At 39.3% G+C, this 65,992-nt stretch overlaps 2 protein-coding genes across 7 annotated transcripts; both read left to right on the plus strand.

The window, feature by feature from the left end:
* The first annotated feature begins 794 nt into the window (after nt 1-794).
* On the plus strand, nt 795-9,182 carry LOC306878889 (kynurenine--oxoglutarate transaminase 3). Of its 6 annotated transcripts, XM_079431477.1 has the most exons (14): nt 813-919; nt 1,004-1,058; nt 1,131-1,195; nt 1,272-1,416; nt 1,494-1,643; nt 1,743-1,829; nt 1,915-2,043; nt 2,114-2,234; nt 2,334-2,410; nt 5,488-5,577; nt 5,664-5,850; nt 5,969-6,042; nt 8,556-8,642; nt 8,832-9,182. In XM_079431477.1, exons 3-14 carry the CDS (start codon nt 1,137-1,139, stop codon nt 8,886-8,888), a joined length of 1,263 nt encoding a protein of 420 aa, XP_079287603.1. In that variant the 5' UTR covers nt 813-919; nt 1,004-1,058; nt 1,131-1,136; the 3' UTR covers nt 8,889-9,182. The 6 variants fall into 6 exon arrangements, with proteins under 6 accessions (XP_079287604.1, XP_079287603.1, XP_079287602.1 ...); XM_079431478.1 differs by lacking the exon at nt 1,004-1,058 and having other exon boundaries at nt 795-919; XM_079431475.1 differs by lacking the exon at nt 8,832-9,182 and having other exon boundaries at nt 840-919; nt 8,556-8,794.
* A 15,621-nt stretch (nt 9,183-24,803) lies between these two features.
* On the plus strand, nt 24,804-54,101 carry LOC306879096 (kynurenine--oxoglutarate transaminase 3-like). The gene is made up of 11 exons (XM_079431804.1): nt 24,804-24,816; nt 24,898-25,047; nt 25,148-25,234; nt 25,320-25,448; nt 25,519-25,639; nt 25,739-25,815; nt 49,497-49,586; nt 49,673-49,859; nt 49,974-50,047; nt 50,122-50,206; nt 53,869-54,101. The coding sequence occupies exons 2-11, from the start codon at nt 25,018-25,020 to the stop codon at nt 53,913-53,915; spliced, it is 927 nt and encodes a 308-aa protein (XP_079287930.1). The 5' UTR covers nt 24,804-24,816; nt 24,898-25,017; the 3' UTR covers nt 53,916-54,101.
* Nucleotides 54,102-65,992: the final 11,891 nt, after the last annotated feature.

Consider the following 65,992-nt stretch of genomic DNA (forward strand, 5'->3'; position numbering starts at 1 on the left):
TAAAATGAGACCACACTTAAGTCTGTGCTCAAGCTTCCAATTTTTATGACCATTTTTCTCCACTATGGACCTAAGTGTAACTTTTTTTATTGATGCACAAGGGTTAAAGGAAGACTGTAAAAAAAAGTTTTATGTAAAAAAAAAAACACCCACACAAGTACACCCACTTTCTCCAAAATTGTTTAATATTATGACAGACACAGCAATGCATCATGTTCTAGAGAAGATCATGTTTGTAGTGTGTTTCAGGGGATTAAAACGTACAATATATATTTCAGACCTACTGGAGTAATAATAATATAGTAAATAATTGTAAATGTGTGAAGTTGCATATGCTCATTATAACTATAGTGTCATATCCATATAAATCATTATATGGTTTCTATGGCTATAGGACCTGCAGTTCCTAAAAGGATTTAAGTTTACTACTAGACTAAAAACAGATACAGTTAGCAGACGCACAAGCACTACTTCAAAACACAATATAACTTTTGTGAATAATTACATGTCAGGGTCTTTGGGAAAACGATAAAAGGCTAGATTTTTACTGTCACACTGATAGTTGTTGCAGTGGATTGCCCAACATTGAGTTTTTTATTCCACTTTGACTTCTCTTTCGTTGCTATTCTGTCTATTTCTGTATATCTGTAACGTCTAGTTAAAATTTTCACCCCAAAATGGCGGCCGCGTTACCGAAGCGCCACCTGGTGGCTGTTACCCAAAACGCATCAGAGTTTCGCCTCTTGGTCGCAGAACTGTTCAACAGAGTCTTGTATCGACTCTTTGAAAAGAGCAAACTGATTGGTCTGTTTAGAGGCGTAGGACGTTTGCGTCAGGCCGAATCTGCTTCTTTCAAACACAAAATACTGCAACCAATGAACTGAAAAGAGTCTTATAGCTGTGACCGCAATGTTTTGAAGTGAGCAATGAATATTTGATACGATCTTGACTTTTTTTTGTTGTTGCCAGATATGAATCCTATTAATCTACTTCGTGTTTTCAGATCTGCTCCACGCATTTTACAAACCAATACATTTAGAAATTTCCCATCCTGCCAAGTGAGTGCAAGTTTTACCGAGTTATTCATTTCTCTCTGACATTCCTTTATTTCGTTCTTTCACTTTTTTTAGTACAAGATGGCATCCATAAAACATAAGAACACGAAAAGGATAGAAGGTCTAGACAAGAATGTATGGTAAGAATAGACATTATTTGCAAACACTTTCTCACAGACATGTTAAATATTCCTAACAGTGTCTGTTGTGTTTTAGGGTGGCCTTCACATCAGTGGCAGCAGACCCTTCCATTGTCAATCTTGGACAGGGTTACCCAGACATTCCTCCTCCTTCCTATGTGAAAGAGGGTCTCGCTCAGGCTGCAATGGTTGACAGGCTGAACCAGTACACACGTGGCTTTGTATGTTCTGTCCACACTTTATGATTATCCTGTATTATGTTGAAAAAACGCTCAAATAGCTACATTTCTGTTTTCAGGGCCACCCAACACTGGTTAAAGCCCTGTCAAAAGTATATGGAAAGGTCTATGACCGTCAGCTCGATCCGTTTAAAGAGATCCTGGTTACAGTAGGTGGATATGGATCTTTGTTCAGCACTATGCAGGCTCTGGTTGAGGAGGGAGATGAGGTAAAGTATATTTGGCACTTGTGTGTAATACTTTCATCATATAATTGCACTAGATTATGATTTATGCATTCTCTCCTTTTTTTCCCTTTTTCAATTCAGGTTATTATTATAGAACCTTTTTTTGACTGCTATGTTCCTATGGTGAAAATGGCAGGGGGAAAACCTGTTTTAATACCTTTACGATTGGTAGGTTAGCAGGATGAATATTGCTCGCTGTAGTGTTTGCTGTATTTTTTCATGTCACATAACACTTGTTTGACCTGTTCTGCAGAAGTCGTCATCAGCAGCAACCAGTGTAAGTAGTGCTGACTGGGTTCTGGACCAGGAAGAACTTGCTAGTAAATTCAACTCCAAGACCAAGGCTATCATAATCAACACTCCTAATAACCCTATTGGAAAAGTAAGGTCATATATATCATATTTATATCCAAAATGCGTTTTAATATTCTAAAGCTCTCTTCCACTTCCAGATATTCAGAAGGAGTGAGTTGCAAGCCATTGCAGATCTCTGCATCAAACATGACACCCTGTGCTTCAGTGATGAGGTATATGAATGGCTCGTATATAAAGGCCACGAGCATGTAAAGATAGGTATGTGATAATTCTCCAGTGGTGCATCTTATCTTTCCATTTGAGTGGATTACACGTTTTATAAAGATGTGCTGATTCTGCTGTATTCTTTCTTAACAGCAACCCTCCCTGGAATGTGGGACAGAACCATCACTATCGGCAGTGCAGGGAAAACTTTCAGCGTCACTGGATGGAAGGTATTTGACTGTTGTTGTTTTCATTGTTCATATTTATAATAGTAATTCACCCAAAAGTGAAAGTTATGTTATTTACTCACCGTCCTGTCAATTCAAACCCTCCTGCTGTTATTTTTCTCTGCTGAATAATGATTTTTAAGATTTTAAAGACTCCAGGAACAAAAATCCATAAAAGCAACCTAATGTCGATAAGAGCTATGAAATCTTATTCAAGCTTCAGATTAAGAAATTATGCTGCATGGCAAGTTTGGTGCCAGATCACCATAGAGTGCAACAGTCAAGTTCCAGAAGGAAAATATTCCATTGATTTTCTCCATAGATTAATTGATTTTGGATAACTCGTAAACCTTTAAAACAGACCTACAGTTTAAGCACATCATTTCATTTCATTTTGTTGTTTAAATGCAGAGTTTGCTTTTGAAATGCTTTCAAAAACCTGCAATAGCTGAAATTCTGCAAAAAAAAAAAGAAACCTACCTAAATGCCTACCCACTACCATGAAGCACTGTTAAACACGTAATAGAGTCTCCCTACATTCTTAAACTTCTTAAATATTTGCATTTATTCATAGTTTTTATTTCATAATGCTTCCTTCGATTGTAGTTCTTTACCTATGCCCTGTCCACATACCCGCACTCGTGGTCTTGGGCGCTTGAGAGCGCAAGTCAAGTCAAGTCACTATTATTTGTATAGCGCTTTTAACAATGCAAATTGTGTCAAACCAGCTTTGCATCAGCTTGATATAAAGCTGGGTGGCTTTACATCAGCTTTACAGTTTTTAGACGGGGAAATAGTGTGTCGAAATAGTGTCATTCTCCTCTGGCCAGACAAAATCAGCAGTTTAAATCTAGGTTGCAGCAGAGTCAGATTGTGCAAAGGACTCATCTGGTTCCTGTGGTCTTGTCCTGATGGTGTAAGGTGGGTGTAGGTATTTGGACAGGGCACTAATTAAAGACATTAAGTGATTAAGTAAGTAATTTGAGCCATTGAAATCAAAGGTTGTAATATTGTATTACAACTCTTTATTGAAGACATTTTAAAAATCCTTATGGGAAAATCAATGGGACAAATAATTCTGGAACCAAGGCTGCTGAAAAATGGGCACTGTTACACTCTATAGGTTTTTTGAGCAAGCAGTGGTGAAGATTTACTGTAATTAAAAGCCTAAATACAGTGGCATGCGAAAGTTTGGGAACCCCTTGCAGAATCTGTGAAAATGTGGATAATTTTACCAAAATAAGAGAGATCATACAAAATGCATGTTATTTTTTATTTAGTACTGTCCTGAGTAAGATATTTTCCATAAAAGATGTTTACATATAGTCCACAAGACAAAAAAATTGCTGAAATTATTAAAATAACCACATTCAAAAGTTTGGGAACCCTTGGTTCTTAATACTGTGTGTGGTTACCTGAATGATCTACGACTGTTTTTTTGTTTTGTGATGGTTGTTCATGAGTCCCTTGTTTGTTCTGAACAGTTAAACTGAGCACTGATCTTCAGAAAAATCCTCCAGGTCCTGCAGAATCTTCAGTTTTCCAGCATCTTTTGCATATTTGAACCCTTTCCAGCAGTAACTGTACGATTTTGAGATCCACCTTTTCACGCTGAGGATGATTGAGGGACTCAAACACAACAATTAAAAAAGGTTCAAACATTCACTGATGTTCCTGAAGGAAACACGATGCATTAAGAGCCGGGGGTGAAAACTTTTTGAATTTGAAGATCAAGGTAAATTGTACTTCATTTGTCTTCCAGGAAACATGCAAGTATCTTCTGTCGCGTCAGAAGGGCAGTACGAAATGGAAAAATATGATATTTCAACAAAATAAGAAAAATTTGGACATCTTCATCCTGTTCAAAAGTTTTCACCCCCCGGCTCTTAATGCATCGTGTTTCCTTCAGGAGCATCAGTGAATGTTTGAACCTTTTTTAATTGTTGTGTTTGAGTCCCTCAATCATCCTCAGTGTGAAAAGGTGAATCTCAAAATCATACAGTTACTGCTGGAAAGGGTTAAAGGGTTAAATGCTGGAAAACTGAAGATTCTGCAGGACCTGGAGGATTTTTCTGAAGATCAGTGCTCAGTTTAACTGTTCAGAACAAACAAGGGACTCATGAACAACCATCACAAAACAAAAAAACAGTCGTAGATCATCCAGGTAACCACACACAGTATTAAGAACCAAGGGTTCCCAAACTTTTGAATGTGGTTATTTTAATAATTTCAGCTATTTTTTTGTCTTGTGGACTATTTGTAAACATCTTTTATGGAAAAATATCTTACTCAGGACAGTACTAAATAAAAAATAACATGCATTTTGTATGATCTCTCTTATTTTGGTAAAATTATCCACATTTTCACAGATTCTGCAAGGGGTTCCCAAACTTTCGCATGCCACTGTATTTGTCTTTTTAAGCCTCTTCAAAGCTTATGAAGACTCATTATATATGTGCACAAATGATATGAACCACTAATATGGTTCTTTTCGGTTCTTTTGAAGCTTGATATTGTAAATCATTGCATTTTTTTAGGTTGATCTTGATGACACATTGAATGGCAGAGAGATGCTTTAGGATTATAATAATATTCTCCTTTTGTATTTCATGAAAAAAAGTAGCAAACAGGTTTGGAATTCAATGGTGATAAACAATTACAACATTTTCTAAATAAAATAAAAATGATAAAATGTTATTTTTCATTTTTTATTTATTTATTTATTTTAGTGCTGTCAAACGATTAATCGTGATTAATCGCATCCAAAATAAAAGTTTTTATTTACATATATGTTTGTGTACTGTGTATATTTATTATGTATATATAAAGACACACACATACAGCAAATATTTAGAAAATATTTACGTGTATATATATATTCATATAAACTATATCATATATAAATATATTTAATATGTAAACGTAACATATTTTTCTTAAATATATACATGCATTTACATAAATATACACAGCACACACACATATATTATGTAAACAAACTTTTATTTTGGATGCGATTAATCGCGATTAATCGTTTGACAGCACTTATTTATTTTTTATATATTCTTTTGTTTTTGCAGCTGGGCTGGTCAATCGGGCCTGGACACTTGATCAAACACCTCCAGACTGTTATGCAGAACAGTCTCTATACATGTCCGACCCCATTACAGGCAAGTTTTGTCTGTGTTATGATATAGTTGTACACAATGCACTGTTCTAGGCGATGTGTTTGTGACATAGTTGTACTGCATAGTAGGAGGCTGTTGGCCAGGGTCTTCTTCGGGACTTTGAGCTGATGGGTAAACCCGACTGCTACTTTACCTCTCTAGCACTAGAGCTGGAAGGGAAAAGAGACCGCATGGCAGCCATGTTGAGACAGACTGGCATGACTCCAGTGGTCCCGGAGGGAGGATACTTCATGATAGTGGATGTCACAGCACTCAGTAAGTGGCTTGAAGTGACATTTGTTAAATAAAAAAAATATTTACAAAGTCAAAGGTCACATTGTTTGTGGGAAGTTAAATCTGATTAGTGTTGTTCTGTCTTGTCTGTTGAATATAGATCAGGATTTGTCACATAAAGGAGATGATGAACCATATGACTACAAGTTTGTAAAATGGATGATAAAAGAGAAGGTATTCTGTTTTGTGATTTTAGGAATAAATAATAAGATAAATCACAGTAAAATTTATTTATATATATATATATATATATATATATATATATATATATATATATATATATATATATATATACATACAGTGCCATGAAAAGGTTTTTGCCCCCTTGCTGTTTTTTAAATTTTTCGAATATTTGTCACTTAAAGGCAGGGTATGTAATTTTTCAAAAACTTTTTAGAAAACTGAGTCGGGGTCGAGTACCAAAACAAACTAATAGCCAATCAGCAGTATGGGGTGTGTCTACTCGTGATGTGGAGGAGAGAACGCTCAGAGAACAGCCGAGCGACAGAAAGATAGAGATGGTGGATAAAAAAACAAAAAGAGGAAAATGACTGCGGAGCAATAAGGCAAGAAGTAGGACCCATGTAAATATTGGATCAGCTTTCCAGTGCTGGAGAGAACTCAAGGAGCGGAAGGCCTGCGATCAGATGCAGAGGTTGCTTTGTTTTTTCTCGATAGGTGAGTAACACCGTATCTCACGCGGCGCGCCGCAACAGCTAATGTCTGCCTACACTGGACGCGTGTATTTCAGGCGAGGATGTAGTATTTAAAACTCAAATCTGCGGTATATTTATAAAAACAGCGCCTATTTGAAAATGTGCTTCAGCGATTTCGGAGACGTAAGCTCCACGTGACCACCGGGCGCTCAGTGCTCATTTATCCCGAAGAGAGGAGCATAACCTCGGCTAGTCCTTCTGACATTTGCCGCTGACTCTGATGTCACTGTAGTGGATAAACTTAAGATATAATTCGTTTTGGGGTAAATCTAACAGGTAATCTTTGGTCTTTATTCTATTGTTCTATTAATATGTTTAAATGAAAACGAAAAGAGGCAGTGGTGTTTGATATATTTCGTCTGTAAATACAGTGAGGAAGATTGCAGCAGCCAAGGCGAGCTGACTGACGTTATCAAGTACGCTGCTCTTTGTAGAATGTGTCTGTTTCACAGAATTAATCGTTGCATAGGCTACATAGATGTGGGGCGGATCTATCAAAATAGGGCCGAGACCCTTTTGGGGTGGGGGCGTGTTTGTTTTGGTGATTTCAGATATCAACGTTAAAAATTAATTGCCCCCTCCTGTTAAATCAAGAAAAAACTATGATTAACCATATTATTTTAGAAAGCTGAGTTAAGTTTCACTAGCCACACCCAGGCCTGATTACTGCCAGACCTGTTGAATCAAGAAATCACTTAAATAGAACCTGTCTGACAAAGTGAAGCATGCTTAAAGAGCGACACATCATGCCGCGATCTAAAGAAATTCAAGAACAGATGACAAACTAAATAGTTGACATGCATCAGCCTGGAAAAGGGTTATAAAGCCATTTCTAAGGCTTTGGGACTCCAGTGAACCATGGTCAGATCCATTATCCACGAATTGAGAAAATTTGGAACAGTGGTGAACCTTCCCAGGAGTGGCCAGCCTACCAAAATTACTCCAAGAGCGCAATGACAACTCATCCAGGAGGTCATAAAAGAACCCAGAACAACATCTAAAGAACTGCAGGACCTCACTTGCCTTAAGTGTTCATAATTCAACAATAAGAAAGAGGCTGGGCAAATACAGCATACATAGGAGAGTTCCAAGGCAAAAGCTGACTGCTGACCAAAAAGAACACAAAGGCTTGTCTCACATTTGCCAACAAATATCTTGATTATCCCCAAGACTTTTGGGCAAATATTCTGTGGACTGATGAGACAAAAGTTGAACCTGTTTGGAAGGTGTGTGTCCCGTTACATCTGGCGTAAAACCAACACAGCATTTCTTAAAAAGTACATCATACCATCAGTCAAACATGGTGGTGGTAGTGTGATGGTCTGGGGCTGCTTTGCAGCTTCAGGACCTGGATGACTTGCCATAATTAATGGAACATGAATTCTGCACTCTATAAGAAAATCCTGAAAGAGAATGTTCAGCCATCAGTTTGTGACCTCAAGCTCAAGCGCACTTGGGTTATGCAGCAGGACAATGATCCCAAACACACCAACAAGTCCACCTCTGAGTGTGGCATGACCTTAAACAGTCCTTTCATGCTTGAAAACCCTCCAATGTGGCTGAATTAAAACAATTCTGCAAAGAAGAGTGGGCCAAAATTCCTCCACAGCGATGTGAAAGACCCATTGCCAGTTATCGCAAACTTAAAGGTTAAAGGTTAAAACTTAAAGATTGCCGTTGTTGCTGCAAAGGGTGGCACAACCAGTTATTAGATTTAGGGGACATTTACTTTTTCATGCAGTGCCAGGCAGGTTTGGACCGTTTTTTTCCCTTAATAAATGAAATCATTATTTCAAAACTGCATTTTGTACTTCAACTTACTTTAGGTTATCTTTGTGTAATATTAAAATTAGTTTGATCTGAATCATTCAAGTATGACAAATATGCAAACATTTGAAAAAACAGGTAGGGGACAAAAACTTTTTCACACCACTATATATATTATTATTAATGTATTTATTTATTTTTAAGAAACTGGCTGCGATTCCTGTAACAGCTTTTGTGGGGGAAGATTCAGTAAAGCAGTTTGAGAAATACATTCGTTTGTGCTTTATCAAGGTAAGGAGTGGGTTAACTTTAGGTTTTTACAGGAAATGCAAAAGATCATTCAGCTATCTAGCATAGATAAATATTTTGCTATCTTTCCTTTCTGAAACTCTCTGAATGTTGCGGAGATTATTTTAAAATAAGAAATGACATAAAATGCCTTACTAGTGCTGATGGTATTTAATGGGTTTTATACTACAGCAAGAAAGCACCTTGGATGCAGCAGAGGCCATTCTGAAGAGCTGGAACAAAGGCTGATTATTGAAAGCCTGATAATGCTGTAATACACTGGTCGGATAAAATATTTAACTTAAATGCTATATTGTTACATCCTCTTACAATAACCTAAACTGCAGCTGAAGTGTTTTTAGAGCTTGAATTTAAAATTTGCAGGATCTTTTTTTTTTTTTTTTTTTTTAAGACTGTAGGGATTATGGATTATATGTTCATTTTTAAATGAATATTTTGTCACAGGCTCCTAGTTGTATTCAATTTACTGAATTTAATGCTTATATAAATAAAAAATAAATCAATAAAAAGTGGGGAAGTCACCATTTTTGTCTGTTTTTTTAAAGGTACGTTGTGTGCTCTTGTGTACTAAAATCATTTCTGAAGGAAATTTAAGACTGGAGTAATATGGCTGCAGAAAATTCATCACGACTAAATTACACATTCAACTATATTAAAATTTCTAAATTCTAAATTGTAATATTTCATATTATTACTGTTTTTAGCCTAGGTAAGCATTAATAGACTCAAAAACATAAAAAAAATCAGATCAACCCCAAACATTTCAGTAGTAGTGTAGATAAAAATGTGTAAAAGATGTTTTTAGATTAGGCCCTGGGTGATTGAAACAGCATGTTAAATGTAGCACCTTGTAGCAGTTTGTTTGGCTGCAGTTCTGAGGTCAGTTTCCAACACTGACCATTCATACAGAAGTCTGAAATTATTAAGTCCAGTATTTTCTTTGCATTGATTTGCAAAGTTTACAGTAAATAACATTTACACAGAGTACAACTTAAAGCATGTTGTGGGTGACATACGATTGAGTCTGACCTGCACTCCATTTAACTTCATTTTTTAGTACATTTCTGTCACTCTTTACTGTCCTGTGAATAAACAAACTGAACTAAAATAAAGTATTACTATTACTAAATAAAATATTACAAATATATATATATATTTTAATAGAACCAATAGGTTTTTTCACAGGACAATATCATTTGTCAACCTCAAGATGGCATCATTCAACCTGAAAATGTTCAGTATAGGTGTGGAACCTAAAATTTAATTTAATTCTATATCATTGGCCAGTGAATTAGAATTTAAAGGGGTCATCGGATGCAAAATTCACTTTTCAACTAGTTTGAACATAAATGTGTGTTGGAAGTGTGTACACATCCACCCTATAATGATAAAAATCCACCCAGTGTTTTTTTTTTTTTTTAAATCCCTATCTTAAAATCCCCTTTCTCAAATCAGGCTGTTCTGAGATTCCTGTCAGAATGACGTAGTTCTGTACAGGCGCTCCCACGATAGTTGATTGACAAGGCTGTCTTAACTTAGACCCGCCCTGAGTGAGCTGAGAGCTGTCCGCCATTGTCTCGACTCCGATGCAGGGGAAGACAAGAATGTCTCCGATTAAGCGATTGAGGTGTTTTGTTTTTGGATGTAATAATGAACATAGCAGTCTTCATTTACTCCCGACATCTAAGCCGCTGAAGATGCAGAGGATTAACATTACTTTAGTTTTTGAAGGGAATACACGGATCCCCAATCTGCCTAAAAGCGTCTATGTTTGCACGAATCATTCGTGATCCAGCTTCATCTACAGAAGAAATGAGTATAAGGGTATAAGGGTTTTTTATGAATTTTTGCAAAACCAGCAAAGTTTACAGTCTGCTGGTCACCCCAAGGAAGAGAGGGGCAGGGTGACCTCAGGCAGAGAGCTCATTAGCATTTAAAGCAACATGGACTAAAACGGCTTGCTGAAAACAGAGCTGATTTTGACAGGGTAAAAAGGGTGTTTTTTACACTTACCATTGAGAAATTGTAACCAAAGTATGTTATAGACTTTTCATTAAGACCCTAAAGAATCATATCAACTTGTGGAAAATGGAAATCCGATGGTCAGAGGGGCATGCTGAGTATGTACTCTCCTGAAGTCAACAACAATCTCCTTTATCTTCTCCACATTCAGAGAGAGATTGTTGTCACTGCACCACCCGGCCAGGTGGCTCACCTCGCTCCTGTAGTTTGTCTCATCTCTGTTGCTAATGAGACCCACCACAGTCGTGTCATCCGCAAACCTAATGAAAAGGTTGGAGTTGTCTGACGGTGTGCAGTCGTGGGTCAGCAGAGTGAAGAGGAGGGGGCTCAGCACACATCCTTGGGGGGCCCCAGTGTTCAGTGTGATGGTGCTGGATGTGTTAATGCCAACCCGTACTGCCTGAGGTCTCCCTGTCAGGAAGTCCAACAGCCAGTTGCACAGAGAGGTGTTGAGACCCAGCTGGACCAATTTGTGAGCAAGCTGTTGAGGGATGATCGTGTTGAATCCTGAACTGAAGTCTATGAACGGCATCCTGACATATGAGTGTTTTTTGTCCAGATGTGTGAGGGCTGGGTGGAGGGCAGTGGCGATGGCATCATCGGTCGAGCGGTTGGACCTATATGCAAACTGGAAGGGGTCCAGGGAGGGGGGGAGGACAGACTTGATGTGGTGCATGACTAGCCGTTCAAAGCACTTCATGAGAATAGGAGTGAGTGCTATTGAACGGTAGTCATTGAAGCAGGATGGAGATGACTTCTTCGGGACTGGAATGATGGTGGTAGCTTTTAAGCATGTGGGGACAACGGCCTGATTTAGCGAGATGTTGAAAATGTCTGTGAAGACATCAGTGAGTTCCACTGCACAGTCTCTCAGTACACGCCCAGGAATGTTGTCAGGACCCGGAACTTTGCATGCATTGATCCTGCTGAGGGATCTCCACACACTAACCAGCGTCATCACCTGGTCGCCGGGAGGAAGTGGAGTCTTCTGTGTAGTGGTGCTGTTTTGTGCCTCAAAGCGAGCAAATAAGGCATTCAGCTCGTTCAGCAGGGGGATGGTGCTGTCACAGGTCTGTGGTGGGGGCTTGTAGTCCGTAATGGTCTGTATCCCCTGCCACAGGCTCCGAGTGTCTCTGTTGTCGCTGAAACGATGAGCTATCCTCCTGGAGTACTGTCTCTTGGCCTCTCTGATGCCACGGGAAAGGTTGGCCCTAGCTGTCTTCAGGCCCTCCTCATCTTTTTTTAACATCTACTCTTGTATTACTTCCATCGTTAATGCATAATAACCTTCCCCGATCAAGCATATCCTCAACAATCGTACCATTCAAATCATTTTTATTACTCCCCCACAACGTACTATGGGTGTTAAAATCACCACACCAAATCACTTTATTCCCTATATTCCCACCATTATTTTCCAACACATTTAAACTCAACTTCTCGCATGGATTGTAGAAATGAATTACTTTATAAAACTTTGTGCCCCTTGCCATACTTCCACCACTACTACCTCTTGCTCCTCATCTCTTATATATTTATTATGGAATTGAACAAGTAACTTTTTGTCCTAGTGACACTTTTTGTTGTCTGTTATCATTACAATATAACAAAAGTCTACCTTCTATTAAAGGTAGGGTATGTAACTTTTCAAAAACGCTTTAGAAAACTTAGTCGGGGCCAAGGACCAAAACAAATCTGTAGCCAATCAGCATTAAGGGGCATGTCTACTCATGATCCGGACTCCGGAGTGGAGAGCATTCAGTGCATAGGACGGACATTAGCCGAGCGACAGAAAGATAGAGATAGCGGAAAAAAAACAAAAGAGGAAAACGTCTGCGGAACGATAAGGGAAGAAGTAGGGCCCGTGTAAATATCGGATCAGCTTTCCTGCGCTGGAGAGAACTCAAGGAGTGGAGCGGATGCCGAGGTTGCTTTGTTTCTTCTCGATAGGTGAGTAACACCGTGTCTACACCAGATGCGCTGCAACAGCTAAAGTTTGCCTACACTGGACGCAATAAAGCGACCGTTGAAAAACATTTGAAATTTGTGTCAGCACGTCATAAACAAAAGCAGTTTTCTGTTGGGGATTTGTCGTGCCCCGCAGCATCCAGTGTAATGATTTATATAGTATTTTGTCGCGCTGCTCGCGACTTTCCATCCTTCCAATCGTTTCCTTCAGTGCTTTAGACCGCTTCAATGGGTTAATGGCATTCAAAGATCCAGCAGCAAACTTCATTAACACCTTATTTTCTTCTTTTCTTTTCCTTGACTTATGACTTTCATTCCCACTGTCTGTTTCAGATATATTTCCACTAATTTTCATTCTTTTCCTATTTACCACTCCATTACCTCCACTTTCCACGCCAAACAATTCAGTAGCCCCCCACTGCAGAACACAAGATCCAGGTCGTGGTTGATCCAGGTCGTGGTGGAGATTGGTAGGTTTAGGGATCAGGAGGTGGAGACGGGTAGGTTTAGGTATGTTTAAGGTGGGAGGAGTTGGATCTGACCTCAACCACACCCCTGGATCTTGTGTTAAGCAGTGAGGACCATCTCAAATAATTCATCCCCCATTTTGGTTCCGGAATCAACACCACTTCCTGCACGCTCCAGCCACAGACCAGCTGTAGCCAATCCACCCAACTCACTCACTCCTTCTTCCGCTGTCACTACAGGGCTGTATCCGAAATTGCCCCCTATACCCTCAAATAGGGAACTATTTGAGGGGACAGCCATTTTTAGTGGTGTCCGACATCATACTGGATGTTTTCGTGTGCACTCATTCAATCCCACAATGCACCGCAAAAACGAGTGCACAACCAATATACACCAAAGTATTTCTATAGTCTTTGTGTACACCCAACGGCTAGAGATAACACATAATGCACTGTGAGAGTAGGTCGCCGAATGAATTCCTGCGTCTCGCCTGAAGATAGCGCCCGCAGCTGACTCATCCATTCATTTTAAAAGAAAGAACTCTTCCACGGTGTAATACAGCATAATACAACACAGGTACAAATTCAGTGGCGTAGTGTCTGGGTATGCAGGTGTGTATGGGCCCGGGTAGATTGAGGGGCCGCCGAGTCGAGGGGGAACTTTTAATTTAAACAAGGGAAAGAATATAGAGTCTTGCCCGGCCCTTGTCTGACAGCTTACCAGAATTCTCTGCCCGAGCCCGTGTCTTTTTTTTATCTCTCTCTCTCTTCCACTTTACACAGCTGCTGTTGCAGCCATTAAAAAAGTTCAGTTTTGGTTCTTAATGGCAAAGTTGTTATATTTCGTTTTGGTTCTTTATTAAGTTAATTTAGAAACATGATTGGAGCATTTTATGTTTGATAAATTCAAGTTGTATTTTTTTTTTAAATACCTAGCGGCCAGTGCCAGACAGTGAATTGAGCATATGTTTGATAAGTTTAGCCTTCTCAAATAAACACGATTTGAGACCTAAAAAAACTTAATGCATTTCACAATATAAATTAAATAATGTAAGATAAATATGTGATGAATATAAAATCGTCTGTGCTAAAAGTGGAAGCTGAAACGCTTTGAAGGACATGTGTCAGGATCATGGACTGTTTTTGTTGTGTTTTTTGCTCCCCATGTGTTCCGTGACCCAGTTTCTCCCTCTCTTTGATTGTTGATTTGTTTCCAGGTGTGTCTCGTCTTCCATGATTGTGCTGTCTTTAAAAGCCCCAGTCCATTCAGCTTTGTCAGTCCTTGAATGTCTTCCCTGCCTGTGCTCCTTGTAACGCTGTTGGATATTAAAGACTCTATTTGTGAATTCTCCGTGTTTCCTCGTCTCCTCGTCCCTGGCTTCCTTGACTCCTTGTGATTTGTGACACCCCTAAAGCATCACTCGAAACTTTCTAGATTTTTACATTTTCAATCATTCTGTATGATTTATAAGCTTGTTTCATCATGGGGACCTAAAAAATATTTCCATAAGGTGAATTTACTGGTATTATACTTGTGGGGACATTTGGTCCCCATAATGTATTGGTAATACCAGTACACAAACGCACACACAGCCTCTGTATGCATTATATTTTCTATGATTGGACTGTTACTGCAAGCTATGAAGGGTGTCTCAACTGTACCCACTTTACCACCTTGTATATTTCTTAAAATGCTATGTAATCCTTTTAACATTCATGTTAGAAAATATGTCCATTAATTAAAGACAGTTGAAATATCACAAATATATATATTTTTTAACAGACTTTGTGCAACATAAATGTGACTTTTATCCTATTATCATAACACTGTACAACTAAACATCATGTGAAGCAATAGGACACCATTCCAGGTACAACCGTACCCCACTGACATGCTCGCTCATTTCTCTAGATTATGAAAAGACGTTGCATGGGACAATGTCATGAAATATGTCTATTTTTAGAGCAGAAAGTAAAGTTTGCAATGATATATGTTAAGTTTAACAGTCATAAAATAATAATATAAGTCATTGTGGAAGGGACATGGTGAAATGAAAATATCGCCTCGGGAAAAAAACTTTTGCCGATGTCTACGAAGTGGAAAGACGCACACGTTTCAAATTTCTCACGATCAAAGAGAACACTAATACACGTGTGGAGCAAAATTCACGGCTCGGGGTTCTTGTATACGCAAGTTATTTAAGATGTTTCAACTGTACACATGTCTCAAATGTACTCAGTCTACCCGACCCGGTGACTTTTTATGAATGGCGGTGAGAATGTGAGATTGCTAGTGCTGTCTTAAAATTCGCAATTATCACAAAATCCTGAAAAATAAAGTATCATCATTTCCACACAAAATATGAAGCAGCAAAATTGTTTTCAACATTGATAATAATCAGAAATGTTTCTCAAGCACCATTTGAAAATGGCACGTCTTGTTCTGACACATGGTCACAGGAGCACATGGTGAGAGGAGAAGGCAAGATTATTTGCTTTAGTAATCTTATTTAAAATAACATGAACTGTACATAAAAAATATGTGTGTGTTTGAAGGTGTAGAGAAGACTTTTGTCAGGTTTTATGATTTTTTTATTTTATTTTGCATGTTCAGAAATTCAGTTTTTCTTTTCGCAATAATAAGGAAGCAGGGGCCCACAGCTCCAATCCCTAACCAGGATTTCCCATTGACAATACATACGGACAAATAATGTGTGATGACAAAAAAGGAAGATGCAAGGTACCTGGGTGCAAAGGTACACCCAAAGTGATGTGCAAAAAGTGTAATGCGCACCTCTATTTCACAGCAGAGAAGAAGTGCTTCTTGAAGTTTAACACGGAGTGAAATCTCATTCCATGAAGTACATGATATGACACGCTACTATACATCAGGTCCAGAGGTGTAAAGTATTGGAGTAAATTTAACTAATTACTGTACTTGAGTATCTTTTAGGACACTTTGTAGTTTTACTGAGTATCAAAGATATTAGCAACTTTTACTCTTTACTTCACTACATTTTTGAGTGAGTATCTGTACTCTTTACTCCATTACATTTGTAATGAGTGTTGCAGTTACACATTACATTTTGCATGGACCTAGCTTTTCTGCTGCAGTTTATTTCTGCTACAAAGGATGTGATATTGCCAACTACAGATAACTGAAAGTACTATATCTTGTGTGTTTTGCCCTTACTCACCCAAACTCATCAACAAGGCAACTTTACATGAATGCGAGCTCCTTAGCAAGTAATTGTGAATTACAGGTGTTTTATATACAGTGTTGGGAATTTTACTTTAAAAATGTAATAGGCTACAGATTACAAGTTACCCTACTTAAAATGTAATAAGTAGTGTAACTTTTCAATTACTTTATTAAAGTAATGTAACTGAATACATTTGATTACTTTTTGAAATTTCAATGTTTTCAACTGTTAATCATTTTGAAACATGTAAACCAGGCAGGGTTAACCTTACAGTAGTGCTCAACACTTATTACTGTCAGACTTTCAAAATCCTTCATCACTTGAATGAAGATTGTAGTATTTTAATTTTAATTGGCATTGGCTGCAAAATATCTTCATTTGCATATAAATGTGTCTTAGTAGTGCGTAGACACAACCACCCTACAAATCCTTTTTTTAATCCATCAAAAACCTAAACATTTATCAAGCCAATATGATGTTTTATTGCTCAGGCCCCTCCCACAACATCTGATGTACTGTCCCATATTAGCATATTTCCATCCTCAGCCAGTTGTACGAAGTCATTTTCTCCGCACTTGAGCAGCTGTAGCGACGTCTTGTAAGCAATGCAGATGTTTTTTTTTTGTTAGATGTAAAAGACTATAAGAGTCCTAATTTTCTCCAGATATCAGAGCCACTGATGACGCAGTTTGATGGTAATGTGCCAACGAATACTCCTAAATTCGTTTATGTCTGCGCAAATCATTTTCTCCTTTGCATCCGATGTCCCCTTTGAAGCATAGCCACCACAAAATCAGACTTACTTTGAGATCATTCTGAGGTTAAATACATATTTAAAATCATAATAGTTTAATAGCTATGATAATATTTTTGAAATCAAATCTTTGCATAGCTATGACAGGAAACATTGGCATCTAGCAATGCCTTAAAATAAACTGTTAATCTTAAAAAATAAAGCATATACATAAACCCATAAAGGAAATAAAAGAGTTATCAAATAAGCATATTATTAACTCCTGAAACATTGGTGTTTCATATTTTAGAGCACTCACTGCAATTTATGAAAGAAATAAACTAAATCTGCATGTGGGAGTGTGTGTGAAAAAAAAAAAATCAGATGTAACCTTTGTAATCCTTAACATTTTCATAAGTAACTGTAATTTAATTACATATTTTTTCTCAGTAACTGTAACTGATTATAATTACTTTTATTTTGTTATTAAATTACGTAATTCCGTTACATGTAACTAGTTACTTCCCAACACTGTTTATGAGACGAAGGCATGACTGCAGCTGGCGATGAGGCCGAAACCAGCACATCCAGTGCAAGACGACTTCGACTTTTTAATTTAATTCTTTTATTATTATTATTACAGTCACGGCCAAAAATATCAGCACCCTTTGTAAATATGATCAAAGAAGTTAAAATAAATCTGCATTGTTAATCTTTTATTAAAAAAATTCACAAAAATCTAACCTTTCATTGGATAATAAGAATTTAAAATGGGGGGGAAATATCATTATGAAATAAATGTTTTTCTCTAATACACATTGGCCACAATTAACGGCACCCTTTTATCCATTACTTTTTGAAACCTCCATTTGCCAGTTTAACAGCTCTAAATTTTCTCCTATAATGCTTGATGAGGTTAGAGACCACCTGACAAGAGATCAGAGACCATTCCTTCATCCAGAATAACTCCAGACCCTTTAGATTCCCAGCTCCATGTTGGTGCTTCTTCTCTTAAGTTAACCCCACTCATTTCCTATAGGGTTCAGGTCAGAGCACTGGAATGGCTATAGCAGAAGCTTGGTTTTGTGCACAGTGACCGTTTTTGTGTTGTTTTTGAGGTTTGTGTGTGGATTATTGTACGGTTGGAAGATCCAAACATGGCCCATTATAAGATTTCTAATAGAATCAGTCACTTATTGATTTTTTATCTGTTGGTATTTGATAGAATCCATGATGCCATGCGTCTAAACAAGATGTCCAGGACTTCCAGCAGAAATATAGGCCCGCAACATCAAAAATACAGCAGTATATTTCATTGTACACATGGGGTACTTTTTATCCCTGCGTTCACCAAACCCATCTTGAGTGTTTGCTGCTAAAAATCTCATTTTTTGGTTTCATCTGACCATAGAAGCCAGTCCCATTTGAAGTTCCAGTCGTATCTGATAACTGAATATGCTGGATATTGTATGAGCTAGGAGAATTTTTCTTGAAACCCTCCCAAACAACATGTGGTGATTCAGGTGCTGTTTGTTTTTTTAGGGTTTCTGACCCCGAGACTCAACTATTTTCTGCAGTTCTCCAGCTGTGGTCCTTGGAGAGTCTTTAGCCACTCAAACGCTCCTTCTCACCGTGCATTAGGACGATATAGACACACGTCCTCTTCCAGGCAGTTTCGTTAAATTTTCTGTTGATTGGAAATTCTTAATTATTGCCCTGATGGTGGCAATAATTCACTGCTCTAGCACTTTTCTTAAAGCCACTTCACTAATTTGTGAAGCTCAATTAATTACTTTTGCTGTACATCAGAAATATATTCTTTGGTTTTTCTCATTGTGATGGATGATTAAGGGAATTTGGGCTTTGTTTTCCCTCCTATTTATATTTTTGTGAAACAGAAAGCCATGGCTAGATCATTTCATGTTCATAATCACCCTGGAGTGCTCAAAATTGTGAATATGAATGATAATATACTTGATATTTTACTCATAAGATTTTCTAGGGGTGCCAATAATTGTATCCATTGAGTATTTCAGAAAAACATGTATTTCATAATGATATTTCCCCCCATTTTAAATTCTCATTATCCAATGAAAGGTTAGATTTTTGTGATTTTTTTTTAAATAAAAGATCAAAAGGATTAACAATGCAGATTCATTTTCACAGCCTTTGATCATATTTTACAAGGGTGGTGATATTTTTGGCCATGACTGTATTATTATTTATTTTTTTTCCAATTTTGAGGTGTTCGGTATTATTTGGGTTTTAGAAAAGAAATGTGCTTGCTCTCCTCATAAATCAGCTCTTTCTTGTTTGTGTTACAAGTTCTCTGTGCCTTGTCTTAGATGTTTATGCCACTTCTTGTCTCCCGTGGTGTTTGTAGTCAGTTTGTATCTTGTATTGTTCAGCTTGATAGCCTCCTATATATATAAGGCTAAATATGGCCCCAGTGTTTCTTTAGTTCTTTGTGAGTTATTGTATGTAATGGTTGTCTGTTTGCCTTTGTTTCCTTTAGTTTTTGGCGTATTGTTTGTTCTAGTTTTTCCATGAAATGCCTGCACATAGATCCTTGCCTCTGCCTGTTTTCCCCAGCTTTTCCACAACGTTACAGTTTTTGACGGGCATGTCTCTTTGACGAGTGCATCTTTGAGCTTATATTTAGAATAAGTAAAATACTTAAGTACTGTTAAAATATGATACTCCAAGACTTTTACTCAAGTTGTTTTGGAATTGGTGACTTGTAACTTGTAGTGGAGTAATTTTCTATGGAAGGCATCTGTACTTTTACTCAAGTATGGTGTTCAGGTACTCTTTACACCTCTGATCAGGTCTAGGAAACGTCGGTCCTGGAAGGCCACTGTCCTGCAGACTTAGCTCCGACCCTAATCAAACACATCAGCACCAGCTATTAGGCGTGTTCGACTTGAAGCGGCGCTGTGCAGAATGATCAGTGTATGACATCAAAGTACCACGAGAGCGATTCGAAAGGATAAGGATCCATCTGCTCTCTTATCGCTCTCGGATGGATCATTAGAAAGCGACAGGCAGGTGTGTTTAATTTGGAGCTAAACTCTACAGGACAGTGGCCCTCCAGGACCGGAGTTTCCCAGCCCCGCACCACGACACAAACCTACGTCTATCAAATGCAATATATCATTGTGTTTCAAGTGTTTTTCTTGACATTTTTTGAAAGATTTGTGATTTTTAATTGCTCTCTGAACATTGTCTTATGATATGTGAATGGATAATTTTCTTCGTAATTCTGCACCATTGTTGCACAATGAAAAATATTTTGGGATGTGGGGGGTAGTCAAAAAAATGTTTTATCAATAAAATGTTCCCAAATAAACCAAAAAATTATGTGGAATATTTTTTATAATGTAGCCTACCATCAAAATGCATGCAGAGGGTTAAACAATAGTTTGCTGAATGTGTTTTTGTGCTGACATCTTGGCTGGTTTAGGTCTGACATGGATTAATTATGATGACAATAAAACCGCCAGTAGGTGGAGACAAGGAGATATTTTTACATATTTAAAAAAATTCTCAATGACCAAATACGTGACTGAAAAAATTGTCTGCAGGTGCATTTTGAATTGTTTTAACTAATCATTTGGAATTGACTGGCTTCTGATTTCTTGTGAGTCTTTAGAACTGTATGAATTATGAGCTTCTAGAACGTTTGACCTCCGAACTGAAAATAACAGTATAAATAACAAAAAATAAACAACACAGTTCTTTCATAGTTGTATTAAGTGCTAACAATAAGTGCAGCCATAATCAAAGTAAGGTACTCTCTCCATATTCAAAGTGAAAATAGAGACCTAATTTCTAAGCATGATACAGAGCTAGACAACTACACAACCCATCAGGATCGTCACTAGTGGGGGGGTAAAGGGTGACAGAGTGCATAGGGCCCAGAGGTCTGGGGGGCCCGCGACTGACCATCGGGAACACCGGGACATTTCATTCAAATAGTGGGCCGATCGCCGAAATGAAGGAGACCTCCCCGATATTAGGCGCTGTTTTTAAATTACAGCGCATGCGAAACCGCATAACGCAAATACTCCAAAAGCGCATTCGCCATTCGCACGTAAAAAAAAGAGCAGGATCAGACTCCCGCACAGCGCTGAAGAACGTGCGCCGCGCCTCTGCCACGATTCACAAAAGATCAACAGCGCAACTTTCACATCTGAATGGATCAAGCGACTTGCGCAGCTCAAGTCAGATGTGACACAGAATTGTTATACAGTCGTGTGATATGAGAACATTAAAGGTTCTGTAGTGACTGAAAACAGTAGCTGGCTGAAAACAGTCACAACAATATTGTTAAACGCTAATTGTCAATTCAGCACCACAATAACTAATACTAGTCACTCTGGGTACTTATTTCTTTTTAGATGTTTAGTTCTAATTCATTTTAATTGAAGTAAAATGTTAATTAAATAAGGGCCTGATTAAAGATAAATATTAGAGATGCACCGATACCGATCCTGGTATCGGTCCGATACTGAGCTCCTTTACTCATACTTGTACTGGTTAAAATGCCCCGATACCACACAGCATGTGATAAGTGCCATATTCAGACAAAGAAATACAGACAACAGAACAACAGACAGCAGAATGGAGTTATTAGAGATTAAGGATGTCTACGAAGTATATGCATGCAATAAAATTAATGTTAAACATTCAGTATTGACGCCTGCATATAGCTGATGTGCGCGAGAGCTGATGGGCTAAGCAAAACACCGTCGAGTGAATATCCCTTTCTCACAGACATCACTGGATAGTTTGTAGTTCGGTCGGATATGTCAAAAACAGGTAAGTAAAACAATATACGAGTTACTTAAGGTAGGGAAGGAGGGAGGGAAGGAGAGAGCGTGCGCGCACTTCTGTTGTGTGATCTCTATTGATGTTCGCTCAATTGGCACACGCATCATTTGGCTTAAAACTAAATCGTAAATATAAAACCATTTATAGGGGTATTCACTATAAACATCATTTATTTTCAACCTTAAGCATACACAACATTCTGGCGAAAGTGAAACTAACAGCCTATGTGCTATGTTCTGTAGCCTACTTGTCCCTCTCATTCTGCACCAGTACAGATACGTGCGCACGTTGCGCATGTTTTGCTTGCTTCATGAGTGACTATGCATTATATGAGTGGCTTTGGAATATAAATTGCAGCACGTTTCAGATGAAAAAAAGCAACTTTTATTTCTGAAAATATCACAGTTAGGAGATTTATAATGAATGGTTCTCTGCTACAGCAAAACGCGTAATTACATTACTGAGCCGCTGCAATGGAGCAGCTCTAATGCTATTAAATTAAAGATGATGTACCATAGAGCAAAAAAAGTGAACAGTGAAAGTAACAAAAACTTGTAAAATAAAAACACATTTGGGACAAAAAATTATTCAGACCGAGTCTGGGAAAAAAACTGAAGTTCTGGTTTGCATGAACCTGGTTTACAGCATGCCCAGGAGACTACAGGCTGTCATTAAAGCTAAGGGTGGCCCGACAGAGTATTGATAGTTGTGTAAATATTGTAATACTAACAGCTGTCTGAATAATTTTTGGTTGATTGTAATCCATTATGTACCTTTCTATCAAAGTTATCTGACATTATCAAGCTGAATTTGTTCAGACACAGTTTTACATTTATTCATTTAGCTGACGCTTTTATCCAAAGCGACTTACAATTGCTATATATGTCAGAGGTCGCACGCCTCTGGAGCAACTAGGGGTTAAGTGTCTTGCTTAGGGACACATTGGTGTCTCACAGTGGATTCGAACCTGGGTCTCTCACACCAACGGCATGTGTCTTATCCACTGCGCCATCACCACCCCCTCAGTTTTGCTCTGAGTTATTGTCATATTTTATTACCATTTTCTAAACTATAGCGAATAAACCGTGATAATGTGAGAAATTTTAAAGGTGTTTGAATAAATTTTGGGTTGACTGTATTTATTTGATAAATTAAGTTAACCAATTAACATTATACATACTCTTTTGGCTTCTGTACCCAATATTTTAAAAATGTACAAATGCAATGAAAATATCAGTATCGGTACTCGGTATTGACAAGTACCAAAAATAAAAGTATCGGTATCGGGCGAGTACTGGAAAAAGTGGTATCGGTGCATCCCTAATAAATATCAGTGTCTTATATAAATTAGGTGCTTCTTATTTACAAATAATAAAGTTCTTAAAGTGAGATTCACCCAAAAATGAAAATTGTCATCATTTACTCAACATCATGTCATTCCAAACCTGTATGAATTTCTTTTTTCTGTGGAAAATAATTTGAGAAATTCAAGAACTCTTTGTCCATACAGTAGAAATCAAGGGTAACCAAAATGGTTTTGTATATTCTACAAAATCTTCTTTTGTGTTCAACAGAAGAAAGTCATTTGGAACATCATGAGGGTGAGGAAATGATAACAGAATTTATTAGCAGTAATTTTCCAGCAGTCTAGCTCAAAATCAATGCTTTACTGTCAAGTGCTTTTCTGTGACAAAAATGCATTATTAAAGTTGTTGCATTTGTCGTGAATTCAGTAATATCTATCGTTTACGACCTTGCAAACCCATTATAGCCTACATACTATTAACAGCCTAGACATGTTATGTAGCATAATTTGCGCGCATCAGAAATTCAGTTTCAAAACGTGTATTAAAATCGCCTTTGAATGCGCGTTCGTTTTACTTTCGGTTTCGATTTAACGACTGCGCGAACTCTCGGCAGTGCTGAGCATGCATATTACAATACAAGACATTAATTTTGTCAGACGCTCTGCAACGAATCCTCCTTTAATGTTTCCTATGGGCCAGTGAGTTTTTTTTTTTTTTTTTTTTGTTCGCACTGAAGCAAAATTTAAAATTATATATATATATATATATATATATATATATATATATATATATATATATATATATAACAGTCTGGCCAATCCGAGGCCCCTGCACACGTGGGGCCCCTAGGCTGCAGCAAGCCTCTGCGTTAATCCGCACCTGGATATCGGCCTATAATGATCGTATAATATAATTTAACATAACTGTGTAATAAACGTATTGGGTTGACATGAATGCGGCTATGAAATGTGTGTAAATCAAAACTTTGCACATAATAGGCAGGAGGGGCAGATTTAGAAGATTCGAAGCGCTTCCTGAGCCAGTCAGACCAAGCGAGGCCTCGGACGTCATCAATGACGTTATTGCTCTAAAGCAATGCAAGCCTCGATACGCGCTTCACTGACAGCTGCCGGGATTTCTCGCCACACGCTCCGAAGCCTCGGCATAGAACGTAACATCACTAATGAATCCTATTAATCTACTTCGTGTTTTCAGATCTGCTCCACGCATTTTACAAACCAATAGATTTAGAAATTTCACATCCTGCCAAGTGAGTGCAAATTTTACAGAGTTATTAATTTATCTGACATTCCTTTATTTTGTTCTTTCACTTTTTTTTTAGTACAAGATGGCAGCCATAAAACATAAGAACACGAAAAGGATAGAAGGTCTAGACAAGAATGTATGGTAAGACATTATTTTCAAACACTTTCTCACAGACATGTTAAATATTCCTAACAGTGTCTGTTGTGTTTTAGGGTGGCCTTCACATCAGTGGCAGCAGACCCTTCCATTGTCAATCTTGGGCAGGGTTACCCAGACATTCCTCCTCCTTCCTATGTGAAAGAGGGTCTCGCTCAGGCTGCAATGGTTGACAGGCTGAACCAGTACACACGTGGCTTTGTATGTTCTGTCCACACTTTATGATTATCCTGTATTATGTTGAAAAAAAAAACACTCAAATAGCTACATTTCTGTTTTCAGGGCCACCCAACACTGGTTAAAGCCCTGTCAAAAGTATATGGAAAGGTCTATGACCGTCAGCTCGATCCGTTTAAAGAGATCCTGGTTACAGTAGGTGGATATGGATCTTTGTTCAGCACTATGCAGGCTCTGGTTGAGGAGGGAGATGAGGTAAAGTATATTTGGCACTTGTGTGTAATACTTTCATCATATAATTGCACTAGATTATGATTTATGCATTCTCTCCTTTTTTTTCCCTTTTTCAATTCAGGTTATTATTATAGAACCTTTTTTTGACTGCTATGTTCCTATGGTGAAAATGGCAGGGGGAAAACCTGTTTTAATACCTTTACGATTGGTAGGTTAGCAGGATGAATATTGCTCGCTGTAGTGTTTGCTGTATTTTTTCATGTCACATAACACTTGTTTGACCTGTTCTGCAGAAGTCGTCATCAGCAGCAACCAGTGTAAGTAGTGCTGACTGGGTTCTGGACCAGGAAGAACTTGCTAGTAAATTCAACTCCAAGACCAAGGCTATCATAATCAACACTCCTAATAACCCTATTGGAAAAGTAAGGTCATATATATCATATTTATATCCAAAATGCGTTTTAATATTCTAAAGCTCTCTTCCACTTCCAGATATTCAGAAGGAGTGAGTTGCAAGCCATTGCAGATCTCTGCATCAAACATGACACCCTGTGCTTCAGTGATGAGGTATATGAATGGCTCGTATATAAAGGCCACGAGCATGTAAAGATAGGTATGTGATAATTCTCCAGTGGTGCATCTTATCTTTCCATTTGAGTGGATTACACGTTTTATAAAGATGTGCTGATTCTGCTGTATTCTTTCTTAACAGCAACCCTCCCTGGAATGTGGGACAGAACCATCACTATCGGCAGTGCAGGGAAAACATTCAGCGTCACTGGATGGAAGGTATTTGACTGTTGTTGTTTTCATTGTTCATATTTATAATAGTAATTCACCCAAAAGTGAAAGTTATGTTATTTACTCACCGTCCTGTCAATTCAAACCCTCCTGCTGTTATTTTTCTCTGCCGAATAATGATTTTTAAGACTCCAGTCTCGGACAAGGAACAAAAATCCACAAAAGCAAAAATATCGATAGGAGCTATTACATTTTATTCAAGCTTCAGATTAAGAAATTATGCTGCATGGCAAGTTTGGTGCCAGATCACCATAGAGTGCAACAGTCAAGTTCCAGAGGGAAAAAAATTCCATTGATTTTCTCCATAGAGCAAATCACAAAACTGCACATTTGTCAAGGGGTATGCAAGATCAGTTTATATATTAGTGCTGCTGTCAAATGATTAATCACGATTAATCGCATCCAAGTTTTAGTTTACATAATATATGTGTGTGTATTTATTATGTATATATAAACACACACACATACAGTATATATTTTGCTAATATTTACATGCACATATATTTATATATTTGTATCCTAATATTTTATATTATATATAATTATATTTAATATATAAACATAATTTTTTTTTCTTAAATATATACATACATGTATGTGTATTTATATATACATTGTAAGGATTACAGAACCTCAGACACTTTGAACTTCTGAGATGGACAACACACACACATTAACATACAGACATCTGTCTCCACATCCCACTGAGAGAAAATGCGGGAAAACGCCTCTCTGAAATATGCATAAACTCCTTTTCATCCCTTCCTTCCCATCACCCATCTCTCCCTTCACTCAGCTCACTCAGAATGGTCAATAGCAGAAATGTAATGTTCTGCATTAATGCAAGTGTTATTTACAGTCATGTTTGGTATCATTTGAATTGTCTCAGGGCGACTGGTACAATGGTCTCATTCTTATAAGAAGTAAACTAAAAGGTAATACAAATCCTAAGAGTTCAGAGATATTTTGCATACTGTAGAGGGCGGATCAGCACCTAGTGGTTTTCATGCAAATTACCTTCTGTTCCAAAAAGGTGCTAACTCGACTTGATTAAATTGCAAATTAAAATTGTTAGTTCCTGTCTCCAGTTTGGGGGATGTTTATTCTGGTCTGAAGTACTTAAGGAAATTTGGCAAAAGGATCAGGGCGATTCTGTAACCAGAAGCCCGTAGTGTGGGTCTCAATGCTCACACTATGTATTTCTATAAAGTCAGGTATGCATTCTTTACTCATAGATTTATCTTTGAGAATTCTATGTTTTGTATTGATATGATTTGATCTCTTTGAATTGCTGTGGAATTGACATAATACATACAGTATTTACCTGACTGATAATAAATTGTTACATTTGACATTATTCTGTTTTACTCTGTAATTATTGACTCTAGTAGATTACGTTGCATCCTTGTTAAAGACATGAGCAACCGAATGAACGAGTAAATATAAAGTCAAGAGTTAACTAGAATAATCAAATATCAGAATAATAAATTAGAAATGGACAAGCAATCAATTTGTATTTCAAGCTAAATACGAGGTCAAGCTAAAATGGAGTCAGATTAAATGATAAAATGGAGTCAGATTAGAGTTTAATTTAAATTGAAGAACTTTGCACACCGGAAAGACCGAACACGCAGGAAACCTTCATCCACCATCGGAAACCTTCTTTGGGCCGGATGGGTGGAACCTTACAACATAATAAATATACACAGCACACACATTGGCCATGCTAAGTTGAAGATTTCTGCCAAGAATGTTTCACTTGGCAGAAAAACACATATGCCTACTATTAAAATGAATGTCATGATTCCCACTATGACCACTAGATGGCAGCAGATGATCATTTATGGTCTCATTTACCATTTCCACTTTGTAATTTTGTTCTTTTCACGTTTTGCTAATGGATTAATATTTAGACATAAAAATCACAATTATAGCATTAAAAAATATTTTTGTCAAAATTATGCATTGTTTTGTATTGAAGTATGAAGTAGTCAAGAGTTTTCAATTCATCAGATCTACTTTAAATTCAAAACGGCAATTTACAGCGAAAGTTAGGGGCGCAGATGGGATTTTTTAACTGGGGGGACCAAGACCCAGCCCGAAGCATGAATCCGTATTCAGAATGGCACGGAATACAAATAACGATTGCTAATGGTTGCCTGTTACATTACAGTACATCAAATTTTGCTTACCACATAAACAGAGTAAGGAGAGATGACTGAGGACAATGGCGAATGATTTGCAAATCCGCACCACTGACAAACTAATCTTGTAAAATGTGTGGTAAGTACTGCCGCTCCATAGTACATAGTACGTACTATCGTGAACCTCGAAAGTGAATGTGAAACTAAAAACCAATAGTGCATTCAAAAACAGTTTCAATGCCAGGCATAATAGCGGCTCCCTGATGCCCGCAATTTATATACAGTATAATATACATTTATATACAGGGGGGCAATCACGACTTTGAAATCTCTTTTGCATTCACATGTACACAACCATGGCAACCACAATCACAGAAACAAGCGAAAATGACAAGCATATCCAAGCAAAAGCCAAAACGGATAAGTTGTGTGAAACAAAGCAAAATCAACGTTACTCATCTATCAAGAAGAAACACCACAACCTCAGCGTCATCCTCAAAAGAACCTCAGTTGCGTTCTTTCCACCGCTGAAAAGCTGCTCCGATATTTACATGGGTAAATGTACCTCTTGCCTAATCGTAACCCTTCTTTTTAATGTTTTGTTCTCTGATATTTTTTTTTTTATCTACCACCTCTTTTTCTCTCTATCTATAGTTGATCTGCTAATATCCATCCTGTGCACTCAAATGGAGCGCTCTCTTCTCTCTATCAGTACATGACACGCCCCCTTACTGCTGATTGGCTACAAGTGTGTTTTGAGACGCGGTCAGACACTGCTGTCAAAAGCGTTTTTCAAAAATCGCTCAGTGCACGTTTAAAGAGCGGTGGGCCGGGCCGCGAAAAAGGTGGCCAGTTTGTATTGTTTACAATCTTCTCAGTTTCTCTCAAATGTAAATCAAATGCACATTCACAAAAGTGTTCTTTTTTTTTTTTTTGAGCAATTGAGATACTCCGAAATTAACTGATTTAATTGTAATACTGATTTTATTTTAATAATAGGGCTCACTATAGGTTCATTTCTCTGTCAGCTTGGTTCTGGGTCTCAGCACCCCAAAATTTCATCATCTTTCAATCATCTTGCGCCCTATTGTGATCTTGAATTGCAGAATACTTCAGTCCAGGCATTTGAGAGACATTTGAATGTGATACATATACATGCATGAAGTTTTGCAGCTTTAATCGCAATTTTGGTGATTTCATGACTTAACTGACAATGTATGCTCGTAGTTTCTTTAGCTGTTTATTTATGATGATGTAGCGGATTTAGTCTCTTGCCACAAAGAACTCCACACCACTGGCTTCGGTGGACCACGTCTGCAGTTTATTAAAGACAGGACAGGGATTAATGCCACACAAACACACTCTCAGTTCTTTGGTCTGTCTCGCTCAAATCCAAAGTTGTTCTCCATATTTAACAATAAAGGCTTTCTACATACAGCATCTTGTTTCACTTGTTTTCTTTCAACACATGCATCAGACATAACATATAACACAACCTTAGACAAATTCAATAAGGAAAATATATCCTCAATATAATAGAACGTTCAATATATTATATTTATGCACACATAATTTCATACAGAAATAGCACTTCTTTTGTGCCAGTTTTAGGTCATGCTTTCTAAGCAGAGAAAACACCATCTCAAGGCGATCGAGTGCTTCCTTCTCATTTTTGCCAAAGACAAGTAAGTCATCTAAGTAGCAGAGAAGTGACAGGTAGTTCTGGTCTCCAAAGATCGATGTCATCATGCGCGAGAGCGTCACTGGGCTGTTACATAAATCCTGAGCCATACGGTTATATTCATAGAGCCCTACTGGAGGTGTCCATGCCATATATTTACGGTCATCTTCATGAATTGGAATGTTATAGAAGCCCGATGTTAGATCCATGGTGCTAAAATAACAATTTCCCCCTAATGATGCAAGGGCATCGGCTTGATGGGGTAAAGGATATGCATCCTTCTCTGTACTTTGGTTGAGCCACCTAAAGTCTGTGCATATCCTTAGCTCTCCAGAGGGTTTCCAGACTAAGACTAAGGTGAGGCCTATTCACTGTTCGATTTTTGAATAATACCATGCTCCTCCATTTCATTCAATGTTTGTCTTAATTTCTGGTAATGGGTGGGTGGAGCCCTTCTGTAAGGCAAACGGAAAGGCTTCTCATCCTTAAGTCTTATCCGATGAACGGCATTCTTTACTTCACCACAATCTAACTTGTCACGAGAGAAGGTGCTTTCATACAGTCCTATGAGGTCAGCGAGTTCTCTTTTCCAATAATCACTCACTTCACAAGACTCGATGTCAATTTCTGTCAGCCCCAATTCTCTCAGCTTCATTTTATAGTTGGTCTGCAGCTTGCTTTTCTCATTAAGCTCATTAACTTGAACAATATTCTGCTGAACCCCCTCGTGCTGGTATTCTGTGATTTCTTCTGTGATATCCAGCTCCTCTAATGCAGCGGTTTTCAATTCCAGTCCTCGTGCCTGCGCAGCGTCTTCACACACAGATGAGTGGACATCATATACCTCTGTAAATAAATAAAATTTAAATTCACGTCTCGCACACTTCAATGCACTTTGAATGAAACATATACGTTTGCTTCGAACTGGAATCATGGCGGAATATCCTGTGATGTCCACTTCGCAGGGCACTTACGTTCGAATAGAACAAATGTCTGAAGCAATAAGAGAAACATACAAAATGTGCAGAGTGGGGGGGCGCGAGGACTGGAATTGAGAACCGCTGCTCTAATGCAAGACATGGGTGCACATGTGCTATTTTTGTATTGCGTCGCAAAACAATGGGGCGGTCAATCATATTGATCTCTCTCATAGGAATCCATTTATCGCCCCAGAATGGACAAACACTGCGAGCTACCATGACATTTCTTGATGCAGAATGGGAAGTGGAGGGTTCAAGCATTACAGTGCTTCCAACAGACAAGGGAACTTCTTCCTTTAACCTTCCCCAAACCAAATGTTCATGTTGTGGCTCTAGTGTAACACATTGTCTCAACACTACAGTGCCAACTCTTTGTGGTATCTTGTCTCCATGCCAGCGGTCAACATTAGAAAGCACATTCAGCAGGGCTTCCTGACTATTACCTTGAACTGGTTGAGATAGGCTTTTCCAGTACCACTCACTTTTCTTCATCTGACGAGTCACATGCCTGATGACATTTGATCCAACAGTCATTCCATCTTTTGGAACAACTAGGAAATTGATTGTCATTTTGCATTCAAGCATATCCACACTCAACTCATATGTACACTTTGGTTTAGTTTCATTCCCTCCACAGCCAGTAAGAACTTTTTTAGTGGGTTTACTCCACGATCCACTATCCACGAGGCTAATAGTTTCACTTTCCCCTCTACCAATACTGGAGCATAGAACAAATCGTCTTCATCATTAATTCTCTGGTAGGTAGCTTTTGGAATATCACAGGGAATGTTTTGCAGAACTGCAATTACTTGACCGGCACCGTTTTGACTCAAGTGGTCACTAGTAGTAACGTGAACAATCAGTGGGTCTTCTGGGGACTTTGCTTGTGTAACACCCACACTGCTCCCTTCACAGTGCAGGTTTTCTAGTTTAAATGGCGCTCGGGTCCAGTGGCACTGGCTGTGACTGGTTTTCGCTTGTCTTTAGTCAGGGCATTCAAAACCTCGGTGCCCAGTCTTGAAGCACCTAAAACACAGCCCCTCGTTAAAACAGCGAGTCTTTGTTGTATGATCTTGAGCTCTACATATTTTACAGGGGACTGCTGAGTCTACAGACACAACCTTACCCTGTTCAGTTGTCTGTTCTTGACCCTTCTGCTGAACAAGGAACTGCTCTAGAAGAGAAACTACACGTCCGAGGAGAGCTGAATCCAAACCACTTGCCTGATTATTGGCAGTGGGCTGCTGTTGTGTCATGCACCAGGCATTAGGGGAAGCTTCATCAACCCTTCTCTCTCTCGATCTACTCGTACAGACTGTCAATTAACGCTTGGATTTCACTTGCACTCCAACTCTCCAATGGTTTACTTCGAAGTGCTGTGTACACACCGCGCTCAGGGCAATGCCTTACAAACATCAGTCACTTCGTGACTAGGGTCTTCAACTCTTTTCCCTTGTCTTTTTAGGCATTCATCAGCAAGGTCAACAGCCTTATTCAGCCTGATCCAGTACTCTAAGCCACTCTCTGACTGCTTTGGCAAGGTCTCATAGAAGTCTCTCATAGGTGTTGTGGAGGAAATTGCATCTCCGAAATGTTGCCTTAGAATCGAAAAGATGACGTGTAGGTCTCTAGCCACATCAATCAGAGGATTGTTGCTAATACATGTCCTCACAATGTCTTTGGCATGGCCCATTAACTTGTTGAGAATTTCTTGGCCCTGTTCGGATGCACTGAATCCCTTCTTGTTCAAGTAAGCTTGCATCAGTTCTTGCCATTCACCAATGGTGCATCGATCAATCTTATCACCTCTAAAGGTAGGCGGTTCTTTAATATCGTGATGCCTAACAATTAGGTTAAAATTTGACAGATCAGAGCTCTGGGGTGAGGGCTGTTGGACATCCACAATCTCTCTGAGCATTTTGTCCTGCAGTTCTAAGGTTTGCAGCAATCTGGTTCCCTATTTCACTAGCCAGCTGCTTCATTAAATCTGCCATTGTTTGCGACTGATTCTCTTGTTCACCCCCTGGGGGGTTGTATAGACTTTCTCTATGAGGCACTGTTGTGTCACTACTCACACCTTGCATAGTTGTGCTACTGGTTGGTGGGCGAACTGGAGAAGCTACCAAATTTTGTTCTAACATACTATTTAATTGGGCTCCCCTCCCAATTCCAGTAGAAAGCCTCTGCGAGCTTAAAACACCACTCCTTACACAGATAGGTGTCACATTCGCAGAATTAACATCTGTGTCCGATATATATTCTTGCATTTTGTTGTGTGTAAAGCCATAACTGTCCATGTTTAAGTCACACTGCATATCTACCCCGAAGTTCTGTTGACTGGTGATGTCGATGAAGATGACTTTCCCCGGAGATCTGCGACGGCTGATCCTTTGAGATCCGGGTCACGGCACCAATTTTGTTGCGGACTTCATCTCTTGCCACAAAGAACTCCACGACATCACTGGCTTTGGTGGACCACGTCTGCAGTTTATTAAAGACAGGACAGGGATTAACACCACACAAACACACTCTCAGTTGTTTGGTCTGTGAGAGTTGCGAGAAGAGAGAAAAGTGAACCCCTGTCCCCATTAACACTGTAACTGCAGTTGATTAATGACTCAAAGATAATACATGGCTACAAAAATACAATTTAGGCATAAAATGACAATATACTTTCGACAAATTTAATTGCATGATGTTTTAAGAACATAATCCACCTTTTTAGTTTTATTTAAAAACCAAAGTTACCAGAAAAATACCCCGCCATTAAAAATGTAACTTGAACCAACTCATTAACAGCTCATTAATGCAAAATACTGTGTACTGTATCACAATATACTGAAATATAACGCCAAACGAACACATTATTCGATTCAATCCAGCATCAAAACATGTCATACACTGTTATTAATCAAAATTTTAACTCGATCTGATATATTTTAACACCATGTCACGGAGCACATTTGCAACGTACCTTTCTCGCTCAAGTCCAAAGTTGTTCTGACGAGAGCGGGACGCAATTGGGCAATTCAACCAGAGGAAGTGACATCACACAACATAAAACTCAATACATTATTTTAAAAGAAATAATGTTATAAGGTTATTAAGAGTGTTATGCATAGAGAGACATGAAAAAAAAAATTATAATTACAATTTATTTCTTGAAAAATTCAAGTTTGCTGGAAAGGTAAAACTCAAAACACTACAATGAAGTGATATGCCCCATATTAGTGTACAGTTGAGCGTGCACCGTGAACACTGAAATACGGAACAGGACAGGAAAGTTTGTTTTACTGACATAACAACACCTCATCAGACCGCAGTTCACTGTTGTTCTACTGAAGCTCATTTGGCACCTGTACCTTTTTCCACGCTCGTTTGACTCGCGCCTGGTGCCTACGGCAAGCTGAAGTGTGTCTGAAGAGTCTCCCGTTTGTTGTGGTCGTAAAGATATATGGAGGCTCTGCGTCTTAATAAGTTTATAATAAATACATTTTTATTTAACTCATTAAAAATGCTAAAAAGCCTTGAATAATTTTTTTTTATTACATTATTTTTAGCAACTAAGCTTTTGATTATTTATAACGTTTTATAAAATAAGATTTTCAGATAATGATTTCGGCAAAATGGCGCCCCCTATGTGCGGTGCCGGCTATGCACTGCATATACTGCATACCCCGTTTTGCGCCACTGCCATAGAGGAACTGAATTTTAAGGATAACTCATAAACCTTTAAAACAGGCCTACTTTTTTGTTGTTTAAAATGCAGAGTTAGATTTTCAAATGCTTTTGAAAACTTGCATTAGCTGAAATTCAGAAAAAAAATAAAAATAAAAAATAATTAATTAAAAAAATGTCCATCAATCGGAGGATCGAAACAGACAAATTGGTCCTAAAGAATATGTCCACTTGCCTACCCATTGCCATGAAGCACAGTTAAACACGTCAAGTCAAGTCAAGTCAAGTCACTATTATTTGTATGCTTTTAACAATGCAAATTGCATCAAAGCAGCTTTACATCAGCTTGATATAAAGCTGGGTGGGTTTATATCAGCTTTACAGTACTTAGACGGGGAAACAGTTTGTCGAAATATTGTCATTCTCCTCTGGCCAGACAAAATCAGCAGTTTAAATCTGGGCTAAAGCAGAGTCAGATTGTGCAAAGGACTCATCTAGTTCCTGTGGTCTTGTCCTGATGGCCGTCTTGGAGACAGGGTCTTCACTGGGGATCAGTCTCTGGGGCTCATCTAGTTGTCCTGGTCTCCGCTGACGTTCAGGGCTGTAGAGGTCATCTCTAGGTGCTGATCCACCATCTGATCTGGATAAAGTCTGGATCTGGGTGGCTACGGTGACCTCGGAATAAGAAAGAAACAGACTAACATTAGCATAGATGACATTCATCTAACAATGTAACAAGTACATTGGGTGTTTTGGGAAGTGTTCCCGGTTCCGGTTGACCTAATTAATGCAGCTTAACAATCATTTAACGGATTTGAATTATAGAAATGCGATAGTGTATTATGTGTAAACCAGGTTAAAGAGATGGGTCCTTAATCTAGATTTAAACTGACAGAGTGTGTCTGCTTCCTGAACAGTGTTAGGTAGATTGTTCCATTTGGGCGCTAAATAGGAAAACAATCTCCTGCCCGTAGTTGATTTTGATATTCTAGGTATTATCAAATGGCCAGAGTTTTGAGATCGCAGCGGATGTGAAGGACAATAATGCGATAAGAGCTCACTCAAATACTGAGGTGCCAAACTATTCAGGGCCTTATAAGTAATTAGCAAGATCTTAAAATGTATACGATGTTTAATAGGGAGCCAGTGCAGTGTTGACAGAACCGGGCTAATGTGGTCATACTTCCTGGTTCTAGTAAGAACTCTAGCTGCTGCATTTTGAACCAGCTGGAGTTTGTTTATTAAACGTGCAGAGCAACCACCCTATAAAGCATTACAATAATCTAGCCTCAAGGTCATGAACGCATGAAGTAATGTTTCTGCATTTGACATTGAATGAGCATAGGTCGTAATGTAGATATATTTTTAAGATGGAAAAATGCAGTTTTACAAATGCTAGAAACATGTTTTACGAAGGAAAGATTACTATCAAAAAGTATGCCTAGGTTCCTATTTAATTTATAGAGCAGCCATCAAATATTAGACAGTGATCTAGGTTATTACATGCAAAAGTTTTTGGTCCAATAATTAACACCTCTGATTTTTCAGAATTTAGCAGTAAGAAATTGCTAGTCCTCCAGTTTTTGATATCAACTATACATTCCAGTTTGCAAATTGGTACGTTTCATCAGATTGCGAAGGAATATATAGCTAGGTATGATCAGCATAACAGTGAAAGCTAACACCATGTTTCCTAATGATATCTCCCAAGGTTAACATGTAAAGCGTGAAAAGTAAGGGGCCAAGTACTGAGCCTTGAGGTACTCCATACTGCACTTAATTGGTATGATACCTCTTCATTTACTGCCACAAATTGATGGCAGTCAGATAAGTACGATTTGAACCATGCCAGTGCACTTCCTCTAATGCCAACATAATTTTCTAGTCTATTTAAAAGAATGTTGTGGTCGATAGTGTCAAACGCGGCGCTAAGATCCAGTAGCACTAATAGATATATAATACAACCACGATCAGATGATAAAAGCAGGTCGTTTGTAACTCTAATGAGAGCAGTCTCAGTACAATGATATGATCATATCTGTATCATTATATCTGTTTTTTGGTCCCCCTCGGCTATATAGGGGTTGGCTATATGGCTAAAATATCAAAACTATTTTTTTAGAAATATCACGATTCACGGTTTTATCACGATTCTTTGTCATGTTGGTTTTTCTATCTTGCAAGTTGTTTGAGCATTACAGCCAAACTAATTTCCCTATTATAAAGACAAAGCCTTTCAATGTAACAAAATATAAAAAAGTATGGCGGATATTTAGGCCAAAGTGGGTGAAGATAAAAATCATTGTCATTATTTTATCTTTGTTATTAAAAAATGAGAGTAAAGATACACATTACAAATACACATAATGTACAAATAAAATAAACTGTGTTTTATTTTCAGGTAGGCTACAATAGGTGTATTTAGCAGGAGCATTCAAGAAACTGTATGAACAAACATAAAAAATAAAACACTATATAGATTGATTCCTATTAAAGCAACTGTATTAAAGTTTTTCAGTCAAGAGTAGTGAGTGATTTTTCTCTTTGTGTTTGGTGTTTTATTAACATAAAAGGAATAATTCACCCAAAAATGTGTGTTTTATATTTTACCTTCATTTACTCACTTAAAAGTTGTTTTAAACCTGAATGCAGGGCCTCCACCACCTAGGGGGCCCCACAAATCCAGGAATTATACTATATAGACCCATGTTCTGTGAATAATTCTAATATTTTATTAGTTGTATAACTGAGATATTATGAAAACCACAAAAAAGTATACAATTTGGTTAAAGAAATTTTCTAATATCTGCTCCTCTACCCTCCCGAAAAATGGCTTAGTCTGATACGAAGTATTCTCCCAGTATAGTCCCACCCCAGATCGTGAACAAGACAACCAATCAGAGTTGAGACGTCAGATGAAGTTAGCGATGTACATGCTGACTGACAATGTCGGGGAAAAGAAAATATAAATCAGGTTACCAGAAACAGAATGAAAAGAAGGAGAGAGAGGCCAGGAGAATTGCTGTATCCCAGTCTATCAAGAAATTCTTTAAGACAGGTTAGTATGTTGTCATGTAAACTATCGACCACAGCTGCCGCCATCACATAATTTTATTTAGGCTACTGGTGTGTATCGGCCGCCGACCGCAATGTGGTCAAAATCCCAGTCTTTTTTTTTTTTTTACACGACTGTAAAGAGTTGGTTTGTATAACAAACAGAACAAAACTGTCACGAGTCACGACGCATTATGACAAACATTACAGACCTGCCGGCTGTGTTACGGTCAGAAAACATGAATGCTACACAATGCTCTTGCAAGAAGAAATGTAGCTATTGGCTTTGTTCAATAGCCTAATATATTATTCAGCACCATGTATTATCTAAATTAAGACAATGAGTATTAGATTGCATTATTATCTGTTTCTGAATTTTTACTTTTTGATTTATGAATTATAACAGGCTGGTAGGAAAAATATTATATTGCCGGCCCTTTAAAAAAAAGTGTTAATAATTCCTTTGTCTTTTGGTAGTTTTTTATTAATTTGTCTTAAATAAGTGCATGACGTCTTTAAATAGTGGTTCATAAGTTATGGCTTAATGGCATTAAAATAAATGAATAAATAATTTAAGTAAATTATAGAATAAAATAAATTTGATAAAATATTGATAAAATTATTTATTTAATTAACTTTAAAATAAAACGTTTACAACAACATTGCCATCTTTAAAGTGATGTGATATTAATTTTTTATAATATTCTGCAGCATCAGATGTGGCATCGTCTGACTCACAGACATTTTCCAAAGATGACTTGGAGGGTCAGTGCAGACGATACTCATTGGGTATATTGACTTGTCAGGGAATCACTTTATTATTTCTAGTAACGTGTATTTTAAATGAAATGAACTGCAAAGTATTGGTTTATTTTTTATATTCTTTGAGTCATGCTATTTGTTGTCTACAGAGGCAGGTCCCTCAACTGAACAAATGCATGAAAATAGGCCAACATCAGTTAGTGAAGGTCAAAATGAAGAAGCTGAAAGTAGCAGCAGTCAAGACACAGTCACAGACAGCCCAGACTCAGCAAGTGCAGGGCGAAATTTAGGCGAGAATGAAGATTTTTTGACAACTGATCCAGGATTATGGCCAGAGAGGTTGACAGATCATGAACGTAAAGGTGATTGTTAGAAAGCTAGCCACTGCGAGTCCGATATACCTGATAATTGTTATGCCCAAGGATTCAGAAGGAAAGAAATTTCCAGAGTATCTCCAGTTTAGTAAGTCAGCAAATGGGAGAGAAAAACAGAAGAGAGACTGGTTGACATACAGTCCAAGAATGGATGCATTATATTGTGTGCCATGCATGCTGTTTTCACATGATGACCTTAGAAAGGCATCAACTAGTGCGCTAGTTGGGTACAAGACAGCAGATTTAAAATGGCGGCGAATGTACGACAAATTCCCTGACCATGAAGCAAGTAAGGCACACAAAGCATTCTACCTCAAGTGGACAAATCTGAAATATTCTTTGATGGAAGAAAAAGGAATAGATAGCAGCTATAGATAGATAAAGCAGAGTCATGTCCTAATGTGTCAACATTTTTTGGCTGTTTGAACCGGTTATACAGTCTTTTTAGTGCAAGTCCAGAGCGGTGGGCAATCCTTAAACGTAAGACTGGCTTCAACTTTTGTCAGAGACCAGGTGGAGTGGACTGTTGCAAACCACTTGCCATCAATCATAGAAGCTCTGGACACCATCCTTGCAAAGTGCAGTTTAACCAATGAAGCCAAGTTCAGAAGGAAAGAAATTTCCAGAGTATCTCCAGTTTAGTAAGTCAGCAAATGGGAGAGAAAAACAGAAGAGAGACTGGTTGACATACAGTCCAAGAATGGATGCATTATATTGTGTGCCATGCATGCTGTTTTCACATGATGACCTTAGAAAGGCATCAACTAGTGCGCTAGTTGGGTACAAGACAGCAGATTTAAAATGGCGGCGAATGTACGACAAATTCCCTGACCATGAAGCAAGTAAGGCACACAAAGCATTCTACCTCAAGTGGACAAATCTGAAATATTCTTTGATGGAAGAAAAAGGAATAGATAGCAGCTATAGATAGATAAAGCAGAGTCATGTCCTAATGTGTCAACATTTTTTGGCTGTTTGAACCGGTTATACAGTCTTTTTAGTGCAAGTCCAGAGCGGTGGGCAATCCTTAAACGTAAGACTGGCTTCAACTTTTGTCAGAGACCAGGTGGAGTGGACTGTTGCAAACCACTTGCCATCAATCATAGAAGCTCTGGACACCATCCTTGCAAAGTGCAGTTTAACCAATGAAGCCAAGTCAGAGGCCAGTGGTCTAAAACAGTACTTCTTGTCCTTCAAAGCCATAGTTCTTCTCACTATATGGAAGAAAATCTTGCAGTCCACTGAAGACAGAAACCTAATTCTGCAATCAGGGACAATTTCAATGGAAGTTGAAATAAGCAACATACAGGCACTGAAAGAAGAGATGGAGGTTTTGCGTAACTCATGGGATAATCATTTTGCAGAAGCCTCCCTCATTGCAGAAGCTATGGATGTGCCCAGGGGGTTTCCAGTCAGCCACAAGAGAAGGAGAAAGCGGTTTGCAGATGAAAGTCAGAGTTCAGAGGACACTAATCAGCAAGAGACAGAGGAAAATCGATTCCGAAACAATGTTTTCATTGTGGCATTGTATAATATAATCTCTGCATTGGATACCCGCTTTCAAACCACTGCAGAGATATTTGAATAGTTTGCTGCAGTCTTGAAGTTAAAAGATTTAGAAGAAGATCAGATTCACCCAGCTTGTCACTCATTAGTGAGCAAATATACACAGGATCTCACAGCAGGCTTTGAAAATGAAGTGAGGCATCTTAAGTCTGTATATAATGCCACATTTGTAGACTGTCAGTCTCCTCTCGACCTGCTGAATTCAATTTACAGGATGCAGCTCCAGAGCATTTTTGGAGAAGTGTGCGTTGCAGTGCGCATCTTCTGCTCTTTACCTGTCTCTGTTTCTGGTGAAGAAAGGGCTTTCAGCAAGTTGAAGCTTGTCAAAAACTATCTCAGGTCTACCCAAACTCAGGAGAGGTTTAATAGCCTTGCCCGACTTTCAATTGAAAGCCAGCTAAACAGACAGCTGGACTTCAAAGTCATAAGTGACGTTGCCAACAAAAAAGTCAGACAATGGGTTTTCGGTTCATCCTAGGTGAAGTGACGTGAAATGTCATCAAAGTTTAAAGATCAAGCAAACCAATATACATCTACAATAGAATTGATGTAATAAGAATTATTTGCATAATTTTCATAGTTATTTCAGTGTTCATTACTGATCAAAATTATTTTTTGTTGCTTTACTGTTGCTATTTATTTGTTATAATATTTGTTTTATTTTTGTGTATTTTTCGTTGTGCTGATGTTCAGTAAAAAACCTTTATATGCATTTATTTGTTAACTGTTTTGTTATTTTGTAAGAAACACCTATTAGGATATATGTGGGCCTCCATGCTTGTATATTGTACAGTATATGATATGTGTGTGTGGGGGGGGGCCATATCAATATTTTTTCAGGGGGCCCCCAATCCTCTAGCTACGGCCCTGCCTGAATGAGTTTCCTTTTTCTGCTAATCATAAATGCTATTTTGAAGAATGTGGAAAACTAGACAGTTGCTGGTCCACAGTGACTTCCATAGTATTTTTTTCCCTACATTAATGTCAAGGTGGACCATGCAACTGTTTGGTTACCCAGATTCTTCAAAATATCTTATTTTGTGTTCAGCACAAGAAAGAAATTAATATAGGTTTGGGACAAAATGTGAGTGAAAAAAATAATGACAGAAATTACATTTTAGGGTGAACTCTCCCTTTAATTACAGCCGGCAGCATGTTTAGCCTACTGTCCCTTTAAGACCTGCACGCATCTAATATACAGACATGCATTTGTTTCTCTCAGCTGTTTACTTTCATTTTAGACATAACCAGCTGACATAACCATTACTTCAGTAATTTGACGAGCTTTTTATTTAGCGCGCTTTGGGTGTATTTGCTGTTGTAGAATGGTGCAGGTCCTTTAAGAGCAACTCCGTATTGAGGGTGGGAGAGAGAGAGAGAGAGAGAGAGAGATGGCGGAATGGATATGTAGTGACGGAACATGTTGTTGTGACCGGGGCACAGTTACGACTGTAACGTTAAACATTCAGGACATTCCGTGCTCAGCATCATTATAAACAGATATGCTATAGCATAATATTTGCTAGCAGACATTTCAGATAATTAAGGAAAGATACCATAATCACAAAGGTATAAATATTAACAAAAGTACAAAAAGTAGACTGTATAAACATCATTTTTCAAAATAATAAATCTTTAAAATATTGAAAATGTTTATGAAACAGAACAATGACCGATTATAACCACATTTGAACATATTTCACACAAAAATGTAAATTCTGTCATTAATTACTTACCCTCATGTGGCTCCAGACCCATAAGACCCTTTTGTGCAGAACACAATTTAAGATATTTTTAACAGATGCCTTGTCGCAAAAAACAGCAACAACAAAAATATTATGTCTTTATTCACAAATGATGTATATCCAATGCATTTTCACCATTGCAGCATGAGATGGCCAGTTCTCACGCCAACGCAACACTGATGCATCATGGTGCTCTCATGAACATGTTATTTTGTAAATAAACAAGTTTTTTGTGCACACAAAACATTCACATCACTTCATAAATTGAGGTTAAATAACTGGGGCCTGTACCATGATGGTGGCTGAACAAACTCAGGGTGGATTAGTTTTGAGTTGACAAAACCAAACCAGTCCAATCCGGCTTTGTTGGTCCCATGAAGCTGATCATCAACTTTCTCTGTCAACTCAGGCTTGATCCTGAGTTAATGGAGCAGCTAATCACATGCCTTAAAACTGTGATTCACTTCTCATGAGAGAGTGACCAAAGATTAAAAGATTGAACAATATGAAGAATTTAAACACATTTACACAGCAAGATGAAACGATCAATCCATGAAAGAGGAAAACGTATCTTACCATATAAGTGCAAGTAAAATGAGTAAAGTTTATAATATTTATAGATATAACAACACTTGATTCTAAAACTTATTTATATTGCATATTATCTATATGTTTATATTAATTTAAAATAAAAGCTTAATAATTACTATTCAATTAAACTGGCTTGTGTAATGGATTAAGGGTATAATAATTATATAAATAATAAAAAATAATCATCTCTAAAAATCAGATGATTTTATCTTAAAAAATGTTTTATTATGTAGCGTCCTTTAATTTGGAGTAGTGTTGTCAAAAATATCGATATTTCGATAAATATCGATACTGAAATATCTGAACGGTACCAATATTAATTTCCCGAAGTATCGATACACGATACTAGCCGAGCTGTCACTTTCACTTCTCTCCAAAGGCGCGTGGACAAGCACCACACGTGACCGCACTCGTCTCCTTTGCTCTGGTTAAATAGCAAAAGTGAAGTGAATAGAAAGATGACTGCTCTGGTTGTTAAAGAACACAGCAGGAGCGCTATCTGTAGGGATCTATGATCTCCGCGATGCAGAGAACGCGCACGGAATCCAGTCATAAACACGGAATTTACAGTTTAACGCGGAATGTCACCGAATTTGTCAAAGTTTGGATGAATTAATCAAAAGTAGGTCATTACACTTAAATCAAATCGCGATATGGACTAGTATCTGTAAATATTAAGCTGCAAAAGTCGATTTAAATATGAATCCTGCGTGTTCTGCGCGTCTCTGTGTGAATGTGCTGCAGGTGCGGTTGTGTTTACTAATGTGGCGCTCGCGGTGATTTCAGCATCTGCCGTCACAATGAGGACATAAATACATCAACAATATCTCCAGAACTGATCTGAAAGGCACTTTACGAGCATTTTACCATTTAATTTGAGTAAAACTAGCGTCATATCATACACACACAAAACTTTAAAAGTATTCACGGCAACCCGTCAAAATAAAAGTTCGGTTTAACAGCCTATTAAAGACCGTGTGCCAGAAATAGGCTATATTACTATTATTTAGTAGAATGTACATAATACTACTACTTACTACTACTGTTCATTTTTTTAAAGAAATAATCACAAAATATTTTAATTTTAATAGTAAATCCCCTTCATTTGCCAAAAATGTAAATGTTTAATTTTCATTAATTCAAATATAAATTAATTAAAATTGTTTTATGCCTTCATCTGATATCCAGTAAAATTTAAATACACAACACAGAATTTCTGAGGGGGAAAACACATTTCATAAGGCTACTGTAAGAATAAATAAAAACTGTTTGTATGCATTCAAATAGCCTAATAGACATTCTAAAACACAGAATTTGGTAACAATAAAACATAAGGTGAGAAAAAAATAAAACATTTCATACGGCCCTAAACGTGTCATTTTTGTTACACTTTTAATAAATTAAATGTTAAATTGTATAATTTTCATGATTTTAATGAATTAGACATGTTTTTAGATTAATAGCATTTAATTTGACCATTAAAGAAAAAGAGTCCAGAAAAATTAAAACGGAAAAAAACGGAATCCAGAAAAATTAAAATGGAAAATATTGAATGTAGAAAAAAATAAAACTGAATTTGGGGAAAAATAAAACTGATTTCATAGGGCCCTATATCTGGAAATATTTTGGTTATGAAGCAAATGAGAATATCAACAAATAGAACTTTGGACTTTAATTAGTACATGAATTAGTAAACGTTAGTTTCAATTAACATTTAACTAAGATTAATAAAAGATTAATAAATAAATCAACAAATGCACTACCTCAAGACATTTTTTTGTTCATGTAAAATATACCGCATGTTCTCGACTTGTTACATTTATCTTTAAATTAAAAAAATTACCCCCTTAATATTGTGGCAGTTTTTTTCACCGTGGTATCGAAAATGGTATCGAGTATCGATATTTTTCAAGGTATCGTATCGAAGTTAGAAATTCCAGTATCGTGACAACACTAATTTGGAGTAAGAGAAACTGGAGGAGTGGCTTTATTGCATCAGAGATGTGTCACTTTGCTTGAAGCTGATTGGTCATATTTCGGTTTGAGATCTCTAAACCAGAACATAACCTGCCCCGGAGCAGGTTAGCTGTGGAGCATAAGTTACTATATGAACACTGCTAAAAGCCAAACCACTTTCAAAGTTTCATGGTACTTAAAACCCAGAGTTGGTGCAAACTAAACTGAAACTTACCTGGCTAGCCAGCTAAACCGGCTTCATGGTACAGGCCCCTGGAGTCACATCGATTACTTTAAGGTCTTTACTACCTTTCTAAAGGTCTCTGCACACTGAGTCCGAAATTTTCGCATGCGTTTTTTTGCATTCGCAATCTTAACAATTCGTCACGCACAGAGACCTTGCACACTGAGTCCGATGCGTTTTAATTAATCCGTTGCGAAAAAATTCGCAAAACTATACAAAATGTCTTCAAGCAGTGAGGATGATTTTGTTGTCCTCTCTCTTTTTAAAAAAAGAAAAAGAAAAAGGAAATATTGGGTCCATCCAATCCTTAGATTGCGCAGAGAGGAAGGAGAGTTCCACCTCCTTATCAAAGAGCTGCGGGATTATCCCGAGAGATTCAAAGTTTATTTCAGGATGTCAATGCCTCAGTTTGATACTTTGCTATCGATACTGAATCCACATATTAAAAAGACCACCACCAATTTCCGTGAACCAATTTATCCTGAACAGAGACTGTCTGAGGTATGGATACACCCACAGACACACACACACACACACCGAACTGCGGCATTGGAAAGGTGCGCGCCAGGCATAAAAATATAGGCTACAGCAGTTCTTTATATTCTGTATCTTTGTATTCCGCAATTTGTTTGTCATAAAGTGCTCTGTGCTGCAAGACGAAGTGTATTAATTTGTCTGACACCATTTTGGATTTTGGCTTTCGCTTGTACGGTGGCTCTGAATTGTCAAAACACCTTCTCAAAGCATCTCAAAATGCTTTATATGGATGCGAAAAACGCAAAAAATCGAACCCGATCCGAATTTTTTTTTGACGGACGAAAATTTCGGAGGCAGTGTGCAAACGTGATTGACAAAACGTGAGGTCGTATTTATTTTTCAACGTGCGAAAATTTCGGACGAAAAATTCGGACTCAGTGTGCAATGGCCTTAAGACTTGAAAGTGGTAGTTGCATTATCTGTGAAATGGGGGGGGGATTTCTCAGATTTCATTAAAAAGATCTACATTTATGTTTCAAAGATGAATAAAAGTCTTAAAGGTTTGGAACAACATGCAAGTGAGTGATGAAAATTTTTGGTTTAACTAAGAGATTAGGTAAATCGGTTCCCTCAGGCGCACCAGTAGATCAGTAGCCTGATCTCTGTTCTTCTGGTTCTTCTGCTCCTTCCACCATCCCATTCCTAGATTATTGAGCCACGACAGAAGTTTCCACTTTGAATGCTTTAGCCTGGTGGTTTTTTCACCAGCATCTAAAGTGAGGATCATAAAAGCTTTCATGTAGCTCAAATAGTAGAGCATGGCGCTAGGAACGCCAAGGCCATGGGCTCAATTCCCAGGGAAAGCAAGAGCTGATAAAATGTAAAAACTGTAACTTGAATGCAATGTAAGTCGCTTTGGATAAAAGCGTCTGCTAAATGCATAAATGTAAATAAAAGTCATAAAAGTCACATCTATCCGATCGGCATCATACAACGAACAAACCACTGAAGTTTAATCAAAATCTGACAATGTATGTGGACGTTATTAGGCATTTCCTGGGTCTCATTTTTCACCATAACTTCATCGCCTTGCCCTGGGCAAACCGTTCGAGATATCAAAAATATCTTCGCAATTTAGCGTCCCCAATATCTTGAGATTATGTTCACCAAGTTTGGTGGCAATCGTTTGTCATCCTAATGGCCGCGGGTTCCAACGTGTGCCAATTTTCAAGAGTTTTTGGGCACGTTAAGGCCCCCAAAAACCCCCGGATAGTCGAAAAAAAAGTATAATAATATATATAATAAATATTATAATAATAATATAATAAAAATAATAATAATAATAATAATCCTTAGAAAAACAAGAGGTCCCTGCGCCTTACTGGCTTGGGCCCTAATAATAAAAAACAATGGTTGTCCAAAATGTAAAGTATACACTTGAGTTTTCCCTACTGTTAGGAAAATTTCTACCTTAGGGCACAAAAGAGTGGGGACTTACAGGATAAGAACAGTTTTCTAGAATTTTCAGCACAGTTTTTTGTCATTTCCTATACAGGGCTTCAGACTGTTTTGTGTCCGATTTTTCTGCCGGTGCGAGTAAATTTTGTAAGCAATTGCACTAGCACAACCACCACATTGCCCCACCTTATAAGCGCTGCTATTTCTATTGCATATGAGAAACATCAAACAGCAAGCGAAACAAAAGCTAGTGAAGCTAGTCACTACTCGTTTGAGCTGTTTATCAGCTCAAATCAGCACAGCGCAAACAAACTTCTCTGAGCTCAGAACAGGTTTACTCAGGAAGCAGTGTTGATTTTGTGTTACTGTAGAGTGCTCTGAGATCCAGTGAGAAGCACTTGAAATCGCTGCAGAATGAATAAGGTTGCCGTGAGCTCTAATGAGAAGCATTCAAATTCTGCACAGAAATCTGTTATAAATAGGTCAAAAAGCGCTGACATATAACCAGAAGTAACGTTAACTATAACCATGGTGTTGTGGCAGAAATAGTTGAATTTCATTACATTATGCATTTCAGGGTTTGTACAACCTTTTGAGAGAGAAATTCAAGCACATTTAAATATTTCACACAACTATTTACAGCACTTTAAAACTCTAAAAAGCATACGATTAAAATGTTTTTTTAAAGGGATGACTAAAATATACTTTGTGGTAAACAAACACATTTGTAAAATTAAAAAAGGGGGACATCAAATTACCACTATAACCAGTAGATGAGCACTTATAGGCTTATTAGTCATTCATTTCTACTTTTTACTTTACATTTTGAAATGATAAAATCACTCTTATAAAATTTTAAATCATCAAGAAAACAAATTTTGTAAACGTTTGCTCTTTTTGTGTGTATGAAGTAAGAAAAGTCACAAAGTGCCTTGAAAAACAATCTTTTCTGACTGAATCACACAAAGCAAGAGAGCTCCTTTTATAATCACTGAAGTTGTTGGTCAGTTCCATATAATACTACAGAAGAATAATGGTACATTTAATAAGAGTAGAATATGTTAATTTTCTATATAAAACTTACATTTTGCACGTTACTGTTGTTAATAAAAGTATTTTAAAAGTATAAAACATGTTGTGCTTCCTAACTCAAGCTCAGTGCTTTACTGTCACATGTGCATTACCAAGAAGTAAATGTGTAATATTACTAGTAACTACACTTATTAATGCAAAACTATAATAATTTTATGATTTAATTATCTTTATTTTTAATACCACCCACACACCACCCCAAGCGCTACCAAATCTGCTTCCGGTGCCACTGCTCTCAAAAGTTAGTCTGGAGCCCTGCTATATATGCATTGCAAATGTGGTACAATTCAAATTACTATGTGAATACAAAAAAAAAGTCAGCTGTATTCAAGGGTTAATGCATGCATCATGTTTGGAAATAAATCGTAAAACTTTTTGCCGAGGTCACGGAAACCTTTCCAATGCATGTTAAATATGAATAACAATTAGATTTGACAAATAATTTGGTTGTAAAAAAAAGTGTTGCACGTGTTATTGGTGCAAAGATAAGTATATTTATTTGTGTACAACATTTACAAATGCTTTTTTTATCAAAAAAGCACCACAATAAATTTAAATTGAAAAGCACCACAATTTAAATTATGTCATTTGTTATAGGGACTACTGAGCAGACATTTAGAAGTTGATTTTAAAATGTTAAGTATTGAAACTAAAAATAAATATCTGTAAACACTTGCATTTTAACAACAATATATAGAGTGTCCCATCAGGTAATGAAAAGTTCTACACACACACACACACGCACACACGCACACACGCACGCACGCACGCACGCACGCACACACACACGCACACACACACACACACACACACGCACGCACACACACACGCACACACACACACACGCACACACACCTGTGGTCTTCATGCCCACTTGAACACTTGTGTCATGAGTCCGGGCCCTGCAGTTCTTCCTTTCTCCACCAGAGGTCACCATCTCCCGTCCTCCCGGACTCCATTCCCCTAACTCCACACACCGCATATCACACACACCTGTCACAAATTACACTATCAGCTGTTCCCCATTGTCATGGACTATTTATACACCACACTCCCGCTGCTCTGTCTGGGTGAATTAATTGCTATTTATTGTATTAGTCGTAGTTACTGGTGAACTCTGGGGATACATGCACTGTGTTGCCGTTGATGTATCCTGTTTCTGAATCTGTTTTGTTTTGCCTTGTTGGCCTTTTTGTTTCGTATTAAAGAGATTCTTACGTGCACTTGGACCCAGACTTCGTCTTTCCACGGCGCTCTCTCAGTGTTCCGTGACAACTTGTGCCAAATGCAGGAAATACATCATATAAGTAGTCAAGTGCAAAGACCACATGTGTGGGTATTTGGACAGGACACTAATTAAAGCTATTAAGAGCACAATCTTCTGTAGTTGTTTTTTTTTTTTGTTGTTGCTTAAAATCAAAGATTGTAATGTTGTATTACAACTCTTTATTGAAGACATTTTTAAAATCCTTATAGGAAAATGAATGGGACAAATAATTCTGGAACCAAGACTGCTGAATATGTGGGCACTGTTACACTCTGTTTGGAAATCAATGGGAAGATTTACTATAATTAACAACCTAAATAGTTTTCTGTTTCTATTGGCTTAAGAAGATATTGTGCACAAATCATATGAACCGCTTTTATGTTTTTTTCGGTTCTTTTGAAGCTTGACATTGTAAATCGTAGCATCTTTTAGGTTGATCTTGACACATCACCATTGTATGGTAGAGGGATGCTTTAAGATTCTTAAAACATTCTCCTTTTGTATTTCATGAAAAAAGTAGCAAACAGCTTGAAATGAAATAATGATAAACAATGCCAAAATTGTCTAAATAAAATCGTTTTTTATTTTATTTTTTTGCAGCTGGGCTGGTCAATCGGGCCTGGACACTTGATCAAACACCTCCAGACTGTTATGCAGAACAGTCTCTATACATGTCCGACCCCATTACAGGCAAGTGTTGTCTGTGTTATGATATAGTTGTACACAATGCACTGTTCTAGGCGATGTGTTTGTGACATAGTTGTACTGCATAGTAGGAGGCTGTTGGCCAGGGTCTTCTTCGGGACTTTGAGCTGATGGGTAAACCCGACTGCTACTTTAGCTCTCTAGCACTAGAGCTGGAAGGGAAAAGAGACCGCATGGCAGCCATGTTGAGACAGACTGGCATGACTCCAGTGGTCCCAGAGGGAGGATACTTCATGATAGTGGATGTCACAGCACTCAGTAAGTGGCTTGAAGTGACGTTTGTTAAATAAAAAAAAAATATTTGCAAAGGTGACATTGTTTGTGGGAAGTTAAATCTGATTAGTGTTGTTCTGTCTTGTCTGTTGAATATAGATCAGGATTTGTCACATAAAGGAGATGATGAACCATATGACTACAAGTTTGTAAAATGGATGATAAAAGAGAAGGTATTCTGTTTTGTGATTTTAGGAATAAATAATAAGACAAACAGTAAAATGTACAGAATTGTCTTGTTTTTTAGAAACTGGCTGCAATTCCTGTAACAGCTTTTGTGGGGGAAGATTCAGTAAAGCAGTTTGAGAAATACATTCGTTTGTGCTTTATCTGTTACGGGGCTGACGAGACGTGAGACGTGCGGATCCATATGCAAGGCTTTATTACTAAACATGGTCAGAAAACAGGCAGGGTTAGACAGGGGCAAACAGGTATGGCAAGGGCAAGACAGAGCAATCCGTGGAGCAAGCGTGGGTCAACGATGAGCGAACAGTATCCAAAGGGGCAAGGCAGAGAGAGAATCCAGAGACGAGAGCAATAATCCAAACGGGGAGCGACCAGAGTCCAAACGGCAAGGCAAAGGGGTAAATCCAGGAAACAAAGGCAGGGTCAGACACGGCAAGATAAACAAGGCAAGACAAGACTAAGATAATGGCTCTGTAGAGTTGCTATCGCTATGCAAGTGATATACGCTAACAATACTCGGCCCCGATGCTGAGGAAGTCCATGGTTTATATAGTGTGTGTTTGGGTGATGGTGATTGCGAGATGGTTCTCAGGTGTGGGCGTGATCATTGTGAACAGCTGTGTATGAGTCCATGTGGTGAACGAGTGACCTCTGGTGGCTAGTGAACGGAAGTGCATGGTCAGGATTCGTGACATAGCCCCCCCCAAGGAGCGGCTTCCAGACGCTCCTATATAGTCCAGGAGGGCGGTGGAGCGGAGGCGGAACAGGGGGAGGGATGGAGGGCCAGGTCCGTGAGGAAGTGGGAAGACCGGGGACTGAGGCAGAACCGGCAGAGCAGGACACCCAGGCGGAACCGGAGACCAGGACAGAGCAAGAGCCCACCAGGGCGGAGCAGACGGACCAGGAGCCCACCAGGGCGGAGTAGATGACCACCAGACCGGAGTAGAAGACCACCACGGCGGAGCAGACGACCACCATGGCGGGGCAGACGACCACCAGACCCGAGCAAGAGCCCACCAGGGCGGAGTAGACGGACCAGGAGCCCACCAGACCGGAGTAGAAGACCACCACGGCGGAGCAGATGACCACCAGACCCGAGCAGAAGACCACCATGGCGGGGCAGAGGACCACCAGACCTGAGCAGAAGACCCTCGCCAGGAAGCAGACTGGGCAGGAAACCATGGCAGAGTGTGAGATCTGGGGGAAACAGAGACAGACAACACAGGGAGAGCAGAGACAGACAATACAGGGAGAGCATTCATGATCTCAGGGGGCGTGGCAGGGCAGGACGAGGATTCATAGATTGCGTTTTTAGCCGTGACAGGACAGGGCGTGAGCTCACAGACGGCCTCTTTAGCCGTGACAGGACAAGACGAGAGCTCACAGACGGCCTCTTTGGCCGTGACAGAACAGGGCGTGAGTTCACAGACGGCCTCCTTGGCCGTGACAGGACAGGGCGTGAGCTCACAGACGGCCTCTTTGGCCGTGACAGGACAGACAGTGAGTTCAGGGGCGGCCTTCATGACCGTGACAGGGCAGACAGTGAGTTCAGAAACTGTCTCCATGGCTGTGACAGAGCAGACAGTGAGTTCAGGAACGGTCTCCATGGCCGTGACAGGGCAGACAGTGAGTTCAGGAACGGCCTCCATGGCCGTGACAGGGCAGACAGTGAGTTCAAGAACGGCCTCCGTGGCCGTGACAGGGCAGACCGTAAGTTCAGGAACGGCCTCCATGGCCATGACAGGGCAGACCATGAGGTCAGGAACGGCCTCCGTGGCCGTGACAAGGCAGACCGTGAGTTCAGGAACAGCCTCCGTGGCCGTGATAGGGTAGACAGTGACGTCAGGAACGGCCTCCATGGCCGTGACAGGGCAGACCATGAGGTCAGGAACGGCCTCCGTGGCCGTGACAGGGCAGACAGCGAGTTCAGGGACGGGTGCCACCACTTCGGGAGGTTCTGCAGCGGAAGCCGCCACCTCTGGAGGCACTGGAGCAGACTCGTGGACAGGAGAGGCCTCAGGAGCACAGTGTGCAGCCCACACACTCAAAATGGCAACAGCCATAACGGGAAGTACCGAGGTCAGGGGAACAGTCTCTGTAACAGACAGGGTTGAGGCCCTGGGAATGCCAGCTACTCGCACTGACATCAGTGGTGGGTCCATCACACTGGATATCAGACAGGGAACTTGAAGGACTGACCTTAAATCCTTGGGTGTGACAGACTCTGGCTGGAGCACTGTGACGTGGTGTGACTCTGGCTTGACAGCGGAGACGTGGTGTGACTCTGGCTTGACAGCGACGACGTGAGCAGACTCTGGCTTGACAGCGACGACGTGAGCAGACTCTGGCTTGACAGCGACGACGTGAGCAGACTCTGGCTTGACAGCGACGACGTGAGCAGACTCTGGCTTGACAGCGACGACGTGAGCAGACTCTGGCTTGACAGCGACGACGTGAGCAGACTCTGGCTTGACAGCGACGACGTGAGCAGACTCTGGCTTGACAGCGACGACGTGAGCAGACTCTGGCTTGACAGCGACGACGTGAGCAGACTCTGGCTTGACAGCGACGACGTGAGCAGACTCTGGCTTGACAGCGACGACGTGAGCAGACTCTGGCTTGGCAGGGACGACGTGAGCAGACTCTGGCTTGGCAGGGACGACGTGAGCAGACTCTGGCTTGGCAGGCATGACGTGAGCAGACTCTGGCTTGACAGCGACGACGTGAAGGGGTGCTGTTGCTGCCGCCATTTTGTGAGTGAGTGCGGTGTCGCGTTCCTCCGCGACACCCACAGTAAAAGAAGAGCCCACACACAGCAAAGCATAGTCCATAAATTGACTGAGTGACGCACGGGGACCCTCACGGATTAACTGAGATTTGAGCGGCTGATTAATGCCCTCACAAAAAAAGTCTATTAGTGCATAGTCCGGCAGATCAGAAAAATAGGCGAGGTCTAAGTACTCCTGTATGTATTCCTCGAGCGGTCTCAAACCCTGCTCGAGGGTTAACAACAGTCGTGCAGTGTCCATACCTGGCCAATGTCCTCTGGAAAAGCCGCTGGATCCTTGTGTGGCCGAGTATTCTGTTACGGGGCTGACGAGACGTGAGACGTGCGGATCCATATGCAAGGCTTTATTACTAAACATGGTCAGAAAACAGGCAGGGTTAGACAGGGGCAAACAGGTATGGCAAGGGCAAGACAGAGCAATCCGTGGAGCAAGCGTGGGTCAACGATGAGCGAACAGTATCCAAAGGGGCAAGGCAGAGAGAGAATCCAGAGACGAGAGCAATAATCCAAACGGGGAGCGACCAGAGTCCAAACGGCAAGGCAAAGGGGTAAATCCAGGAAACAAAGGCAGGGTCAGACACGGCAAGATAAACAAGGCAAGACAAGACTAAGACTATGATAATGGCTCTGTAGAGTTGCTATCGCTATGCAAGTGATATACGCTAACAATACTCGGCCCCGATGCTGAGGAAGTCCATGGTTTATATAGTGTGTGTTTGGGTGATGGTGATTGCGAGATGGTTCTCAGGTGTGGGCGTGATCATTGTGAACAGCTGTGTATGAGTCCATGTGGTGAACGAGTGACCTCTGGTGGCTAGTGAACGGAAGTGCATGGTCAGGATTCGTGACATTATCAAGGTAAGGAGTGGGTTAACTTTTGTTTTTTACAGGAAATGCAAAAGATCATTCAGCTATCCTAAGATAGCATAGCTAAATATTGTGCTATCTTTCCTTTCTGAAACTGTCTGAATGTTTCAGAGACGATTTTAAAATAAGAAATGACATCAAATACCTTACTAGTGCTGATGGTATTTAATGGGTTTTATACTACAGCAAGGCCATTCTGAAGAGCTGGAACAAAGGCTTTTTGAAAATTCTGATATTGGAGGAAATTATTGAAAGCCTGATAATGCCGTAATACATGTTCAGTACTGGTCAGATAAAATATTTAACTTAATATTTTGTCACAGGCTCCTAGTTGTATTAAATTTACTGAATTTAATGCTTGTATAAATAAAAAAAATCCAACCTTTTTTGCCTGGCTTTTTAAAGGTACCTTGTGTGCTCTTGTGTACTCTATCAAAATCATTTCTGAAGCAAACTTAAGACTGGAGTAATATGGCTTCTGAAAATTCACCACATGACTAAATTATACCTTTAAATATATTAAAATAGAAAACTGATATTCTAAATTGTAATAGTTAACAGTAATTACTAGTTTTAGCCTAGGTGAGCATAATAGACTCTTTTCAAAAACATTAAAAAAATAATATCAACCCCAAACTTTTCAATAGATAAAAATGTGTAAAAGGTGCTTTTAGATCAGGCACTGGGTGATTGAAACAGCCTGTTAAATGCAGCAACTTGTAGTACTTGGTTTGTCTGCAATTCTGAGGTCAGTTTCTAACAAGTCCAGTGTTTTTCTTTGCATTGATTTGCAAAGTTTACAGTAAATAACATTTACACAGTACAACTTAAAGCATGTTGTGGGTGACATACGATTGAGTCTGACCTGCACTCCATTTAACTTCACTTTTTAGTAAATATCTGTCACTCTTTACTGTCCTGTGAATAAACAAACTGAACTAAAATAAAATAAAGTATTACTATTACTAAATAAAATATTATGAACATATGTTTTAATAGAACCAATAGGTTTTTCACAAGACAATATCATTTGTCAACCTCAAGATGGCATCATTCAACCTGAAAATGTTCAGTATAGGTGTGGAACCTTAAATTCAATTAATTCTATATTATTGGCCAGTGAATTTGAATTTAAAGGGGTCATCGGATGCAAAATTCATTTTAGATGTTGTTTGAACATTAATGTGTGTTGGAAGTGTGTACACATCCACCCTATAATGATAAAAATCCACCCAGTGTTTTCTTTTTAAAAATCCCTATCTTAAAATACCCTTTCTCAAATCAGGCTGTTCTGAGATTCCTATCAGAATGACATAGTTCTGCACAGACCGCTCCCACGATAGTTGATTGACAAGGCCCGTCCTGAGTGAGCTGAGAGCTGTCCGCTATTGTGTCGACTCCGGTGCAGGGGAAGACAAGAAGGTCTCCGATTAATAGATTGAGGTGTTTTGTAATAATGAACATAACAGTCGTCATTTACTCCCGATATCTAAGCCACTGAATACACCGAGGATTAACGTTACTTTAGTTTTTGAAGGGAATGCACGGATCCACAATCTGCCTAAATGCATCTACAGGTACATCTAAAAAATTTTGAACATCATGAAAAAGGTCAATATTTTTTGTCGCTCATTTCAGAAAGTGAAACCCATATATTATATAGATTCATTACACATAGAGTGAAATATTTCAAGCCTTTATTTCTTGAAATTTTGATGATTATGGCTTATAGATAATGAAAACCCAAAATTCAGTGTCTCAGAAAATTTGAATATTACATAAGATCAATAAAAAAAGGATATTTTAAACAAATGTCAGGCTTCTGAAAAGTATGTTCATTTCTATGAACTCAATACTTGGTTGGGCCTCCTTTTGCATGAATTACTGCATCAATGCGGTGTGGCATGGAGGCAATCAGCCTGTGGCACTGCTCAGGTGTAATGGAAGCCCAGGTTGCTTTGATAGCGGCCTTCAGGTCATCTGCATTGTTGGGTCTGGTGCCTCTCATCTTCCTCTTGACAATACCCCATAGATTCTCTATTGGGTTCAGGTCAGGCGTGTTTGCTGGCCAATCAAGCACAGTAACACCATGGTCATTGAACCAGTTTTGGTACCTTTGGCAGTGTGGTCAGGTGCCAAGTCCTGCTGGAAAATGAAATCAGCATCTTCATAAAGCTTGTCAGCAGAAGGAAGCATGAAGTGCTCTAAAATTTCCTGGTAGATGGCTGCATTGATTGTGGACTTCAGAAAACACAGTAGACCAACACCAGCAGATGACACCAGCAGCCCACATCATCACTGACTGTGGAAACTTGACACTGGACTTCAAGCAACATGGATTCTGTGCCTCTCCACTCATCCTCCAGACTCTGGGACCTTGATTTCCAAATGAAATGCAAAATGTACTTTTATCTGAAAAGAGGACTTTGGACCACTGAGCAACAGTCCAGTTCTTTTTCTCCACAGCCCAGGTAAGACGCTTCTGACGTTGTCTCTGGTTCAGAAGTGGCTTGGTAGCCCTCTTCCTGAAGACGTCTGATCGTGGTGACTCTTGATGCACTGAATCCAGCTTCAGTCCACTCCTTCTGAAGCTCTCCCAAGGGTTTGAATCAGCTTTGCTTGACAGTATTCTCAAGCTTGCAGTCATCCCTGTTGCTTGTTCACCTTTTCCTACCCAAATTCTTCCTTCCAGTCAACTTTGCATTTAATATGCTTTGAAACAGCACTCTGTAAACAGCCACACCTTTCAGTAATGACCCTCTGTGACTTACCCTCTTTGTGGAGGGCGTCAATGTTCGCCTTCTGGATCATTGCCAAGTCAGCACTCTTCCCCATTATTGTGGCTTCAAAGAACAAGAGATACCCGGAATTTATACTGTAGGGATGGTCATTAATTGAAACTCAAATGTAAATATTCTAATGTTTTGAGATACAGATTTTTTACTTTCATGAGCTGTAAGCTCTAATCATCAAAAAACAAATATTATATTTTAAAACTTTTTTTTTTTTTTACTTTACATGCAATGAATCTAAAATATATGAAAGTTTCACTTTTTGAAATAAGTTACAAAAAATTAACTTTTTCACAACATTCAAATTTTTTGAGATGCACCTGTATGTTCACACGAATCATTTGTGACTCAGCTTCATCTACAGAAGAAGTGAGTATAAGGGTTTATTTATGAATATTTGCAAATCACCTTAATAAACGTGCTAGTTAGCAAGTTTCATTGCTGAAGTTTACAGTCTGCTCGTCACCACATGGAAGAGGGTGGCAGGGTGAGCAGAGCTCATTATCAATTAAAGCAACATGGACTAAAATGACTTGCTGAAAACACAGCTGATTTTGACAGGTTAAAAAAGGAAATTTTAACCAAAGTATATTATAGACTTTTAATTAAGACTCTAAAGAATCATATCAACTTGTGGTAAATGGGCATCCGATGACCCCCTTAATTCTTGTACTTTTTCTGTTAACAGCAAATGCTCATTTAGTCAAGTACAAAGAGTTGGGTAGACCAACGTTAAAGAGGGGTACAATGCTGTTTCATGCATTCAGAGTTAAAGAGTTTGATTCTCATGCTTAGCATGGACAAAGTTTCAAAAAACAATTTGGATGTATAACAGTATTTCTGTGCCAAAAATTTTACTTCCGGGTTCGTACAAGTTTTGGAGAGTTTTTTTTTTCTATCGTGGCTCTTCATGACGTAAATGAGGGTGGAACTCCTTATATAGGCATTTCTCCTGGAAGAACGCGCCCGTGCACGCATCTTCCAGAATGAGAGCAAGTGCTCGCCCATCAACGCGGTTCATTCGGCTGCACTGCACGGGACTTGCTCGGGAAGAATGTCTCCAAAGAAGTGTGTTTTTGGTTGTGAGCGAAAGATAACCTTGTTCAGCTTCCCGAAGAACCCAGTGTTATGTAACAGTGGATGCAGTTTGTTTTTCCGGGGCAGCAATGGAGTTTCTCAAGTGTGTTAGTTGACGAACGTTTTATAAACAAAGGCCCAGTTCGACGCTGGATTTGCACATCGTTTGATACTGAAAGATGGAGCGGTCCCAACTATAAAAGATCCCGGTCATGATTCAGAACTGCAGATGGTAAGTGAAACGGCATCAAATGTCTGTGTTTTGTTGGCGATCGGCGCTCAAGTGCTAGGCTCTGCCCACGGCGCGCCTCCAGGAGCTCGGTTTTTTCGGAGAGAATCGTAAAGCTGTATCTTTCTTTTATAAATATGATAAAGACTTTTTGGAGATATGAAGGATGCAATACTACTCTATAGGTACTCAAGATTAAGTCAAGTCAAGTCAAGTCAAGTCTGCTTTATTGTCAATTCTTCCACATGTACGGCACATACATACAGAGAATTGAAATTGCGTTACTCTCAGACCCTTGGTGCATACAGTTAACATTTAAGACACTGACAGTAGACATTCAAATACAGATAAATACAATTAGGTCCTGGGGATGTGGGGAGCTGGGGAGGGGGTTGTAGTATCAAAGTTCAGCGTTGCATGGGGTAAAGGAGGGGAGGGGAGGGGGGGCAGGGACGGGAGGGAGTTCAGTTTCCTGACAGCCTGATGTATGAAGCTGTCCTTCAGTCTGCTGGTCCTCACCTGGAGACTCCGCAGTCTCCTCCCTGTTGGCAGCAGACTGAAGAAGCTGTGTGTCGGGTGGGTGGGATCACCTGCAATGCGGAGGGCTTTGCGGGTGGGATGGGTGCTGTAGATGTCCTGGAGGGAGGGAAGAGAGACACCAACGATCTTCTCAGCTGCTCTCACTATGCGTTGACGTGACTTGCGGCAGGATGCGTTGCAAGCGCCATACCACACAATGATGCAGCTAGTTAGGATGCTCTCGATGGTGTCTCTGTAGAAGGTGCACATGATGGGGGCCGGGGCTCTGGCTCTTCTCAGTTTGCGGAGGAAGTAGAGACACTGCTGTGCTTTCTTGGCCACTGCCACAGTGTTGTTAGTCCAGGAGAGGTCCTCTGTGATGTGCTCACCCAGGAACTTGGTGCTGCTCACTCTCTCCACAGTCACACCATTGATGGTCAGAGGGGCATGCTGAGTGTGTACTCTCCTGAAGTCAACAACAATCTCCTTCGTCTTCTCCATATTCAGAGAGAGATTGTTGTCACTGCACCACCCGGCCAGGCGGCTCACCTCGCTCCTGTAGTTTGTCTCATCTCTGTTGCTAATGAGACCCACCACAGTCGTGTCATCCGCAAACTTAATGAAAAGGTTGGAGTTGTGTGACGGTGTGCAGTCGTGGGTCAGCAGAGTGAAGAGGAGGGGGCTCAGCACACATCCTTGGGGGGCCCCAGTGTTCAGTGTGATGGTGCTGGATGTGTAAATGCCGACCCGTATTGCCTGAGGTCTCCCGGTCAGGAAGTCCAACAGCCAGTTGCACAGAGAGGTGTTGAGCCCCAGCTGGACCAGTTTGTGAGTGAGCTGTTGAGGGATGATTGTGTTGAATGCTGAACTAAAGTCTATGAACAGCATCCTGACATATGTGTCTTTTTTGTCCAAATGTGTGAGGGCTGGGTGGAGGGCAGTGGCGATGGCATCTTCGGTCGAGCGGTTGGATCTATATGCAAACTGGAAGGGGTCCAGGAAGGGGGGGGGGCAGACTTGATGTGGTACATGACTAGCCGTTCAAAGCACTTCACGAGAATTGGAGTAAGTGCGCCTGGACGGTAGTCATTGAAGCAGGATGGAGATGACTTCTTCGGGACTGGAATGATGGTGGTATCTTTGAAGCATGTGGGAAAAATGTCTGTGAAGACATCAGTGAGTCCCACTGCACAGTCTCTCAGTACACGCCCAGGAATGTTGTCAGGACCCGGAGCTTTGCATGCATTGATCCTGCAGAGGGATCTCCTCACACTGTCCGGGGACAGCGTCATCACCTGGTCGCCGGGAGGAGGTGGAGTCTTCTGTGCAGTGGTGCTGTTTTATACCTCAAAGCGAGCAAAGAAGGCATTCAGCTCGTTCAGCAGGGGGATGGTGCTGTCACAGGTCTGTGGTGGGGGCTTGTAGTCCGTAATGGTCTGTATCCCCTGCTACAGGTTCCGAGTGTCTCTGCTGTTGCTGAAACGATGGGCTATCCTCCTGGAGTACTGACTCTTGGCCTCTCTGATGCCGCGGGAAAGGTTGGCCATAGCTGTCTTCAGGCCCACCTCATCTCCAGCTCTAAAGGCAGTGTTCCGAGCCTTCAGAAGTCTGTAGACCTCCCCTGTCATCCATGGCTTCTGGTTGGCCCTGACAGTGATGGGCTTTGTGACCGTTACATCATCACTGCACTTGGTGATGTAGGCAGTGACAGTCTCTGAGTAATCTTGGAGGTCTGTAGTGTTGCACAGGACTGTGCTAAAAGACCGTTAAATTGTCTGAATTATTCTTCTCCAATTTAAAGTCTTTTATCAGTGACACCCAAATGCCCTGCTATATTTCGGTTCACTTCCTTTCTGCAGATAAAAGGTTCTCTGAAGCACCACCAAATTATTTCCCAGTTTCCCTTTCCTCTTCCTGTCTGTAAATCTGTCCCATGTCCTGACTATCCCCTGGAGAGTGTGGTGGCTTCCGCCTTTTCTATGAAGAATCACTCTCAAAGTCTTGGGGTTTCGATGCCAGAAAATAGACTTTATTATAACAAGAAAATAAAGCCGAGAAGTCTTCTGCAGAAAAGTTCTCCAGAATGTTTTCTGTCTTCTCTTTAAATAGTCTTTTCTCTAGGCGTGTTCAATACATTTCAGACACACATTTTACCTTTTTAGGCCGTGTTTACCTTATATATACAATTTAGTCTCTCTCTAGGGAGAAGCTATGCGTGTTATAGTAAAGAAAGAGGCCCCCTTCCACATTCTGCACATTTCATCCGTGCCTGCCCCCAACACACACATGCACATGATTATAATGGAATAATAACTTGATACATAAATGGATAAATTCACATTAATTATACTTGATTAATTCACCTTTTGACTAATACAAATCTACTTCATTCCTCCCTTTGAGACTTACTAAGTCTCACCTGTACTTGTCTACCCAGAGTGCAGTTTCATAATCCAGTCCTATCAGTTATCACTACCTAGTGACTAAATTAACACTACCTAGTGACTAAATTAACACCCCCCCACCAGTATTGTTTGGTATAAAAGTACAACATTGATCTCCAAACATTCCACAAACAACTCCTTTGTCTTCTAAAAGCCAATTGAGAGCTTGTCTGTTTTGCCATGTCAAAACAGACAAGGTCTCCTTGGTCTCCTAATAACGTTAATGCGTCATCAGTATAATTGATAAATTTTTGTTGATTATAATAAATATAATTAATCCATTCTGCATTTTTGTTTGGTGTGATCCAAACAAATATTGACTCAAAACCTACTTTTATTTCATCTCTTACCTTAAATTCATTGGGAATGCCTCGCGGTTGTCCAATTGAGTCTAAATATACTTTGGGGTCTGGCTCATAACCTCTTCTAATTCTGTTGTCTTCTTTGTTCGTGCTTTGTTCTGTTCCCCATTGGGCCATGCTAATTTCTTGAAGTAATCTTACTCTTACGCTTATACCTTTCCATCCAATTAGTAAAGAAGGCAACAATAGCTCACCTCCACAGATCCAAAAGAAATTGCTATTATTAATGATTGGTCTTCATAAATTTCTATAGAAGGTAAAGCAATAGTTTGATTTTCACATTTTTCTGGCACTATTTTACTTCCTTTATTTATTCCGTGTGCTAAAAGTTCTGGAGCCCTAGAAGGAATTCCTGATTTCCAAGAATTTTTCTTATATATATTCCAACTAACAGCACATTTTCCGCTGAACTTGCCCACATCTTGTGTTCCTTTTGGTTTATGGAAACACTCATATTCCTGTTTATAATCTATGCTATACCATTTAGGAATCTCTACTTTCTGTTTTTCAATTTTCATGTTTTGGCTGACATCTGAATACTGACACCAAGATCCCCAGAGTGGTCTAACAAAATAATCTGTTAATTTGGAATTTCCCAACAACCCTAAACATTCAGCTAAACAATATGGTCTGGTAAAATCGGTTAAATGACAAAAGTTTATTAGGAGCATTAGCCATATGATGGTCTTCAGATATGTTGTCAGACTTATTCTCTCTCCTCTCCTGTTCCCCTGACAGGAGGATGTTCGCTCCTTGTGAATCTTTTTTGGAGTTTTCTTCAGTTTGTACTTCATCTTGTGCCTCTGGTTTCTCCTTGTCCCTTTCTCCTGAATCGTCTGCTTGTCTGTTTCTTTCTCTTTCCGTCCTATTCTTAGAAACTCTTGTACAGTGGTTTAGATGATACCAGGTTGTGCTTCCCTCCACTTGGACTGCCGTTGGAGTAGCTCTCACCACTTTGTAGGGTCCTTCTCTCCTGGGCTCATTCTATTTCCGCCGGAATACCCTCAAATATACTTGGTCACCCGGAACAACTGGCGATGACGTCTCTGGTTCCTCTCTGGGTTCTTTTCTTTTTTCCTGCAAATAGATAGCGTTATGTATGGCAGTTAATTTCCTCATATACAGTACGAGCGAAGTTCCATTTGTAATTGCTCTAGAGGCGGTCCTTTGTAAGGACCCCTACAATAAGGCACAGGCATGGGTCGACCCGTAAGCATTTCATGCGGTGTTAAGTGCGTGTTTCTGTTAGTTTGCATGCGATAACTCATTAATGCAAGAGGTAATGCATCAATCCAGTTAAGTTTAGTACTTTCACATATTTTGTTAATTTTGGCCTTGATAGTTCCATTAAGCCGTTCGACACTCCCTTGTGATTGTGGATTGTAAATGCACCCTAGTCTCTGCTTTATTCTTAATTGTTGCAATACTTGTTTTACAGTTTTTTGTATGAATGCCAACCCATTATCTGAATTTATTTCTGACGGTATCCCAAACTTAGGAATTACTTCTCTTATTAGAAATTTAATTACTGTTCCTGCTCCCTGATCTGCTGATGGCACTGCCTCCACCCACCTGCTAAATCTGTCTATGATCACAAGCATGTGTCTTTTGCCTTGTACTCTCTTTATCATATCCACGTAGTCTATTACCAAATGTTTAAAGGGTCCTTCCGGTATTGGTATGTGACCTATTGGCGTTGCTATCCCTTTCCTCACATTGTATTTGGCACAAACTTCACATGTGGACAAAAATTCATTCACCATTGCATGTAAATAAGGAGACCAATAACCTTGCTGTTTAATTTTCCTTATTACTTCCCCCCTTGCGCAATGGTCAAAACCATACGCATCTGCAATGAGAATATTCAAAAGTGTAGTTGGTGCGACAATTTGTCCTTCATGTGCACGCCAGAGCTCTTGTGAATCTTTTTTAGCTCCCCTTTGTTGCCACATTGATTGTTCATAGGGGCCTGCAGGTTCTATATGTACTACAGGTGCTAATACTGGTACCAGACATCCTGAAGCTTTTTTAGCTTCTAAATCTGCTGCATTATTTCCCTTAATGACATAATCATACCCCTTTTTATGTGCCTGACATTTGATTACTGCTAGTCTTTTTGGTAGCATCACAACAGAAATTAATTGACCTATATGTTCACCATGTTGGATGGGAGTCCCATCACTCTTTTTGAAACCTCTTTGCTTCCACGCTGCTCCAAATAGATGACATACACCATGAGCATATGCTGAATCTGTGAAAATATTGGCTGTTTGTCCTTTTGCTAACTGACATGCAGCTGTAGCAGCTTTTAATTCCGCTAATTGAGCAGAACAAGGTTGTACACAATGTTGGGACATCACAGGTACAAATTCTTCTTTGTCTCTCTTCACTACCGAATATCCTGTATGATTACCTTCATGGTCTCTAAAGCTAGAACCATCTACGAAGTAAGTGACTTCTGCTTCAGGGATGGGTGTTGATTCAAGATCTGGTCGTAATCTTGGGAATGCTAATGAATCATTCACACAATCATGGGGTCTTCCTTCGAAAGCTAAAGGAATCAATTCAGATGGATTAACTGTTTGCCTTCCTTCATCTGGATATGTGAGTATGGCAGAATAGGCCAGAATTCGAGCTTGAGTGAGAACAAATTTCCCTTGTTCTAATAATTCCACAATTGTGTGATGAGTATAAATACTTACTGGGTATCCCATGGTTATTGTGGACACTTTTTCATAAGCATAATATACTGCTGCCAGGCCCTGTTGGTAACATGGTGGGTAACCCTGTGCTACATTATCCAACTTTGTGCTGTAATAGGCTATTGGCTGTTTTTTCCTTCCACTACAAATCTCTTGCATCAGTACAGCTGATGCATATCCATCAGCTCTATTTGCCACATACAAATGCAATTTTTTAGAATAGTCAGCCATTCCCAATGCAGGGGCTTGTTGTAGTTCCTTTTTTATATTCTCAAATGCTATTAAGGCATTTGTGTTCCATTTCAATGGATTTCAATGGATTATTGCGGCTGGCAATACTACAGTTTGTTTTTGGACACTTTATGACCTCCTTGTGCTAATTTCGTCAAGACCTTAATAGAATCTTAATTACATTGTTCTAGTGATGTAGAACAAATAATCAAATCATCCATATATTGTAATAGTGCACTGTCTATCATAAGACCTTCCAAATCTGCTTTTAGAATTTGATTAAATAAATGTGCCGAATGTTTAAACCCTTGTGGGATTCTGGTATAAGTATAATGTTTACCAGCATATGTAAATGCAAATAAATATCTACTCTCTTCTGCTAGTGGAACACTGAAGTAGGCCGAACAGAGATCAATTACTGTAAAGTACTTTGCTTCAGGAGGGACATTCGTCAGTAGCGTGTGTGGGTTTGGTACCTCAGCTGGCATATCTTCTACGATTTCATTGATTGCTCATAAGTCATGCACACGACACCACCTGTTTTTGTCTGCTTTTATCACAGGCATAATTGGAGTGTTACAAAAACTTGTTGTTTCTATTAATACTCCTGCCTTCACTATCCCTTCAATAGTGTTTTTTATACCTGCTTCAGCATCAGGACGCAAAGGATATTGAGACTTTCTGGGTAGACGTGCATCTGGCTTAAATTGTACTCTCACTGGGTTTGCTGATTTTATTAATCCTATATCTGAGTCATGTTGAGACCATAGTTCAGTTGGTACCTGTCGTTCTACTTCTTTAAATAGTTCAGTGTCAGGAGTGTCTATCAATTCAGATGTTGCATCTGCGTCAGTTTCTTGTGACTAATAACTACTTCCTGAGGAATTCCCATCAAACTAGTTGCACACACAATTTTGATGTAATTTTTGTCAGCTGAGTGAAAAATCAACGGATGTTCTGTTGGTTCCCATTTACATTGTTCTGCCTTTTTCGTCATGGGTCCTAAATATTTTGCTTCCCAATTTCTTCCTTCATATACTGCAATATGTGGGACAGAATCAGTTACATTGAACCATTTTTTAACAAATTCACAATCTGGCATATTTAAAGCTGCTCCCTGTTTACCTATTATTATGTACTGTAAGACTATTTAAATTTGTTGTCCTTTTGTTTCTTCCTGCCATTTTTGTTCTACTTTTCCATCTCTTTCGGGATCAAACATCATTGTGCAATGAAATTCTGATTTTGGTATCTGTGCTTCTGGTAACTGAGCTTCAATAAACTTTCCCCATTTATTGACTGTCTGTCTCACATCTTGTTCTATCTGTCCTATCCAATAAACATTTGCTTTTGGTTCTACAACCATCATCTGAGTTTCTATTCCTATTGTGTCAATATAAACTCCTTCTGGAGAACACCAAATTTGTAGTCCCAATTTACATAATGCATCTCTCCCTAACAAATTAACAGGAGTCTGATTTGATACGAGAATGGGCATTTTTACGCTTTTATTTTTTGTTTGTAAACACACTGGAGCTGTCATTGGAATTAGCTGCATTTGTCCCGAGAATCCTATTGTCTTTGCAAATTTTCCAGACAAGAGGAGATGTGAGGCATAATTTGAATTAACGCACGTGTAGACAGCTCCCGTGTCCACCATCATGGGTGTGTCTTGTCCCTCTAAGTTAATTTGCAGACTAGGCTCTTGATCAGCGTTAGTTGTTAAAATTGGAAGCTGAGTCTCCCCTGTAGGATTCTCTGGGCACCCCTAATAACCTTGATTGGGACCTCCCCAAGGGTTTACTGGGCCCTGTGATGGACCACGGGTAGGCCGCTGCCAACTCCCAACTCCTGAATCTTTTTCTTGTTCTTTTTTGTCAATTCTTCAAGTTGTAACTGAGTTAATTTTCCCTGTAGCTCT

This window comes from Barbus barbus (genome assembly GCF_936440315.1).
Source record: "Barbus barbus genome assembly, chromosome: 13".
NCBI classification, from domain to species: domain Eukaryota; kingdom Metazoa; phylum Chordata; class Actinopteri; order Cypriniformes; family Cyprinidae; genus Barbus; species Barbus barbus.

Excerpts from the sequence above, each read along its gene's own strand:
- LOC306878889 (XM_079431473.1), top strand. The coding sequence starts at position 972 with ATGAATCCTATTAATCTACTTCGTGTTTTCAGATCTGCTCCACGCATT. Across the intron at positions 1,196-1,271 it reads GGTCTAGACAAGAATGTATG|GGTGGCCTTCACATCAGTGG; the intron begins GTAAGAATAGAC and ends GTTGTGTTTTAG. Across the intron at positions 2,235-2,333 it reads CCACGAGCATGTAAAGATAG|CAACCCTCCCTGGAATGTGG; the intron begins GTATGTGATAAT and ends CTTTCTTAACAG.
- LOC306879096 (XM_079431804.1), top strand. The coding sequence starts at position 25,018 with ATGCAGGCTCTGGTTGAGGAGGGAGATGAG. Across the intron at positions 25,449-25,518 it reads CTAATAACCCTATTGGAAAA|ATATTCAGAAGGAGTGAGTT; the intron begins GTAAGGTCATAT and ends TTCCACTTCCAG. Across the intron at positions 49,860-49,973 it reads AGTGGATGTCACAGCACTCA|ATCAGGATTTGTCACATAAA; the intron begins GTAAGTGGCTTG and ends TGTTGAATATAG.